Source organism: Myotis daubentonii, chromosome 3, assembly GCF_963259705.1.
Source record: "Myotis daubentonii chromosome 3, mMyoDau2.1, whole genome shotgun sequence".
Taxonomy (NCBI): domain Eukaryota; kingdom Metazoa; phylum Chordata; class Mammalia; order Chiroptera; family Vespertilionidae; genus Myotis; species Myotis daubentonii.
Window position 1 is genome coordinate 90,183,979 of NC_081842.1, and position 72,089 is coordinate 90,256,067.

The window sequence follows — 72,089 nt, forward strand, 5'->3', positions numbered from 1 at the left end:
ATCCGCCCTGCCCTGAGTGTGACAGGGGGCGGTGCCCCAACTCCTCTATTGGCCCTGTTCTGTGCATGACAGGGGGGAGCTCCCCAACCCCCTGATTGACTCTGCTCTGTGCATGACAGGGTATGGAGCCCCAACCCCCCTGATGGGCCCTGCTCTGTGCGTGACAGGGGGCAGCTCCCCAACCCCCTGATTGGCCCTGCTCTGTGCATGACAGGGTACGGAGCCCCAACCCCCCGATGGGCCCTGCTCTGTGCGTGACAGGGGGTGGCGCCTCAACCTCCCCATCGACCCTGCCTTGAGTGTGACAGGGGGCAGTGCCCCAACCCCCCAATCGGCCCTACCCTGAGCGTGACTGAGGGTGGCATCGCAACCTCCCGATCCGCCCTGCTCTGTGCATGACAGGGGAAGGCGTTCCAACTCCCCAATCAGCCCTGCTCTGAGCCCGACCAGGGGCAGCACCTAGGGATTGGGCCTGCCCTCTGCCAACCGGGAGCAGGCCTAAGCCAGCAGGGTGTTATCTCCCGAGGGGTCCCACACTGCGAGAGGGCACAGGCCAGGCTGAGGGACTCTCCCCCCTTCCCCTCCGAGTGCACAAATTTTTGTGCACTGGGCCTCTAGTAGTTCATATAATAAAATTACTTTAGTCTCAAAATAGCTGAAAATTATAATTTTAATGAGAATATTCTTATTTCAGTAATTTATCTCTTTTCCCAACAAATCAAATTATCTCCGGTTATACATCACAGTACATTGTTTTCACCATAGGATTTGGCAGGCCTTAGTTTCATTTTTTTAGATCAATTTTATATAACTATAAGTAAATATATAATAAAATAAATTATATATATAATAAAATTTCTTCCAGCGCACACCCTTGTTTTTATGTACTATGCAAGCAAAAGGAAAAATACTTTAAATTTCACTTCCCGAGAAGGTTAAGCATCTCTCCTTAACTGATGCTGAATTTTAGTCTGGGCATGTGGTCAGCTTGCCGGCAGGGGTTTGGCAAATGGGTGAATCAAAAAGCAGCAGTTTTCAGGTGTGTTTTTTTTCACTTTGGGATTGGGATAGTTTTAATGTACAGAATATCAGGCTCACTCAAACTTGTACAAAATGTAAATAGTATTTTCTGCTATATTTGTTTTGTTGGTTTATATTTTATATATTCATGTTTTATTTATTTAGTGTCCACATCATTCACTTTACTTATATTGGTTTCACATACCTTTATCTACTTCATTGTACCATAAAATTAACTGACCTCTAAAACACTTGAGAAAAGTAAATTCATAAGCAAAGTGGTATGCTTATAAGGTATCCATAATAAATTACGACAATGTAGTTATACTCTTGTGACAAAGAAAACAAAGCAACTTCGTTTAGCATGTAAATCAGAGAAAATGACTAACTAGGAACAGTATAAATGTTCAAAGGAGAGTCAGCCCAGATTAAGTATTATTTGTAGTGTTCTGTTAAAAAAAAAAAAAAAAAGTTGCTTTCAATGACTTTCAGTTAATCATCATGGCACTTACTGCTGAGTGACCTTTGGCAAGTATTTAGCCTCTTTGGGTCTCAGTATCCTTTCTCTGAAATTAAGAAGATAAGTTTGAAAAACTCCTTTTACTCTCTCCTAAGTGTCCGCATTTTATGGTCTAAAAATGTAATAAAACATTTATTTGGAAAACTCAGCAAATAGCAATAAATAAAATATATACTTGGTATTCCACAAGGACATGGGCATGACTATTTTAAGAATAATAAAAGAATTTCAGTATTGCTATTTTCTGAAGCTTTGTTAGAAAAGACATTCACAACATAAGAAAACTAAGACTAAAATCCAGAATTAAATAAAAAGATCAGTTATATTAAGAAAATATTAAACCTTGGCTAAAATATGTTGAGATATCTTCATGTTAGTCTAAAATATATTTTATTATTACTAAACTTCAATAAAAGTGAACTTTGCATTCTTCAAATATAGACATAAATTAGCTTTACCTGGATGACACATTACAGTGGTGATGCACAGCACATGCTCAACAATTTCCTTTTGAACCTGTTAGACACATTTGCTGGATCTTTTATTGTATACCTTTGCTGCTCATTAGGAAGCAATAGAGCATGGTGGTTAAGATTATGGATTTTAGAGCTGCATTAACTGGATCCAAACCCTGGCTCTGACACTTCCTAGTTGTATGACCTTAGGAAAAGTAACATGAGCTCTTGTAACTCAGGTTCTTCACACAACTTTTGCAGGAGCAAATGGTCTGCACATGCAAAACTCATAGAGCATGCCTGGCACAGTGTAAGTACTGTAAAAGTGCAAGTTGTTATGGTATCATAAGTGGTTATTATTATTATTATTAACTAGTAGCTCGGTGCACAAAATTTTGTGCACTCGGCGGTGAGGGTTAGGGGTGGGGCCAGACCCCTCAGCCCGACCTGCACCCACTGTCATGTTCCGGGACCCTGGCCACTCCTGGCCTAGGCACAGGCCTACAGGCTTGGGCAGCCTGGCTCCCGAGGCCCCATTTTATCAGGAGAACAAAGTTGGCGTTAGTTACAGCCCTCACAGAACCCAGTACACTGCATCTGTGTGTACAACTGCCTCGTTCATGTGCCTGCTTCGCCCTACTGAATTACTAACATCTTGAGGACATAGCTCTGTCTTATCCTGCTTCACCTTCAGTGCCTGGCCTGGTGCCAGGGACCTGAGAGGGTTTGCTGAGTGAGTGAATGAATGAGCGAGTGAATGAGTGAATGAATGAGCGAGTAGGTGAATGAGCAAGCAACTACTGGGCGGGAACTTCTGCTGCATTGCCATGGCAACATGGCAGAAGTTCCAGCCCCACTCCCAGCTGCCTGAAGCCCACCCCGGGAAAGTTCCCGCCCTGCTCCCAGCACCTGGCGCCCCTCTCCTAGCTGCATACTGAATTACTAACATCTTGAGGACTTAGCTCTGTCTTATCCTGCTTCACCTTCAGTGCCTGGCCTGGTGCCAGGGACCTGAGAGGGTTTGCTGAGTGAGTGAATAATGAGTGAGTGAATGAGTGAATGAATGAGGAGTAAGTGAATGCAAGCAGCTACAGTCGGGATAGTTCGCACTCCGCTCTGGGCGGCCTGACACCAACCCCAGGCAGTTCCCGCCCTGCTCCCAGCAGCCCCACTCCCCTCTCCGAGCTGCATAGTTTGCCCAGGGCAAAGGCGGCCCAGGTGTGTGTGTTGGCAGATTGGTGCATTAGTACCTGCCAGCCTCGGATCCCCGCGGGAGGGCCATTTGTGGGCGTGGCCGGTGGCGGATCGCTGTGGTCCCGCCCACCAGCCCTGGGTCGTGTCCCATACCGGCCACCTGCCGCCCAGGTTGCAGATAGCAGGCACAGATGGCAGCGGGGCAGACAGGATGGTGCTTTCCTGCCCTGCCTGCAGTATGCAAATTAGCCGCCATCTTGGTTGGCAGTTAATTTGCATATCATCCTGATTAGCCAATGGGAAGCATATTGGAGGTATGGTTAGTTACCCTATTTGTCTTTTATTAGATAGGATGATCATTATTATTTACTCTTTCTTATTATATGACCACAGAGGAAATTATAATTTTTCATACCTAGTAACCTTACATATTTAGGCTGTGGTTTTCACTTCTTACTTTGACATGTTTGGTTTTAATAAGGATAGTTTGGACACAAGGAAATTTCTATTTGACCAAGCATATATTATTAAAATATACCTATTCATTTCAGATAGAAAAAGAAAGAGCAGAGTACATCCCTAAGACTCAGTTTATAATAAATGAAAGCTTTAAATAAGAGGTAAGACCTCCATGTTCCGGATCTGGAATAAGGCTTTTCACCCACTCATTCGATAAGTCATCATTGGACACCTATGTGCCTGACATTGAACGACCTGTTCACAGCCATATCACCATAAATATGAAACTGTCCCTGCGCTCAGTGAGTTTACAGTCTATAGAAGACATGGAATTTATTGCTTGCACTTCTATTCCAGGGCAAAAAGTAAGAAATGCTATAATAAAGTACTTTGAACTTTGAGAAGAAAGAAACATATCACATTACATCGAAAGGTCATAAAATAGGGGTCAAGAAATATGCCATCAGAGAGGTGCTGTTGGAGGCAGGCATTGGAGTGGGGACATGAAAGAGGTAGGGCAGACAGAGGTAGACATTGCAGGCAGAAGGAAGAGTCTAAAGAAAATCAGACAAAAACAGGTGATGTGAAGACAAGAGCAATTAGATGGCATTCAATTCTCATGTATGACATTCAAGTAGATCCACAAATAAGTTTTCCTTGATAATAGAAACATTTGAACATTACTATAATTAATGTATTTTAATTTTTTCTCTGAGAACATTAACTTGCATTACATTTTAATAGAATTACTTCATTTAAGTGCTAATTAATGCAGAGAGACAAAATATAAAAAACCATGAAACAAAATCCTTTGGGTTAGACCTTTTCTAGTTTAAAAAGAATTTATATTCTGAGTTAATGGTCTCATAAAAAAATAATTTTCAGCAAGAGTAAAGAAAGACCTATTTATAGGTTGAAGTAAAGGAGATATTAAACACAAAGGGAAGATGTTAAATAATTTTGAAAGCATTTTGTAACTACATACTGCTGTACAATATTTTATAGTGGTATGGAATTATTTTTAGAAAAGTAACTTTAACAATTTTGTTTCATGCTTAAAACCTTTTGTTACAGTAAAATAATAAGAATCGATGTAAATGAGAGAGTATGTCTTCAATTCAAAAGAGTTTCTTTTTAGGATGTTCCCTTCTAAGTCATTTCATAAAACATGGATCTAGAAAAGATTAGGAAAATGTTTCAAAATATTTTTTTAAGAAAGGAAAGGACTAATAAAAGGAATCAGGAGAGGGAGTTGGAGAAAGAATGAGGAAGAGAGGGAAAACGGGAAAACTGAGGCTAAGGGAAGTGAGGAGAGCTGGAGTTAAGAAAAAGGGAAAAGAGAGATTTTATATTAACAACCTAGGGATTTTATATCAGGAACAAAAATATTCTCCTTGAAAGATTACGTACTCCAGTGGTCTTAATGGACATTAAAACAAAATCCTATATAATAAATAGGTGATATGCAAATTGACCATCACACCCTCACACAAGATGGCTGCCCCATGTGGTCACAGATAGCCTGCAGGGGAGAGCAATTGTGTGTGATGAGGCCAGAAGTGGAGGGCAGTTGGGGGCGACCTGTCCAGCAGGGAAGATAATTGAGGGTGACCAGGCCTGCAGGGAAGGGCTGTTGTGGGTGGGGGACCAGGCCTGCAGGGGAGGGAAGTTAGGGGTAACCAAGCCAGCAGGGGAAGGCAGTTGGGGGCGATCAGGCTGGCAGGGGAGAAGTTAGGGGGTGATCAGGCCACCAGGGGGGCAGGTCAGGGGTGATCATGCTGGCAGGCAGAAGTGGTTAGGGGCAATCAGGCAGGCAAGCAGGTAGGCAAGCGATTAGGAGCCAGCAGTCCCAGATTGTGAGAGGGATATCCGACTGCCAGTGTAGACCCATTCCCTATGCGACATCCTAAACCAGCAATGGAACATCCTCCAATGGGTCCCAGATTGGAGATGGTGCAGGCTGGGCTGAGGGACACACCCCAGCAGTGCACGAATTTCATGCACTGGGCCTCTAGTATAAAATAAAACAATAAAACAAAACAAAAAAATGGCTTGCATTTTTCTCTTAATAAAATCCATAGCCACTGAGAAAAAATATATTTTCCCATGGAAATGAGCAATTTTATGAACTTTCTAGAGAGCATATGGTCACCACTAATCCAGTGGCCTACTCCCCTCCTTTGGGTCTCTTATTCTATTTCAGGTTATCTATCCTTTGGCTCCAGGCAGGACTACAACTAAGCCATGGATTTCAATCCTAATCAAGATTTCGAGGGAAGTCATTTCCATAGCCTCTCAACATTGATCAAAATAACTAGCCCCAGAATTCAGAAGAATAGCAAATATCCCAAGTAGGCAAAAGCATTTGGTATTCTTTTCTTTTTTGATTCCATATCTGACAATGATTTATTTCCTTTTCTAATAACACATATGTATATTTGAAATACTTTAAAATACATAGCAACTGATTAGATTCTAAACAACCTTCTAAATCTCTGTATTGTGAAATATATTTTTTTGTTTCTTGCTGCAAATGTAAAATCTAGTTGATAGATAAATAAATACAGATGAAATATTTGGCATTCTCTAGAAGGCACTTTAACATATAGAACCTAAGCTTTCTTTTGTTGTTGAATGTCTTTTTTATTATAAGCTTTCAAAACCTTAACATCATCATGATTATTAGTCTCACAATCAAATCAATCCTCAACATTTTTGAAAATTTTATTTTCTAAACAATAATGTGAAATTTTACAAAAAAAAAAAAAAAACCTTCCTCAAAATAAAGTTGAAATAAAATATGGAAAAATACAAGCTGCTTACTTGATTTTTAAGATGTTCATCAATTTCCTCTATCATATTATTAGGTTTTATGACTAATCTGATATTTTTATCCTACATAATTCCATGAACATCAACAACTTCTCCCTGTGATCCAAACACACTTACTCAACCTCAGGCTTTGTAGGTGCATACCTTTCACATCACACATTATCCTCATTCTTTATCAACATGCCCAAATCAACACACTCATGAGTCTCACTGAAAATGACTCATGCAAGATGATTCCTCCTTCAATCCAGAGTGAAAACAATAATAGCAGGCTTTATCAAACTATACCTAACTTATTAAGTATTATTAGTTATCATAGTTAAAAAAAGAATGAAAATTATTATAATGCATTAACTCACGTGTTCCTAAGACATACAATGAGCTAAGTATTATTATCATTAATTTTGGGAGGGGGCGGGTGCGGAACTAAATCTAAAATGACTAGGAATTATGACATTGGTAATAATTATTTGGATGTTATTATGTTCTAGGCACTATTCTAAACACAATTTATTTTCCTCTTTATATTATAGTAAGCTGATATTCAATTAAATAATAGATTATTAATGGACACATATTTTTAAAGTAGTATTTAGTTTTTGTTACATTGTTAAAAGTTCCCTTTAATTTCAGGATACTTAACAGGTTATGGCAACAATGACATTTACTTCTCAGAGTGAACGATGCTCTATGAAAAATGAGCAATATGCAATATCAATTCATATTTAATACTATTTACTCAATTATTAATATAATTTTGACATTGTATTGAAGCAATATAACAATTTAAGAAGCATGCTAATCTTGGTGGTAAACAACATTATGATTCAAGATGACTTTTGAGGAAAAGCTATACTAATAAAAGGGTAATATGCTAATTAGACCATGTCAACTGGACATCTTCTGGAGGTCTGACTTCCTTCCGGACAAAGCCATGGTGGCAGGGGCTGAGGCAGAGGCAGTTAGGGGAAATCGGGCTTGCAGGGGAGCAGTTAGGGGGTAACCAGGTCTCCAGAGGGGCAGCTAGGGGTTAACCAGGCCAGCAGGGGGGGCAGTTAGGGGGCAACCAGGTCTGTAGGGGGATAGTTAGGGGGCAACCAGGCCAACAGGAGGGCAGTTAGGGGTGACCAGGCTGGCAGGGGGGAAGTGAAGGGGTGACCAGGCTGGCAGGGGGGCAGTTTGGGGGAAACCAGGCCAGCAAGCAGAGGCAGTTAAGGGTGATCAGGCAGGCAGGTAAAGTGGTTAGGGGTGATCAGGCAAGCAGGCAGTCAGGCAAGTGGTTAGGAGCCAGCGATCCCGGATTGCAAGATGGATATCCTGGATTAGAGAGCATGCAGAGGGCTGAGGGACCCCCCCGCCCCCGCATGAATTTCATGCACCGGGCCTCTAGTATTATAATAAATAAAGAGGACAGAAGGAAACTTTTGGATGCAATAGATATATTTATGGCAGCAATTGTGGTGTTGGTTTCATAAACATATATTTTTCTCTAAACTCATTTAGTTGTATTTACAATAAATATATACAGCTTTTTGTGTATCAATCATACCTCAATAAAGTGTTTAAAAAATATGTTGAAGAGTCTCATAAACTCTGCACTTAACTATATAACTACATTATTTCTGAATAATATATGTATATTATACACATACACACACACACTCACAATCACACACTCACAACTACCCATGTAGAGTTTTTATTTAAAATAGTTAATCTAGGTAAATGAACCAAACAATCCAGTTTTTGATCATGATAAACATGATTAAACTAATAGGTCTGGCAAAACACAGACTGTCTCCAATTCAATTCCAGAGTGATATTAATTACTTCATTATAGTTTAGTAAATTCTTACCAATTATATTAGTAACTAGAGGCCTGGTGCACAAAACTTGTGCATGGGGTGGGGGCATCCCTCAGCTGGACCTGCACCCTCTCCAATCCGGGAGCCCTCAGGGGATGTCCTACTGACGGCTTGGGCCGGATCCCCATGGTTCTCTGCTCTCTGCGGGGCCTGCCTGCTCCACACCATGGTGATGGGCAAGCAGGCCCTGCTGGGTGCTGCCTGTGGGCCGCGCTTGGCTGCTCGCAGGTCGCTGCCGCGACTTGGCCAATCAGGCCCTGCTGGGTGCTACCTGCGGTCCGTGCTTGCCTGCTGGGCTCACATTGCTGGGGTGACGCAGCCAGCATCCTGCCCCAGCTGCTATGGGTGCTGCCATCTTTGTCACGGAGTGATAGTTAATTTGCATATTACTCTTTTATTAGATAGGATGCTTTTCCTCTGGTAACCATAATCCTGTTGTCTGTATCTTTGAAGTTTTGTTTGTTTGCCTTGTTTGTTTGTTGCTTTCAGTTTTATATTCAATTGGGGAACTTTTTTTTAAATATATTTTATTGATTTTTTACAGAGAGGAAGGAATAGGGATAGAGAGAAACATCGATAGGAGAGAGACATCGATCAGCTGCCTCCTGCACACCTCCCACTGGGGATGTGCCCGCAACCAAGGTACATGCCCTTGACCAGAATTGAACCTGGGACCTTTCAGTCCACAGGCTGACGCTCTATCCACTGAGCCAAACTGGCTAGGGCCGATTGGGGAACATTTTTAAGTGATTTCATAGAGGCATTTTTCTTCCCCAAAATATCTTAGCAAAATGAAAAAGAAACTCTTCTTTTTATCTAAGCTTTGATTAAGCAATGCAAACTAACCATATATTAAAGAAAATTTTTTTCCTCTTTGTCTATCCTGTCAAGAATTCTGTATAAATATAAATGTCTTACTCTAGGGATGGATAGATTTACCATGAATATAATGCCTTGTCTTCCATAGAAATTGTTTTTGGGATTCTTTAAGATAAAGAGATTTATATACAAGTTATTTTTATTAGTTACCTGTCTGGGTTCCTTGATTCCTGTATTGACTATTTCCCAAAGGTAATTTTCATGAAAATTTATACTGTCACACTGCTGGACCCTTATCTCTTTGCGTTTGCTTCAGTCAGTACTCTCACACAGAAATATACAGGAAAAGTGTGATCTTTCTTTGATTGATTTAGGGAAGCAGGTGGAAAATTCTGTAACCTGACTTTTTCCTGCAAGTTTTTTTCTTTCAAGTTCCTTAATCTGATATAAAGAACATGGTAGTCTGTAATCACACTCTAATCTCTACTAGTCTAAATCCAAATAATTTCCTTTCGTGCCCTGCTTGGTTGAGACTTAAATCCCTTATTATTCAATGATCCTATTTTTAAACTCTGCTTGGGAAAGCAGTGGTGGTGTTTGATGCTAATCCTATTCAGTCCACTGACTCTATTCCCTTCAGGGAAATGGCCAAGGAATTTAAGGGGGTAAATATATAGCCAGCCACATAACAAGAAAAAAAGAGGAAAGCTAAGTAAAAATTTTCTAAACCACAGAAGATAATAAAAATAGAGTCTTTATATTAAAACCCGAGTATTTTTCTGATGAGCTATCTATTTATTTCATTGGAAAGAGGTAGTTAAATCCTTTCATCACAGTTTTTCATTGCCTTGGAGTTCATAGCTACAGGATGATAGACTAAGCATTTGATTTTATTAAAGGCAACAGCACTGGCCCTTCAAATGAAAACTGAACCTGACCATTTTTCATATTCCAATTCTAAATAAATACGTTAATTGATATGATAACAATTATGAGGTTATTCTTTATTGGCTTTCTCTTCACAAGTTAAAAGTAGCCAAAAAAGAATAAGTACATTTTTAAAAATCAGCAGAGAAAGCTCACAGCTGTGCATCAGGACCCCTGGCTTCTATATTTAGATTCTCATGATAGTCAAACGAGTATATAAAATTCAGATTCTAAAGCAATTTTTAATAAAAAGGACTTTAGATAAACAACTTTAAAGCCATTTTAGTATTTAGAAGGCTATAAATTACGGGGAAAGACAGTCTTCTATGCACATTCTTTTCACCTCCTCTTGGCTGCAAAAGAAAGGACTTGAGCCTGGAACACTTTCTTACAAGAGATAAAGAGCCCTGGCAGGCAGTGCTGGGCTTATCACCTTGTGTGGGAATGTCTTTGCCTGTTTCAGACTCAATGAGCACTCCTTTGTTCTGTTTAACTGTGTGCATCACATGGGACCTGGCCAACCCCACTGCTCTGCCTGTCCCCTGTGAGGAGGGACAGAATCCTCCTGCTGTAGCACAAGAAGAGTGTGTGCAGGCCAGTCGTCTGTGTTGGCTGCCAGGGGATGCTCTGGCCATGCAGGGCTGGCACCCACTACAGAAGCTGATCTTGCTGTGTTTGAGCAAAGCGTAGTTCTTTGCAGTGGTGATCGCATTGTGTTTCCCTGCACACTCTGATACCAAAAAGCAGTGGACAGAAGTGTTTGGCCTTTAATTCCTGGTGACAGGTAACATCTGTCATATGCTCAACAGAAATTTATCATAAAATAATTCCTTTATGAACTTAACACTGATAATAAAGTAACAGTAAATTTAGTTAATATAATCCTGGTCACATCCCTTTTTCTTTCCACGAGGGTGGAGATAATGTTGGACATTTATTTCCTCTTGTTATGCCTTTGCACATGCTGGTCCTTCTGCATGGTTGGACCATCCCTTCCTCATCACCTTGTTTCTCATTCTGTAAGGCCCATGTCCTTTGCCATTTTATGCACGTCTGAACCTTACACTTCACTTTGCCACAGCACTAGTTAGACTGCCTTGTAATTGTGTAATGACTTACAAATTCACCATTTCTATTTCAATATGAACTGCATAAGGAAAGGTTCCATTGCTTATGATACTTACAATATAAACATATGTATCTTTTAGGGACTCTTCAAAAAGTGTTTGCAAATGAATGACTGGCTATCCCGACATTTGTTTTCTTCTTGGCTTTTCTTTAAAGCTCATAAATTATTATATCATGCTATCATGACAGGAATCATTAAAAAGTAGGTTAAAGTTATAAGTCAGAGAATAGAGTCTTTTTTTACTATGCATTACATAGGGCTAATGAACCCAGGTCTGTGAACAGCAAGACCTGAGTTTGAATCGTGCTCTCTCTTTCTAGCTCTGTGGCATTCAGGAGGCTTCTGGCTTCTCTTCAACTCCTGGTTTTCATCTTACATTTGAATACCATTATTATCAATTCCTAATGTTCACATTTATCTCACATCTACCATTAATCAGTTAGTAAATACTAATACATAGCTAATAAACCACACATATAATACTTTATATTTTTACATTTAGATATACATTAATGGTTTCTATCATTAACAAGTAAAATTTACGTGATTTGGATTCCATTTAGGTTATCCAGTAAAGTAAATCTGCATTTTCTGACTTCTAGTTCTTGTTAAGATGGGCCAAACCCACTACATTCTCACTGCCAACTGATTTTAACTAGAAATCTGGATAGAATACAAACAACAACTACATGAGGACTCTTTCAAGTAAACAATAGCAGACAGATTGGGTGAAAAGTCAAAATTTGAAGAATGACTGGGAGGGTGATCAGTTTCCCATTGTTTTCCTTCCTCATTTCTTCCCTTCCACTCCCCTCCCCTTCCCCATCCCTTCCCTTCCCTTCCCTTCCCTTCCCTTCCCTTCCCTTCTTTCCCTTCCCTCTTCCCTCCCTCCCTTTCTCCCTCTCCTCCTCCCTCCCTCTTTTTCTTAACTGGCTTTGACCTGAGTATGGTCTGACTTGCAGAACTGCACAGTGGGTAATAAATAAAATCTCTTAGGGAACCCTTCTGCCTGTACAGAAGACCAGGACAGGGGACTTAAGAACCCAGGAGTGAGAGAAAAATCCTTTTTTCCCCCTTTGTATTTTTATTCTCTCAACCATGCCCTCAAGCCAGCCACAGTCACTGAGCACATCGCAATGGTGCTGACAATGGCATGGTTCCCTAAGCCCCTAAAGAGAGAAAACATATATCTTTAGCCAGAGACACCACTGTGTTCTAAAGTGTATGTGAAGAATTACCACTTTTCTATTCTTTCTTGTTATTTGACCTCAAAGATGAGCCCACTTGTATGGAACTGTGTGATAGCACAGTGGCTAAAATTCTGAGAGAAACTATTTTTTCCATCCAGAGGAACTGGGACATGAGGCCCCTGAGAACTAGAAATCGTGGAGGAAATATTGAAGAAATGAGAGGTAAGTAAGCAAATCTCTCTAACTTTTGTATGAAGGCCCAATACAGGGGCCTGGGTTCATCCCCAAGATTAACACCTACTAAGACAAAACAAAAGATCTGAGAATTAAATTATGATAAAAAAAACCAACCAAACAAATACAGTTGACTCTTAAAAAACATGGAGATTACTGTGCCCCCACACAGTAAAACAAAATCTCCATCTAACTTAAATTGGCCCTCGGCAAATGTGAATATCCAGCTTGCAAATAGTGCACTTTAGTCCCAGATGACTCATGGGGGCACAAACACATAGCAGAGTTTTGGGTGCATTAGCACTGAAATTACTTCCCCTGGAAGGTGAGAGGGAATTTGCCTTTTGAACTTAGCCATGCTAATTTCTGTCTAAAATAAAAATTTTACAGCACAACGACCATTCTCCATAGGATTTGATCGGGGCCCAAATATCCCAACATAATATGTAAAATGTCCACTGTACAGAATAACAATATACCAAAGGAAAACAAAAAAATAAAACTAAAAACAAAGAAACTTATCATCAAGTGAAAAGATAAAAAGATGTCAACCAATGATTACCATGAGAGTGAGATTATCACACAAAGACTTTACAGAAAATTTTAAGACATAATTCATGAAGTAAAGATCAATACTCTTGAATGGAAAGATGTTCATAGCAGTGAAATGAAAATCAGAAAAGATCTAAATGGAAATTTTAGAAATTAGATATATAACAGCTAATTTTTGTATTATTTTTATTTTTTAAAAAATAGATTTTTATTGATTTCAGAGAGGAGGGGAGAGGAAGAGAGAGATTGAAATATCAGTGATGAGAGAGTATCATTGATTGGCTGCCTCCTGCCTGCCCCCCACTGGGGACTGAACCCACAACCCGGGCATGTGCCCTTGACCGGAATCGAACCCGGGACCCTTCAGTCCACAGGTCAATGCTCTATTCACTGAGCCAAACAGGCCAGGGCACAGCTCATTTTTTTAAAATGCTAGATGGTCTCAATAGAAGAATAGGGGCAATTGAAGAAAGAATCAGTGAAACTGTAAAGCAGTAAAAATGTTCTGATATAAATAGTAGAAAGAGAAAGATTGAAATTTTAATTAATTAGCCGCATCCACTCCTATTCAATATTATTCTGGAAGTTCTTGATGTACAGCAAGAAAATAAAAAGAAATTAACAAAATACAGGTTGGAAATTGGAAATAAAACAATTTACAGACAATTTATAATTGCTCCTATAACTAATAGGTGAATTTAGCAAGAATGAAAAATACAAGGTCAATAATACAAAAATCAGCTGTTTTCCTAAATAATAGTGCCAATGACTTGAAAATTAAAATTTTTGAAAATTATTTACAAGAGCATACAAACAAAATAAAATACAAACAAAATAAAGTATATAAATATAACACAACCTGGTCTGAATCGGTCTGCCAAATCTTCAAAACATAAATGAAAGAAATCAATGAAACAAAAGATTGAGAAATATATTAAGTTCTTAATTGTATGCATGCATATAAGGATAACCAATGGACACAGACAGTAAGGTGTGAGGGCATGTGCTGGGGGGGTGGAGGCAGTTGGGGAGAGGTCAATGGGGGAAAAGGATACATATGTAATACTTTCAACAATAAAGGATTTAAATTAAAGAAATGTAAAAACAGAAGCTAAGAAGACCATTCATTAAATATAATTTAACAACAACAACAAAAAGAAAGATTTAATACTATTATATCAACACTCCTAAATGACATACAGAGCAACATACAGATCAAAATCCCAGTAGAATAATTTTGTAGGAATTAAAAATATTCTAAAATTTATATGGCAAGTAAGAAAAAAGTCGATGAATTCACACTATCAGTATCAATACTTTCTATAAAGCTACAGTAATCAAGATAGTGTGCAAATGGATACACATATAGATCAATAGAACAAAATGGTGAGTTCAGAAATAGACTTAACATATATGATTGATTGATTGATTGATTTTTAACAAGGGTGAAATAGTAATTTGAGGTGAAAGCAAAGACTTTCAACAAATGCTGCTGGAAAATTTAGACACCTATGTACAAACAATTTACTCATGCTAATATATAAAAACCCAGGGTCCGTAACGACGGACCAAAGGCTCCACTGAACACCGGAAGTCAGTCATGCAGTCAGTGCTGGGTTGCCATTGTAATCCAGCACTGACTGCCGCCGCTGCAGGCACGGCGACCCAGCACTGGCTGCCAAGAGGGCTGCGGATCAGGCCCAGAGGGAGGCCTGGAAAGAGAGACAGGGTCTGATCTGCAGCCTCCATGGCAGCTTTTGGTCAGCCATTGCCTTTCTCTTTCTTTCGGGGTTTCGCCAGTAGCCACACCTCTCATTCTCTCCAGGCCTCTGCAGGGGCTGCGGATCAGCCCCCACCCTCTCTGATCAGGCCTGGAGATAGCCCCAGAGATGCTGACTGGCATAGAAACCAACCAATCAGAACCTAATCTGGGTGAACTGTGAAGGCAGAACCTAAGGTGGGGGCTGAGGAGGGGTTTTAAGGGCAACAGCTGTTTGGTGTAAGGTATAAGAAAGCAGTTCAATTTTTTAATGACCGGTTGGCAGTATAGTGCATATGGCTGGCTATCAGTCCAGATATAGGTATTATTATTTTTGTCTGCCAAGAGCATCTCCTCCTGCTTAAAAAGGCTCCTCCTCCCCCATTTAAGCAATCCTATCTTTTATAATCTATCTTTACTAATAAAAGGATAATATACTAATTAGACCAGGTTGACCAGCTATCTTTCACATGTCTGACTTCCTTCCAGACAAAACCATGGTGGTGGGGTCCAAGGCAGAGGCAGTTAGGGGCAATAAGGCTGGCAGGGGAGGGCCATTGGGGGCGAGATCAGGCTAGCAGGGGAGGGCAGTTAGGGGTGATCAGGCAGGCAGAGGCAGTTGGGGGCGAGACCAGGACGCCAAGGGAGAGCAGTTGGGGGCAAGATCAGGCCAGCAGGGGAGGGCAGTTTGGGGTAATCAGGCAGGCAAACAGAGAGATTAGGGGTGATCAGGCAGGCAGGCAGAGGGGTCAGGGGCAATCTGGCAGGCAGGAGAGCAGTTAGGAGTCAGTGTTCCCAGATTGTGAGAGGGATATCCAACTGCAGGTTTAGGCCCGACCCCCCAGGGATCGGGGCTAAACCTGCAATCGGACATCCCCCAAGGGGTCCCTGATTAGAAAGAGTGCAGGCTTGGCTGAGGGAACCCCCCTCTGTGCACGAATTTTGTGCACCAGGCCACTAGTCCTATATAATAAAAGGCTAATATGCAAATAGACCATCAGTCGCTATGATGCACACTGACCACCAAGGGGCAGACGCTCAATGCAGAAGCTTCCCCCTGTTGGTCAGTGCACTCCCACAGGGAGAGTACCACTCAGCCAGAAGCCGGGCTCACAGTTGGCATGCACAGTGGTATTGGTGGGATCCTCTCCCTCCTCTGCGGTACTGCTAAGGATGTCTGACTGCCAGCTTAAGCCTGCTCCCTGTGGGGACTGCAAGAGGACACAGGCAGGGATGAGGGACCCCCCAAGTGCACATATTTCATACACTGGGCCTCTAGTATTATATACAGATATTAGCTCCAAATAGACCACAGATGAATGAGTCCTTTCTTATCTGCAGGGAAAATGTTCAGGATAGTACTAAACCCTATACATACTTATATACTGTGTTTTTCTCATACATACATAGCACGATAAAGTTTAATGTATAAATTAGGCATAGTAAGAGATTAACAACAACTAATAATGAGATAGAATTATAACAATATCTATAATAATAAAAGCATAATATGCTAATTAGATTAGATGTCCTTCCAGACACCCTTCCGGACAACCTTCTGAACGAAGCCAGGCTGCAAGGAAAGCCCGAGTCTCAGGTGCCAGAAGGAAGCTGGTGCCGGCAGCCAGGGGGAGGAAGGCCTACTCTTATATGGATTTCGTGCATCAGGTACTCTAGTACTATAATAAAATTTATGTGATCACAGTCCCCCTCTCTTTCAAAATATGTGCTGCACTCACCTTTACAATTAAATGAAGAATTTTAAAGCTTATCTTTGGCATATCTTGCACTTGGGGGTCATTATTAAGTAAAATAAGGGTGAATTGAATACAGTATGGCACAGCATGACAGCCAATCTGATAACAGAGAGGGCTGCAACTAAATGACCAGTGACTAACAAGGAGAGCAGGATTGGGGTTGGGGGAGGGGAGAGGAGTAGCTTATAAAATTAGATAAAGGGATGATTCATGTAACCTGTGGTACAAACTGGCAGGGTGAGAAATTTCATCATGCTACTCAGTAGTGTGTGCAATTTAAGACTTATGAATTGTTTATTTCTGGAATATTCTTTTTAATATTTTCAGATTGCAGTTGCCTGAAGGTATCTGCAACTGCAGAAAGTAAAACCACAGGTAAGGGGGACTACTGTCAATGTTAGGCCCAAAGTTTTAAGACTAAACATAAGAGCGTGATTGTGGCCTTGTTTTAGGCAAAATGTTCTTAAGTATGACACTGGAGTGTGATCCATCTAAAATACTGATAAATTGAGCTTCATCAAAACAAATGAGCAAATAAGTGATTTAAAAATAAGCAGTAACAACAGTAACATTAAACTAACAGTAAAAATCTAGGTGAAGTTGCAGAGCAAATAGAACTCTCATTCATTGCTGCTGGGAGCACAAAATAGCACACTCTCTTCAGAAAGGAGTTCAGTAATTTCTTATAAAGTTAAATATAAGCAAACTGTACGAACAGTAATCTTGAGCACAGATATCTACCAAAGAAAAATGATAACCTGCTTGTGAATATTTATAGCAGTTTTATTTTTAATTGCAAAAAATTAAATTCAATCCAGTTTTTCTTCAAATGATAAAAAAAATAAACTGTGGCATATCTATATGTTGAAGCACTGCTTACCGATAAAAATGAATGAAGTACTGAAACATACAACAACATGGTTAAACCACAAAGTACAAGTGAAACATGCTAGACTAAAAAGATTACAAATCATGTGATTCCATGTTTATGGCATTTTGGATAAGATATTATTATAAAAATGGAGAACAGTTCTTTGGTGGTTAGGGATTAAGAATATGGGGAGTGATTGATTACAAAGGAACAATACAAGAAAATATTTCAGGTCAATAGAACAGTTTTGTATCTTTATTATGGTGGTGGTTAAATTACTGCATTTATCAAAACTCTTACAACTCAATGTAAAAATGAGTGAATTTTATAGTAGGTAAATATTTAAAATTGTATTTTTTAACTGTAGTGTCTGCTTTTTCTAGTTTTCTAGCTGTATCCTTTTTCATCTATTCGTTGAAAAAGCAAGGATTAATGGCTACAATTTGCCAAATACTAGAACAGAGATGAACATTAACAACAAAAACAAAGATATTTTGCCTTCATGTGGCTTACTTCATAATGGAAGAAACAGACAAATAATATGGTTATAAGTAAATTATCAAATATCTTACTTAATGATAGGATTTAGGTGAAAAATAAAGCAACTGATAGGTTAACACCGGAGTTTGCTGCTTTGAACAACTACTTCAAAAGTGAAACCAAAAAACGGAAGGGACATCACCCAGAACCACAGGAACGCTGGCTGAGTGGAAGTCCTACAACTAGGAGGAAAGAGAAACGCATACCGACACTCAGAGGAGGCGCAGTGCTGAAGTCAAATTCTGAGGTGCGGAGTGCGCGGAGCGGGCTGGCGGCGGAGGGCGCTGTTGTTGTTTTCAATCGGGAGGGAGTCGCAGACTCTGAGCACCAGATCCGGGTGAGTCTTTAGGGACCCAGACTCAAACGGGAGAAGCGGGACTGTCTGGCTTCGGTCAGAGCGAGTGCAGCTTTCTCTCCGAGCTTTGCAGCGGGTGCTGGGACTCAGAGAGGCAGAGCTCCTTGGGACAGGACTGAGAGCCGCCATAACTGCTCTCTCTGGCCCACCCTGTTAATCCTGTGCGACCCGCCCCGCCCAAGCCCTGCACAGAGGCATTTGCCGGATAGCCTCAGGCAAAGGCTAGATTAGCACCTCCCTAGAGGACAGAAGTTCTCTCACTGCTGACACAGCTGATTCTCATAGCCACTTGGCCTGGAGGTCAAACCCTCCCTGGAATTAGCTACAACAATCAAGATTTATCTATAAGACTGCGAACAAAGACCACTAGGGGGTGCACCAAGGAAGCATAACAAAATGCGGAGACAAAGAAACAGGACAAAATTGTCAATGGAAGAAATAGAGTTCAGAACCACACTTTTAAGGTCTCTCAAGAACTGTTTAGAAGCTGCCGATAAACTTAATGAGCTCTACACGAAAACTAATAAGACTCTCGATCTTATATTGGGGAACCAACTAGAAATTAAGCACACACAGACTGAAATAACGAATAGTATACAGACGCCTGACAGCAGACCAGAGGAGCGCAAGAATCAAGTCAATGATTTGAAATGCGAGGAAGCAAAAAACATCCAACCGGAAAAGCAAAATGAAAAAAGAATCCAAAAATGCGAGGATAGTGTAAGGAGCCTCTGGGACAACTTCAAGCGTACCAACATCAGAATTATAGGGGTGCCAGAAGATGAGAGAGAGCAAGATATTGAAAACCTATTTGAAGAAATAATGACAGAAAACTTCCCCCACCTGGTGAAAGAAATGGACTTACAGGTCCAAGAAGCTCGGAGAACCCCAAACAAAAGGAATCCAAAGAGGACCACACCAAGACACATCATAATTAAAATGCCAAGAGCAAAAGATAAAGAGAGAGTCTTAAAAACAGCAAGAGAAAGAAACTCAGTTACCTACAAGGGAATACCCATACGACTGTCAGCTGATTTCTCAACAGAAACTTTGCAGGCCAGAAGGGAGTGGCAAGAAATATTCAAAGTGATGAATACCAAGAACCTACAACCAAGATTACTTTATCCAGCAAAGCTATCATTCAGAATTCAAGGTCAGATAAAGAGCTTCACAGATAAGGAAAAGCTAAAGGAGTTCATCACCACCAAACCAGGATTATATGAAATGCTGAAAGGTATCCTTTAAGAAGAGGAAGAGGAAGAGGAAGAAAAAGGTAAAGATACAAATTATGAACAACAAATATGCATCTATCAACAAGTGAATCTAAGAATCAAGTGAATAAATAATCTGATGAACATAATGAACTGTTGATTATAATAGAATCAGGGACATAGAAAGGGAATGGACTGACTATTCTTGGGGGGGAAAGGGGTGTGGGAGATGTGGGAAGAGACTGGACAAAAATCGTGCACCTATGGATGAGGACAGTGGGTGGGGAGTGAGGGCGGAGGGTGGGCTGGGAACTCGGAGGAGGGGAGTTATGGGGGGAAAAAAAAAGGAACAAATGTAATAATCTGAACAATAAAGATTTAATTAAAAAAAAAAGAAAAATAAAGCAACTAAAACAACTAAGAAATGGTGAGGAAAAAATTGAGTTTGTATGTTTCATCTATGGTAGCAATGTAGAAAAAATTGAGCAAGGGTGATGAATATCCCACCTAACTTTTATCCACTGACTTCTCATTATCTTTGTAAGAATCGGCCTAAAAATACATTTGCTATTCACAGCCACACTTTGTGCTAAATTGCTCTGAAATCCTCAGATGGTCACCTCTCTTGTTATTAGGAAGCAGTGGTGTAGAAAGAAACAAGGAGTTTCAATAAAATATATGGACAGCTTGATTGCTGATATGACATTTACAAGTATGGGAAATACTGTAATGTTTTTATATTATTGCATGATAATTCTGGCAGTTAGCACTAGTGATATTAGACAGTCATACTAAATATATGTGGCTAAGAAAAAGCATAAATCCAAAATGGCAGAATCAGGTCTTATTTTGAAGCAGCAGCAGTTTTATTTAAAATGTTACTGAAAAAGTTGAAGGTATTATCAAAGCACAAAGACATTGCATATATGAATCCCACTGAAACTCAATATAAGAACACATATGAAGTAATCACTATTTTTTAAATAAATACAATTTGATGCTGATAATTTCAAGAAGTTATTTATTTAAGCTGTAGAGAATATTTTAATACTCTATCATAATGATTTCCATTATGCATAAAGTGTATCATTAAATGTTCATGCATCTTATTAAAATGCTAAGAATAGTCTTTATATTTGAGTTTCAAAACATAAAAGTTCTTTGGCTTGTGTATTACAGCATTACAGGAAATTTGGACAGGATAGATATCTTTATAAAGTATGTGTATTTTTTATTTTCAATTTTATAAAAATCCTTCCATTAAGAATATATCCTATAAATTGATGCCCTTAATATTAAAGTATGAAAATATAATTCATCACCCCTTAAAGAAATAGAGGCTTCTCTTCACAGAGAATTAATATTGTACTGAGTCTTGTGTCATAATAGGAACTTCACAATTTAACTGCCTTAAGAATGCTTCTGGCTTTTCCATTTGTATTCTGCTCTAATTTGCCTTGTTTTAATATCTCATCTTTCTTTACAGAGATAATATAATCTTTTTAAATTTGTGCCTGTATGTACTTAAATGGAGGACCATATACTCTGCTTTTTTATATACTGCTATTTCCTTTCAAAATTCTTACTGAGAATTCTAAGATTTTTTTCCCTTTTTCCCTATCCCTTTACTAAAATCACATTACAATGAAAGGGTCTGAGGACTAGCATTGATGTTGTAACTTTTGTATTTGAATACTGAATCTTTGTCCACCACACCCCACAATAATACATAGGCTTCCTCTAGTATCCACAAATATGCCATCACAGGACCCAGTTGCACTGCTCCTCAAAGGGCTCACTGCTTCTCAGTATCACAGAGGTGGAGGCAGCTCAAGGGGGCCTTAAGGTTGACAGTACCCAGCTTACATGTTACAGATTTGTAAATTCCATTACAAATTCTAAATCGATGCTCATAAAAACCCAAAAGTAGGTGTTGTGGACAGTGTCATTTTCCTTCTATTGCAATTCAGGAATTAGAATTCTAATTCTAAGCTTTAGCATTCGAGGACTTAAACAGTGGGCCAGAAATCACCTGGCAAGAAAGTAAGAGTCCTAGAACTAACTGAAACCTGGGCCTTCAGTCATCCATGCCCAAACCTTATGCTTTGCTTTTGTACAACACTACACTGCACCCTTTCCTCATTTAAGATAAAATACACTGAAAGAGATTCTACCAGACTCCACCACCAAATAATTCTTGCTCTGGCATTCATGGTGAGAGCTTTACAGTTGACTATTTTCTTTTATTACATACTAAAGGCCGGTGCACAAATTTGTGCATGAGTGGGGTCCCTTGGGGTGGCCTGCAGGGATCAGGCTCCAGCTCAGCCTCCAGCCTTGCAACCCCACAGTCCTGCCTCGCGCTCCAACTTGCTCTGGTGTTGTCCCTTCACCTGCTCCACCATCCTGTCTGCAGGGTGATCGAACCGGGCTGGGACAACCATCTGGCTCCCTCAGTGCCTTGGAGCCAAGTGGCACCCTGCACCCCACTGCCACCTCTGGTCACTGTTTGTAGGGTGATCCACAGTGCAATTGGGCTCCCGCTTGCATCCACCTTAGCCTGGCACTGCCTGCTCACCTGCTTTACCATCCTGCCCCGGTCCCACTCTCACTGGGGCCCATCAGGGCTGGCAGCACCTCCACTGCCACCTGCTGCTAGCGCCGCATCACCAATGCCCACCATGTTCCATGCCATGCCCTGGTGGTCAGCGCACGTCATAACATGTGGTTGAATTCTGGTGGAACTCCCCATTGAGGGCACAATTTGCCTATTAGGCTTTTATTATATAGGATAAATTTATCATGTATATCAGATAAATAAGAGAGGTGAAATAATTGGGCTACCAGTAGTTTTGTTTGTTTGTTTTTTGTTTGTATTTTTGTCAAAATATCAAGCAAATCAGATCAACCTATATTAGTTGTTAGTTTATTGTTCTATTATAATGGGGTAAAATGTGGCCACAATATTGGTTCAGTTTGAATATATATATATAAAATCTCCATATCCTTTACTTAGGGAAACAAATCTGGTGTTTTAAATTAACTGGGTCACACATCAACTTGGATATAAAATTATCTAAAGGGTACAGAAAAATCATCCAGGTCTCAATTTTACTTCATTATTTTTTGACTGCACCACCCCCATATATCTCAGCATCTAGAGCTTCATTTACTTTCCTACACATCTGACTCATATCATATACCTGTTTTTAATTGATCTGTATGTCAATATATTTATGTTGTCAAATATTAAATTATTTAAGAACAGAGCACTATTTTACAATTCCTTAAATATGCTTCACATACATGCTAGTTGATTTAAAATAGACATAGCACATACACATGTATATGATTTCAAATAGACACAGAATTAATTTGCCTTAATTCAATAATTACTGAACACAACTTCTCTTATTTATGTGTATATATCTAAATGTTTCCTACATTCATTTTTTGGAGTATTTCTATAATTTTAACCAATTAATAGAATAAAACAAAATTAGGGCAACAAATCTATCTATATTTAAATCAGGGTACACTCATATTTGAGTATGCATGATAAAATAATTAGTTAAATTTTTAGGTCACATTACTGTAAACTCTAATTTTAAAAAGTTAGTTCTCTATGTAAACAAACATACACCAATTAAATTTACCCTACATGTTTCACATCTTTCTAATGCTATTTGCTTTATTACTGTCTGAACTCACTTTTCATTATGGCCATTACTCTGTTGCTACTCAATTAAGGTGTTGTTTTTATTAATTGTATGATGTTCTTCATTGAGAGAATTTACACACACACACATATAAACTTAAACATTCTGCACCAATAATGGCACTTAACAACAACAACAAAAACTTAAATGTCTTTAATAAAAAAAATATTTGGTATCTCAAGAGTGTTATGGATTATAAAACACGTTTTATTATGCTAACAGATTCACAGGAGAAGTAAATAGAGGACTGAATTTTGTATGATATTTCAATTTAAGCCTCACTTTAATTATTATTTACCTATAATATTAAGTTATACTCTAACTGAGCTCTTTTATTTTTAAAATGAATATTTTGAGTGGTAAAAATACATATTACTTAAAATTAATTTGAGATTAACTGTCTATATTTTTGTGAAAAAATAAACCTGGATACCAAACTTAATACTTAAGCTAAAATAAATTCCATATTTTTAAAGTTATAAATATACATAAAACAAATAAAAAAACTAATGTTAAAACTAACTTTATTTTGGTTGTTTATTTTACTTTTGGGAAAATCCTTTATAATCATAAAATAACTCCAAAGCTACATAGAGAAAATGTAGTTGCTAAACTTTAGACATAAGTGTTAAAAATATAAAAAATTAAAACATAAATAATAAATTGCATAAAATATATAGAAAACAATATGAGATAACTGACTAATGTCCTTAATACAAATATTAAGCTCTTATAATCAATAAAAGTTTTAAAATTCAATAAACAGAGCCCAAGATGAATAGAAGTTTAGAGAGAAAGTGAAAGAAAGGGATTTTTAAAATATATGTTAAAAGATGCTTTTCTGACTCCATAATCTGAGTTATTTGGCAAAAATCTTGCCTACTGAAAGCATCTTGGAAATTAAAGATAAAATTATTATATAATTACAACTTTGTTCATAAGATGAACAGAAGAGAGAAAGGAGGCAAAAGAAAAGAGGACTGAAACAGTGTAGAATGATAAGAATGTTAGCAGAGGCTGTCATAACCAGGAAATCATATGTTGATCAAAGTAAACTGCAGTGCTAGTTTTTAAGCTCACAAGGATAGATAACAGGCAATAAATCTGTGAAAGGTCAAGAATTAGAAATGTGGCCACCCCTTAAGGAACTTCCAAGTCAGTGAGTGACTGGATTAGAAAGAAAATACACCCACAGTGGAAGGGAATACCAAGGAACTTTGTATCTTTTATTGTTGTTGACACTATTGCAGTGCCCCCTTTCCCCCCTTTGCCCACCTTCATCCTCCTTCTCTCTGGCTATCACCAGACTGTTGTCTGTGTCGATGAGGTTATGCATATATGTTCTTGGGCAAATCCCTTCACCTTCTTTAATCCAGTCATCCCCTCCTCCCCTCTAACAGCTGTCAGTCTGTTCCATGCATCCATACCTCTGTTTCTATTTTGTTTGTCAGTTTATTTGTTCATTAAATTCCACATATAAGTGAGATCATATGGTTTTGTCTTTCTCTGACTGGCTTAGTTCACTTAGCACAATAAGGAACCTTGTATCTTTTTGTTGGGAATTTGAAGATCTATGACTGTCAATGCTACTCACAGATGGGGTAAATCCTTATAATAATTTACACTGTCTGGAAATTCTCTAGCTAAGAAATCAATGTAAATAGATGATTTGCTGGAAAAAATGTAATTTTCCACTACTTACTAAAAAAGTAATTTAAAAATCTCAGTAGTCACATACCATTAAAAAAATTGAATGAGTAAAAATTGTTCACCTTTCCTTACCCACCTTTCACATCATACATTTCAAAAATATTTATCTCCAGCCATTTTATAAGAAAATATCTTAAAGCCTATTAGAAATAGCTATTAGTCTTATTCAAATTCACATTAGAAGAAAAATGAAAACATATCCCCAAAATTATAACTTTGATATCAAAACTAGATAAAGACAAAAAATTACAGGTGAATTTCACTAAATATAAATGCTCAAACAATAACATTTAAAATGAAATATTATCAAGTCATCACTAAGTCAAAATCATTTGAAAAATATAAGATTTTAGGGAGAGAAAACAATAGCGACTGAATAGGTAGCAGTGTTGTCCACCTCCTCCTACGGCCAAGCCAGAAAAGCAACTAAATCAGATAACATCCACCCTGAATTAATAAATTATACACAGCTGAGGAGACAATTTTCAATAAGGAAGGGCAGAGGATGCCTAGAGAATGCCGCTTGCCAGCCATTTCCTGCGTAGAACCACCACTATGCCCCAGCAGTGAGTGGCACAATACTTCCCAGTAGGTTCCCAGATGTCTGCAGGGAGCACATGCCATCAGTGCATGCCTCCAGGCCTCCTCACCAGGCCACTGGGACCCAGCGTCATAGGATCTGGCTCTAAGACACCACAGTGAGTGCAAGCTAGGGGGACCCCTGTGATCCACCTCCACGCTGGACCCAAGAACCATGCTGCTAGGTTGACCCAAAGCTACCCAGCATCTGCTCCCCCCCTGTACCAGGACCTGCAGCTGGGGCAACCTGGAACAACCCAGAGCATACCACAGGGGAGCTCTGACTGTGCAACCCAGAGCAATCAGCGCCTGCTCCACCTTAGCCCCTGGGACAGTGCTGCCGGAGCCATCTAGACAACCAATGCACACCTCACTCTGGTGCCGGGAGCCGGTCCATCCTTGCTGTTTCAAAGGACCTGGCATATATGGCATACTGTTCTTAATATGTTTGCTCACCTTCTTGGCACTATGTGTTTTAACCAAGGTCTCTGAGAAAGGTTGTTTCCCCAGGTAGAGATTTTCCCCTGAAGTTAGGGAGGGAATACAAGGTCTTAACTAAGTGCCAGGCAGGTAATTAATCACTTTAACTACGAACAATCATGCTTAAGCTACATAATCTTTATTCCCTGGAATGGAGATAAGAAATGCCCTAACCTTTGGAATAGAGATTTATAGGATTGGAATCAACTGGTATAAATACAGATGCAACAAGACAGCAAGACACAGAACTCAGGAGACAGAACTTAGAAGTAAGAACCAAGAGAGGCAGAACCTAGGCACAGAACCTACACAGAATGTTCTCTAGAGACAGAAAAACTTCGCTGGAGAGAACATGGCAAAAGATCCTGGACAGAAACTGGCCTCAGAACCTAGAGATAGAACCTAGCGAGAGAACATGGCAAAAGATCCTGGACTGAACCTGACTACAGAAATTGGCAAGAGAACCTGACTAGAACCTGGTGACTGAACCTGGCTGGAGAACCTGGACAGAACCTGGCTGGAGAACCTAGCGAGGGAACATGGCTACTGAACCTGGCTGGAGAACCTGGACAGAGCCTCTCTGGAGATCCAGACCAGAACTTGGCTGGAGATCCTGGCTGGAGATCCTGGCTAGGCTGCTGATCAACTGAACGCTGTCTCCGTGTCATTCCTTCTTTTCCAACTCCGTCCACACCTTTGGGGACCCCTGGACCTGCTGGGGTTGGACCCCGGCACTCTGGGCCACAGGGGAGCTCAGACTGAGTGACCCAGGGCAACCCGCCCCTGCTCCAAACAGAGAAGGGGTGAACTGGAGCAACCCAGCACGCCTCTTACTCTGGTCTACAAGAAAGCGGGTGTGCGCGACCCAGAGCAACATGCACCCACTTTTCTCAGGCCCCTGGGACAGAACTGCAAGGGATACCTGGAGCAACCCAGCACAGGCCTCACCCCTATTCATATGAAAGTGTTGCCAGGGCAACCCAGAGCAAGCAGGTGGGCACAGCCAGGGGCCACAGGACTGCACCACAATTGCACTGCCAGAGAACCTAGGATAACACCTTGCCACAGTGCTGGGCTACACAGCAAACTGCATGCCAGTGGGCTTTTGGTACTCACAGGGAGTAGCACATCAGAGGAACTGTGCATGCACTCCCACCACCACAAGCATCTGAAGCAGACAATTGAGGGACCAGATCAATGAGAGAAGGGGATACAACTCAGAACAGAGACAATAAAGGTGTGAGACTCAAGGCAGTCCCAGCCTCTGGGCTAATGATTTCTGGACCATTGCCCTGATAGGGTGTTTAATCTCTCAAACCCCAAGCAGGGTGCCCAGGGCAATAAAGAGACAGCAAAAATGGGGAAACAAAGAAACAACCCCCAAGGAAAGAAAAGGACTCACTAGAAAAGAAACTAAATGAAAAGGAGGCATGCAATATGTCAGAAAAAGAATTCAGAGTAAGGACATACAGTTCATAAACCAGATGAACGAGAAAATCAACTTTTGTAAGAATCAAGCAGAACTAAAAGATGATAAGCTACAATAAAAAACACAATGGAGGGTTTTAACAGTAGACTAGAACTGGAGGAACAAATTAGTGACTTAGAAGATAGGGAAGAGAAACACACCCAATATGAACAGCTATTGGAGAAAAATAATTAGAAAGCAGGAGACCAGCCTAAGGGAGCTTTGGGACAACATGAAACAAAGTAATATGCATATAATAGGGGTGCCATAAGGACAAGAAGAGGAGCAAGGATTAGAAAACCTATTGGAAGAAATAATGACAGAAAACTTCCCTGATTTGCAAAAGAAAAAAGTCACATAAGCACAGAGAGTCCTAAACGAAATGAACCCAAAAATATATACAAAAAGACACAATATAATTACAATGGAAAATGTTAATGACAGAGAACCTTACCGGCTGCAAGAGAGATACAGAGATTTGCTTACAAAGGAGCTCCCTTCAGATTTCTCAACATAAACACATCAGGCCAGAAGGAAATGGAATGAAGTATACAAAGTGATGCAAAGCAAGGGACTGAATCCAAGAATACTTTATACACCAAGGCTCTCATTCAAAATTGAAGGGGAAATCAGGAGTTTCGCAGACACACACACACACACACACACACACACACACACACACACACACAAAAAGTGGCTAAAGGAGTTTATCACTAACAAGCCAGCAATGCAAAAAAAAAAAAAAAATGCTAAAGGGACTGTTGTAAAAAGAAGAAATAGAAAGGGAAAAAGGAATACAGGCATAAAGAATAGAAATGGCAAAAACAAGTACCTATCTATAATAACCTTAAATGTAAATGGAATAAATGCTCCAATTAAAAGCCATGGAGTGGCTGAATGTATAAGAAAATATGATCCATATATATGCTGTCTACAAGAGACCCACCTCAGAATAAGAGACACATACAGACTAAAAGTGAAGGAATGGAAAAATGTTTTTCAGGCAAATGGAAATGAAAAAATAAAGCTAGGGTATCAATACTTATCTCTGACAAAATAGACCTCAAAGTGAAGGCCATAACAAGAGATAAGGAAGGAAACTTCATAATATTGAAGTGATCAATACAAAAGAAGATATAATTCTGGTAAACATATATGTACCAAATGCAGGAGCACCCAAATACACACACACACACACACACACACACACACACACACACACACACACAACTTCTGGAAGATATCAAGGGAGAGATCAATAGCAATACAATCATAGTAGGGAACTTTAATACCCCATTGACATTTCAGGATAAATCCTCTGGACAAAAAATCAGCAAAGAAACAGCAATCATAATCGGCTCACTAGATCAGATGTATTTAATTGACATCTTCAGAACATGTCACCCCAAAGCTACAGAATACAGATTCTTCTCAAGTGTATTCAGGACATTTTCAAAGATAGACCACATATTGGAACACAGAAAAAGTCTCTTCAAATTCAAGAATATTGAAATCAAACCAAGCATCTTCTCAGATCACAGTGGCACAATATTAGTTATAAATTACAATAAAAACAATGAAAAATCTTCAAATACTTGGAGGATAAAAAGCATGTTATTAAACAATGATTGGATTACAAAAGAAGAAATAAAAAACATCCTGGAAACAAATGACAATGAAAATGCAACAATCCAAAATGTATGGGGTACAGTGAAAGCAGTCCTGAGAGGGAAGTTCATAGCATTACAGGCCTACCTCAAAACAAACAAACAAACAAATAAAAACAAAAACAAACAAACAAACAAAAAACAACAATACAAAAGATCAATGAAACCAAGAGCTGATTCTTTGAAAGGATAAACAAGACAAGATAGATGAACCTCTAGCCAGGCTCACCAAGCAGTAAAGACAGAAGACCCAAATAAATAAAATTAGAAATGAAAGAGGCAAAATAACAACAAACCCCACAGAAATACAAAGCATTGTTAAAAAAATAAAAATACTGTGAACAACTCCATTCCAACAAACTGGATGGACAACCTAGACAAAATGGATATATTCCTTTATAAATACGACCTTCCAAAACTCTATTAGGAAGAATAAAAAAAAATCCAAATAGGCCAATAACTATGGAGGAAACTGAAGCAGTAATTAAAAAACCTCCAGAAAAAAAAAATGAAAATAAAAGCCCTGGGCCAGGTGGCTTCACAGAAAAATTTTACCAAACATTCAAAGAAGAACTAAAACCTATCCTCCTCAGACTATTCAAAAATTTCAAGAAGAAGGCACTTCCAAGCTCTTTCTATGAAGCCTGCAACTATCTTAATCCCAAAACCAGATAAATGCACTACAAAGAAAGAATTAAAGGCCAATATCTCTGATGAACATAGATGCTAAAATCCTCAACATAAACCTAGAAAAATGGATCCAGCATTACATTAGAAAGATCACACACCATGACCAAGTGAGATTTATTCTGGGATGCAAGGATGGGACAATATCTGCACATCAATAAAGGTGATACATTACATAAACAAACTGAGAGACAAAAATCACATAATATTATCAATTGATGCAGAAAAGGCATTTGACAAAATCCAATAACCTTTCTTGGTAAAAACTCTCAGCAAAATGGGAATAGAGGGGTCATACCTCAACATAATAAAGCTTTATATGACAAACCTATAGTCAACATCATACTCAATGGGCAAAAGCTAAAACCATTTCTCCTAAGAACAGGAACAAGATCAGGATGCCCACTTTCACCACTCCTGTTCTAAATAGTATTGTGTTGGGGTCCAGCCCCAGTGATCCAGGGGTTCCCAAAGGTGTGGACGGAGTCGGTGAAGAAGGAAGTGCTATCCATAGGGATCAGACAAGAAGAAGAAAAAAAGGCATCTGAATTGGAAAAGAAGAAGTAAAACTGTCATTATTATCATATGACATAATATTATACATAGAAAACCTTAAAGATGTCATAAAAAAACTAATAGATTTAATAAATGAATTCAGCAATGTAGCAGAATACAAAATTAACAACCAGAAATCTATGGCTTTTGTATACACCAACTGGAAGCCCAGTGCCCGAAATCCGTGTACTCGTTGGGGAGGGGGGTATCTCTCAGCATGACCTGCACCCTCTTGCAATCCGAGAACCCTTGCAGGGGGATGTCCGACTGATGGCTTAGGCCCTTAGACTGATGCTTTACTTCTTGGAGAGCCCGACTAAGTCATCAGTCGGACATCCTTAGTGCTGCAGCGGAGTACCGCCTCTGTGCTTGCCAACCATGAGTCCAGCTTCTGGCTGAGTGGTGGTCCCCCTGTGGGATCACACTGACCACCAGGGGGCAGCTCCTGCATTGAGTGTCTGCCCCTTGGTGGTCAGTGCGCATCATAGCGACCAGTCGTCCCACTGTTCTATCAATTTGCATATTGGCCTTTTATTATATAGGATAACGAACTCACAGAAAGAGAAACAAACAAACAAACAAAAAACAAAAATCCCATTTACCATTGCAACAAAAAAATTAATATACCTAAGAATAAACTTGACTAAGGTGGTAAAAGAATTGTACTCAGAAAACTATAGGACATTGAAAAAGAGATAGAGCAAGAATGGAAGAATATACTTTGTTCATGGATTGTTAGAATCAATATCATTACAATGTCCATACTACATAAAGAAAACTATAGATTTAATGCAGTCCCTATTAAAATACCAACAGCATATTTCACAGACATAGAAAAAACTCTCCAAAAATTCATACTGAACATAAAAAGACCCTGAATAATCACAGTAATTTTGAGAAAGAAGAACAAAGTTGGAGGGATCACAATAACAGATGTAAAGCTATGTTACATAACCACTGTTCTCAAAACTTCCTGGCACTGGCACAAGAATAGACATATAGACAAATGGAACAGAACAGAGAACCCAGATATCGACCCAAGTCACTATGTTCAATTAATATTTGTCAAAAGAGGCAAGAGCATACAATGGAGTCAATTCAGTCTCTTCAATAAATGGTGTTGGGAAAATTGGACAGATACATACAAAAAAATGAAATTAGACCATCAACTTACACCATTCACGAAAATAAACTCAAAATAGATAAAGGACTTAAACATAAGATGGGAAACTATAAAAATCTTAGAAGAACATATAGGCAGCAAAATATCAGACATATGTCATAGCAGTTTCTTCACTGCTATCACTTCTAGGGCAATGGAAACTAAGGAGAAAATAAACAAATGAGACTACATCAAAAATAAAAAGCTTCTGCACAGCAAAAGAAACCATCAACAAAACAACAAGAAAGCCCACTTCATGGGAGAATATATTTGCCAATGTTATATCTGATAAGGGCCTAGTCTCTAAAATTTATATGGAACTCATACATCTTAACAAAAGGAAGATAACACAATCAAAAAATGGGCAACAGACTTAAATAGACCCTTTTTGAAAATGGACATACAGAAGGCCAAGAGACATACGAAAACATGCTCAAAGTCACTAATCTTCCGAGAGATGAAAAATAAAAACAACGAGGTACCACTTCACACCTGTCAGAATGGTTATCATCAACAAGTCAACAAATGACAAGTGCTGGAGAGGATGTGGAGAAAAAGGAACCCTCCTTCACTGCTGGTGGAAATGCAGACTGGTGCAGACACTGTGGAAAACAGTATGGCATTTCCTCAAAAAATTAAAAATGAAACTCCCATTTGACCTAGTAATCCAACTTCTAGGAATTTATCTTAAGTAACTAGAAACATTGATCAGAAAGGTCATATCCACCCCTATGTTCATAGCAGCACCATTTACCATAGCTAAGATTTGGAAACAGCCTAAATGCCCATCAGCAGATGAGTGGATTAAAAAACTGTGGTACATGTATACATGGAATGCCACCCTGCTATAAAAAAGAAAGTACTCTTATCTTTTGCATCAGCATGGATGGACCTAGTGAGTATTATGGTAAGTGAAATAAGCCAGTCAGAGAAAGACAAATAAACTAAGTGAAGACAGACTCATAGATATAGAGAACAAACTGACAGCTGTCAGAGGGGAGGGAGTGGGGGGTGCTGGGTGAGAAAGGTTAAGGGATAAAGTAAAAAAAATAAAGAAGAAAGAAAGACTCATGGACAGAAACAACAGTATGGTGATTACCAGAGGGAAGGGGGTGGAGGAAGGTGGAAGAGAGTAAAGGCAGGATGATTGGAGGTGTAAGGAGACTTGACTTGGGGTGGTAAACACACAACACAGTATATGGATGATGTATTGCAGAGTTATATACCTGAAACATATATAATTTTATTTTCCAATGTCACCAATAAATTAAATTCAAAATAAATAAAAAATAATATAAATAGGTCCTGAGACCAAAATTCATATTAGTAAACACTGAATGATTTTTTTTTCTAACTCACACATTATTTCTATTTCAAGCACCACTAAACTCCCAGAGAATGATTTTTTAAAGGGGTATAAAAATGTTTTGGGGGTTGAGAAAAGTTTAATTAGTATTGTCCTATACAGTTTGGTTAATTCTTCCCTGGAATTGTAATTCACCTACATAGTTCTATACAAAACATTTCACAATATTGTAACTATATAAAGTGTTTAAAATAACATTTAAAAAGTGGGTAATAACCTAACTTCCCTGAATAATAGAATAAATAAATAATTTTAATGATAATGGATAATATAATTAACAAATTTATATGAATGAATTAGATTAAAATGTATTTACATGACTATATCTCTAAAGCAAAATGTTGCGTCAAAAAATCAGTTTGTGAAGAATACAGAGTATGATTCCATTTATACGTGATAACATTTTATGTATATTTATGGTAAAAGGACAATGATGTGAGTGATAATACATACCCTATTCATTCACTCATTATTTATTTGAAAATTATTTTTGAGATGCTACAATGTGCCACCCTCATTCTACAGTGGGGACTCAAAGTGAACCAAACAAGCACAAATCCTTCCCCTCATGATTACTTAAAATTAGCAAAGATAAAAAATGAAAAGATACATGTAAAATATTTAATATGTTAAAGAGAAAAATATTCTTCAGGACAATGTTTACCTTTGGTGGAGGAAAAGGAGAATATATATGGTAATAAATATTCATGTAGAAAATCTATTTCTCAAGTGAACTAAAATAAAATAGAGACCTGAAACTGACCAAATATTAAAATTCTTTTAATCTCATGGTTGTGAAATATAAAATAAAAAGTGATATTCAAACTCTTCATAAGTGAAAAAGTATTTTTCATATCAAGTGTTGATGAGACCATAGAAGAGAAATAAATTGCTATGTTCTTTGTGGGTATAATTTAGTAGAAATTGTGAAACACCACATACTTTCTGACTAAGCAATCCTTCCTCTAGTAATCTACATTAGAGGAACAATTCAAGAACTAATAAACTTTTGTAGATTAAGATGTTCATGTTGCATTATCCATAATAGCAAAAGCTGGAAATAACCTAAAGAAAAATGTGATTATTTAAATAAATCATGGCGCAGCAACATAATAACATATTATGTGGTTGTGGGATGAGATAGAGCTCTAGGAACCAGGGTGGAAGTGTGCCTGTGATATATTGTTGAATGAGAAAAGTTAACTACCAGGACTATATTAATGGGGTGAAGCAATATTTGGTTTAAAAAAAACTATCTATTCGTGTATTCATAGAAAATGTCTGGAAGGATAGACACAAAACTATTTATAGTAGCCACCTCTGGGACATGGGATCGAAGTGGGTTTTAATGTGAGTTTGTTTATTCTACCTTATATGCCTTTACAAGCTTGCATTTTAATCACTAATATTATTTAAAGAATAATACTATTAGAATAAATAATCACTAAATGAATTACTTTTCTACATGGGAAATGATCATCATCCTTTAACTCCCTGCTTTTCTCATTCCATATCATATCCACTTATCAAAACCTCATCTCTATTTAAATACAACTCCATGCTTATTCCACACCTGCCCCATAGCTGAACATGGCTACAGAGAAATAGCCAACCATGGTGACTGGTCTCACTTTAAGTTCATAATCATTAACCTCAAGTGTGCTCATTAGTGGTGCCAAGAAATCAAAATTCATTTCCCTAAATCCAGTCAACACGTGCACAGAAAACTTTGTCCTTTTCTCGTCAGACCTTGAACTCTATCTCCCATCTTCATTCCCAGCTGATAACCTTGTTTGCTATTTGATGGAGGAAAAAAGGAGCATCGGTAAGGGATTTCCACTCCACCTGTCCTGTGTTTTTTACCTTCTGTTGCTATGGCTGGCTTATGATCTAAGGCAGTGGTCAGCAAACTGCGGCTCGGCAAACGGTGGCTCACGAGCCACATGCGGCTCTTTGGCCCCTTAAGTGTGACTCTTCCACAAAATACCGGCTCTTCCACAAAATACTGACTTCTGTGCATGGGCCACGAAGTTTCAATCACACTGTACATGCACGCCCGCATGTGGTATTTTATGGAAGAGCCACACTCAAGAGGCCAAAGAGCCGCATGTGGCTCACAAGCCGCGTTTTGCCAACCATGGATCTAAGGTCAATCTTCTTCATATGCATCACATTCTACTCTTTCTCATCTTTAAAAAACAAAATAAAAATACAAACTTCATGGCTCCATATCTCCTTAACAAGACTTCATTTCCCGGCTCTACTTGTACAACAAACAGTTTAATGTTTAATTCTCTGACTACTGCTGTTTCCCTTGTCTCATTTTCTCTTGAACTTGCTGCATTCAGCCTGTCATCCCTGCACTACACTCAAGATTGCCTTTATCACAGTCAATGATAAACTGAATTCTCAGTTCTCATCTGACATGGCCTATCTTTTTTATTCTGTCAGCATCAAAAGTCTTTCTTAATAACAAGGCATGATCTGGGGTTAGAATTTTTATTTTATTTTAGACTTAGAAATACACCTTTTTGTTATAACTCATTTTATTTTATATAGGAATAGCACTTTTTATCACATTTTTTTATAGTTTACATTCAATATTATTTTGTACTAGAGGCCCGGTGCATGAAATTTGTGCGTGGCGAGGGTTCCCTCAGCCCAGCCTGCACCCTCTCACAATCTTGGACCACTGGCTCCTAATTGCTCACCTTCCTGTCTGCCTGGTCACCCCTAACTGCTCCCCCTGTTGGCCTGAACACCACTCACAGCCTCTGTGTGCCAATCTGATCGCCCCTAACTACACCCCCTGCCGGCCTGGTCACACCTAACTGCCCCCTCTGCTGGTCTGGTTGCCCCCAACTGCCCCCTCCCTGCTGGCCTGGTCACCCCCAACTGTCCCTCCTGCCGGCATGGTCACCCCTTACTGCCCCCTCTGCTGGCCTGGTTGCCCCAAACTGTCCCCCTCTGGTGGCCTGGTCACCCTTAACTGCCTCCCCTGCCAGCCTGGTCACCCCCAAAGCACCCCCCACTGGCTTGGTCACCCCACGTAGCCTGCTTATTCAGTCATTTGGTCATCCCTCACTAGCACCCCTGCCAGCCTGGTCGCCCCACACAGCCTGCTTGTTCAGTCGTTTGGTCATCCCTTACTAACCCCCCTGCCAGCCTGGTCGTCCCACACAGCCTGCTTGTTCAGTCGTTTGGTCGTCCCTCACTAACCCCCCTGCTGGCCTGGTTATAGGCAACCATACTATGAAAGAATGAGGGTTAATTTGCATATTACCTCTTTATTGTAAAGGATTAGTTTCAGGTGTACAGAATAGTGGTTAGACAATCATATACCTTACAAAGTGTTTCCCCAACTCGCACCATATAGTTATTACAATATTATTAACTATATTTCTTATATCAGTGTTTGCAGCTGTGATGGCCCATTAGCCTCTGGTATACTGGAACTCCCCACCCTTAGAGCACACATAGGAATTGATGTGGCTGCCAGGGGTTCCCTGGGCCTTGCCAAATTTCTGCCCCTCTCTTGGTCCTTGCAGAATCAGAGAGCAGGACAAAGCCACAGCCCTTAGGGGTATAAGGCCAGCTGGTTGAAGGTAAGGTACTTACCCTCGGCCTTGGGGATGTGGCTCTAGGTGGGCTGCTCATAAAATATACACACCTCCAGTTTAGGCACTTCCTGCATATGCACATTACCAGTCATAGGCCCTACAACCACGGACATTTTGTCCTCCTAGCCAGGAAGCTTCAGCTTCCTGATCATCTTGGAAAGGGACAGAGGCACCGGTTGGTGTGCTCATGAACAACCTCTTTGGCATCACTTGTTTGAAGGAGGAGTTGGTTCATCCAGCCAGAAACCTGTCCAGCTCGATCAACAGCTGGGGTAGATGTCCTGGCTATCGTGCTCCTCATGCTGAGCCTTTCTGCCTTTGTTGTGGCAGATGTCCACTCTCATGATGGTGCCTCCCATTTCACCAAGTCCGTAAAGAACAACTTGGCCTATCTTGATATGCTCTTGACTTTGCTTCCAGATCATTCTCCCAATTTCCTCTTACCTTACTGGCTACTTCTTCCCAGTATCCTTCTTGCTATCCTTCATTCTCTCTTCTTGCCAGTTTGAAGGGGTTTTAGTCATTAGTCCTTGTTCCTCTTTTTTTCTCTGTCTTTACTCACTTCCTTGGTAATCTCATTCAGTCCCAGTAACTTACAAATAAAACCCATTTCCCTGCTGACAATTTTCAGAAATACAGCCCTAATTCAGAATTCTCTTCTGAACTCCATACAAAACACTGCGACTACCAATTCATTTTTCCATTTAGAAGTCTCATAGTCTTCTCACACTTGCCCTCCCACCATATCCTCCCATCTTTATTATGATAATACTAGTAAATGGTAAGTAGATCTTTCTAAATGATTAAGCAAAAACCATGCTGTCTCATCCCACAGCCAGTTGCTCAGAAACTGCTATTGTCTCTACTTTCAAATATGCTTAGAAATGGAACATTCTACACTTTCACTACCATGAACATCTTAGTTCTCACCTCTTTTATTATCTATAGATTATTGGAATACCTTCGAATTTATCTGTCTGTTCCTTTTTTCTCCCCTTCTGCCTATTCTCAACACAGTTCTAAGTGTTCTTTAAAAATATGTTAGGTCATGTTATTTCTCTGCCTCAAACCTCCAGTGCTTTCCCATCTCACTTACAGTAAAAGAAAAGATTCTTACAATGACCCAGAGAACCCTACATGATGTTTTTTCTTTTTATTACTTTTCTGACATCATCATCTACTATTCTCCTTCTCATTCAGTTCACACCCTGTTACTTATTGAACACACTAGACAAATTCCCTCCTGAATGCCTTTATACTTTGTATTCCTTCTTCTTGGAATATCCCCTCACTACATAGACATATAAATGCTTGTTTCCTTATCTAGTCTAAACACTTTGTTCAAATTCAACCTTCTGATTGACAACTTCCATGGCAACCCTATTTAACATTGGAAACTTGCCCTCACCCTAGCACTTCCTACCCTTCTTCTCTGCTTTTTCTCCAAAGCAGTCACCACCATCATAAATATTAGATTTATTTATTTGCAATTAATTTAATGACTATAATATGAATAAATAACCTTTTATACTGTCAGGATTCTGTTTTATTCTATACCCAGTATCTAGAAGATATACTTGGAAATAGGTTTTCAGTAAATGTTATTTGAATAAATGGATAAATGATCTAGTTCTACGAGACCCAAAAAATGTTTTTTGAAATAATTAAAGGACAAAGTAGATGACTTAGAAAATTGACCTAAAGAAAAAAAAAATAAACCCATTTGCTTAAAAATTAGAATAAAATAACTTTAGTTACTATAAAAAATTAGTTACCTATTAAAATCAATGATCTGAAACCGAAAGCAATAATTTCTTAATAAATGACTAATAGACTAATTTTGTCAGTAAGACAAGATATTTTTATGAAGACTTCATACTTATTTTGGATTATTATGTGATGATAGTTATGATATGAATTTGTACAATAAATTATAAAACCAAATATAAATAGTTTAATATAAACAATTAAAATAAAATTTATGTTTGCCATTGGCATAAAAACAAAAATTTGTAGAACTATTGATGAAAACCTGTTACCTATGCAATAAATATTACTATCAACATCTGACTTTAATACTATAACAACAAAATTAGACTTTTTCTTATTGATCTTAGATGTATGATCTTGTAGAAAAGTAAAGGGTTACCTTGGTCAAAAACTTTTGTATAACTCTGCAGGAAAGAGCCTGCTATCAGAAACTCATGCAGCACATAATTATGTGACATACATGGAGAAATTCAGTGTTAATCTGTTTAACTAGATTTGACCTATGATTTCATAAACTTATTTGAGCATCAAACTCTTTTTTTTCATAAAACACTACCTATACTAAAAAATTAAAAGTCCATAAAGTACACATGTATAAATGTGTTCTTTTGTTTAGTACATTGAGCTTTTTGTAATCTATCTTATTTTCCTCAATTGGGTGTGGCTTTTGAGAAATACCTGATTGAGTAAATTGTTTCAGTTGTAAATATATAACCAGAGAATGAGGATCATTTTAATTATCAGCTTTTTATGATTAAGATTGTGAATTTTTCAATGTCATATTATTTGATAACATATATAAGTTTCTATATAACATCTAAAAACCAAAGAAGCTTATATCATTTCTAAATGGATGCACATCAAATCAAATTCATTCTCAAATACACATACACAAAAAGAATGTGCTGGTTTACCTGGTATCTTAACTAATTAGAAAAAGAAGTCAATGGAAGAACTGCTCATAACTAGTTTTCTAGACATCTGTTTTTATAAACAAACTATGGGCCTAGTGCATGTATTCATGCACAGGTAGGGTCCAGCCGGCCAGTCCTGATTGGAGGTGGGGCCTCCGATAGGGGGCCAGGCTTGACAGGGGGAGGGGCTGCGAGAGGTTGGCCAGCCAGCCTTGGCCCCATTGGGCCGGTTGGCTAGCCTCAGTGCATTTCATAATGACTGGTCATTCTGGTCACTTAATATATATATATATATATATATATATATATATATATATATATATCCTATCTAATAAAAGAGAAACATGGTAATTGGCATACCACCGCTACCGTTCCCATTGGCTAATCAGCGAGATATGCAAATTAACTGCCAGCCAAGATGGTGGCCGGCAGCCAGGCAGCTTGAAACTAACATGAGGCTTGCTTGCTTCAGTGACGGAGGACTCCAATGTTCCCCGCCTGCCGCTGCAGGCCTCTGAGCTGCAACTCTAAGCAACTATGTTACAAATATAGAAGCTAAACAAAGCCCCAGAAACCTGCTTTAGTCTGCTGCCAGGCTTCAGACAGCAGGATCGCAACATTGTAAGCAAAGGCCAGAAACCTACTTTCAGCAGCAGAGGCCTAAGAGCTGGAGCCAAGGCTCGAAGCTAAAGCTTGCCCAGAATAAAAAAAAAGAAGAAGAAAAAAAGGAGCAGTTGGGAGCTTCAGTCACCCCCAGCCTGAAAACAGCCCTCAGCCTCTCACCCAGACTGGCCAGGAACCCCAGTGGGGACCCCCACCCTGAAGGATGTGTGACCAGCTGCAAACAGCCATCATCCCCTCACCCAGGCTGGCCAGGCACCCCAGTGGGGACCCCTACCCTGATTCAGGACACCCTTCAGGGCAAACCAGCAGGCACCCACCCGTGCACCAGGCCTCCATCCTATATAGTAAAAGGGTAATATGCCTCCCAGCACCGGGGTCAGAGGAGCTGCGAGGCCTCCCGGCACTGGGATCAGTGTGACAGGGGGCAGCGCCCAAACCCCCTGATCGCCCTGTGGCTCTGTGTGTGACAGGGGGCGGGGCCACAACCTCCCTATCCACCCTGCTCTGTTCGTGACAGGGGAAGGCGCCCCAACCCTCTGATCCGCCCTGCTCTGTGTGTGACAGGGGGCGGGGCCACAACCTCCCTATCCACCCTGCTCTGTTCGTGACAGGAGAAGGCGCCCCAACCCTCTGATCCGCCCTGCTCTGTGTGTGACAGGGGGCAGTTCCCCAACTCCCCTATCGGCCCTACTCTGTGAGTGACAGGGGGGATCTCCCCAACCCCCTGATTTGCCCTGCTCTGTGCGTGACAGGGGGTGGCGCCGCAACCTGCCCATCGACCCTGCCTTGAGTGTGACAGGGGGCGGTGCCCCAACCCCCCAATCGGCCCTACCCTGAGCATGACTGAGGGTGGCATTGCAACCTCCCGATCCGCCCTGCTCTGTGCATGACAGGGGCAGTGCCCCAACTCCCCAATCGGCCCTGCTCTGAGCCCGACCAGGGGCTGCACCTAGGGATTGGGCCTGCCCTCTGCCACCCGGGAGCAGTCCTAAGCCAGCAGGTCGTTATCTCCGGAGGGGTCCCAGACTGTGAGAGGGCACAGGCCGGGCTGAGGAACCCCCCCCCCCTGAGTGCACAAATTTTGTGCACTGGGCCTCTAGTATATTTATCTCCTATATAATAAAGAGGTAACATGCAAATTGATCATCATGCCCTCACATAAGATGGCCGCAACATGTGGACACAAGATGGCCACCACAGGATGGCTGGCAAGGGAGGGCAGTTGTGGGCAATCAGGTCAGCAGGGGAGGGCAATTAGGGGTGACTGGTCCAGCAGGAGAGGACAGTTGGGGGTGATCGGGTTGGCAGGGGAGGGCAGTTGTGGGTGATCGGGCTGGCAGGGGAGCAGTTAGGCATTGATCTGGCTGGCAGGGAGTGGTTAGGGAGTGACCAGGCTGGCAAGCAGAAGCAGTTGGGGTAATCCGGCAGGAAGCCAGGCAAGAGATTGGGAGTCAGCAGTCCCAGATTATGAGAGGGATGTTTGATTTCCAGTTTAGGCCTGACTTCTGATTTGGAAGTTGGACATTCCTGGAGGGGCCCCAGATTGGAGAGGGTGCAGGCTGGGCTGAGGGACACGCCCCCAGTGCACTAATTTCATGCACTATGGCTCTAGTATATATATATATATACACTGTGTGGCCAGATTATTATGACCACCTGATATTTGAAGGCAAATTTGCGCTGAAATTTCTAGAGGGCCAGACGATTATAAATAGGGAAGAAAATTGTTTACCATGACAGTAGAAGTGAATTTTTTCTGAAGATATGGGTAAACAATGCGATTTAACAGCCTTTGAACATGAGATATATTTAAACATGAGTGGCCAGATTATTATGACCACCCCATCAGTACTTTGTTGGGCCACCTTTTGCCTTCAATACTGCAGCAATTCTTCTTGGAATTGACACCACGAGATGTTGAAAGGTGATGTGAGGAATCTGAAACCATGTCTGATGAATAGCACTGTCCAGTTCTGTGAGATTTGATGGTTGTGGAACCAGCTGCCTGATGGCTCTTTTAACTTTGTCCCACAGATGCTCAATTGGATTGAGATTTGGTGATTGTAGGGGCCACCTAAGCAAGGTAAAGTCTTCCTCATGTTCTTGAAACAACTCCTGCACAATACAAGCACTGTGGCATGGAGCGTTGTCTTGTTGGAAGAAGCCATCTCCATTGGGATACGCCATCAACATGATAGGATGAACTTGATCATCAACGATACTTAGGTATGTTGTTCTATTCAGACGTTGTTGCACACAAATTAAAGGGCCCAAATCATGCCAGGAAAACATGCCCCAAACCATAACACTGCCCCCACCAGCTTGAAGGGTTGTACTGATGCTTGTGGAATGCATGCTTTCATACTGTTTCCGCCAAAGTCTCACTCTGCCATCTGCATGATGCAACTGGAAACGTGATTCATCAGACCACATTACTTTTTTCCAATGCTCGGTTGTCCAATCCTTGTGTTCCTGTGCAAATTGGAGACGTTTTATCTTGGTAACTGCAGGCAGCAAAGGTGTTCAAACAGGCCTTCAGCTTCCATATCTCATACGATGCAGTGTATGGCTAATTTGCCTACAAACGTCAGGTGGTCATAATAATCTGGCCACTCAGTGTATATTATAGATGGTAGAGTTGATAACAGATTTTTAAAATACTAGGTGAAATTCAGATATTTGAAAAAAGAGCTGCTACTAAGTTGTTACATATAAAAGCAGAATACAGAAAAACAGTTGCTTCTGATTATGTACATTTAAGCGCATATTGGTTACTTAGAGTATAGTTGACCTTGCCACAAAGCTGTGGTTAGAGGTGTCAACCCTGGCACAATTTAAAATCCATGCATAACTTTTGAATCCCCAAAAACTTAATTATAGTTGGCTCTTAGTATCTGTAGGTTTTTAATCTGTGGGTTCAACCAACTGCAGATAGAAAACAGTACAATTGTCCTTGAAAAAGGAGTCAGTGGTGCTTATCCCCACTGAGTTGAAAAATCTATATATAAGGTTTTTCTGCACATAACACTTGACTCCCCCAAATCTTAACTACAGTCAGCCCTTCACATCCATGAATTTAACCAACCACAGATCAAAAGCAGTATTGTCAATCAATGGGAACCCATAGTTGGGAAACCAAAGTTGGGAATACAAAAATAATGTTTTTGATCCACAGTTGGTTGAATCTACAGATTAAATAAAAGACTAATAGTGACTCAATATAGAAAAGATCCATTTATCCAAAGAAAACAAAAACACTAATTCAGAAAGATATATGACCTCCATGTTCAATGAAACAAATAGGATAGCAAAGATATAGAAACAATCTGTCATCAATAGGTAATTAAAGAAAATGTGACATTATATGTACACAATGGAATTTTTTATTAAGCTATAAAAATGAAAATCTTGCTATTTGCAACAGTGTGGATGAATTTTGAGAACATTATGCTAAGTGAATTAAGTTAGACAGAGAAAGTACTATCATATGACGTCATTTATATGTGAAATCTAAAATGAAAATAAAGAAAAGGTCCATTCTTGCCTTTAAAGAACAAATAACATCACTATGTAGTATACAGGCAAAAGTTTTGTATAGTTTAAATTAGTATGTGACATGTTGAACTCAAAACAACATGCTCAAACAAGCCAGGCTTTAATTCATGTTTCAAACATTATCTTTTACAAATATTATTCATCACATGAAATTTGATTATTAGTAGTTAAATGGTTTTATGAGTATACACCTGTATGGATCTGAAAAATGTATAAAAGCTATAAACTTGAGAATTTTATCATTAGACTCATTTCACTTCTATGCCTCTGGAGCTGGTTCAGGAACTAGAAATGGAAACCAAAATATAGTCCTATTGTTCTTAGGAAATTTTGAAAAAGTTACATTTATGAGTCACTTACAAAATTACAAGGGTTTTTAGGAACTGGCCAGGAGCCTGGAGAAAGACCACACTATATATATTCCTTACTAGTGGCCCAGTGCACGAAATTTGTTCACTTTAAAAGGGAATTAATTAGAGGAAATATTTTAATATTGCTATTTGCCCTTTCTCTATAAAAGAAATGTCAGAGATGAAAGAACATTAGTAAAATGTATATGAAAATCTTCCTCCTGTCAGAGACTGGGGCATGCTGCGGGACCTAGAGTCAAGTCTTCGCCCACCACCCGCATGCGCTTTGAAAGCACAGGAGACCCAGACCCAGCCGTCCCCACCCCTACTGGGTGAGATCCAGACCCGGCCAGCCCCGCCCCTGTCAAGCCCCTACGGGCTGGGGGCAGAGCCTCAGGTCCCCCAGCCTAGTGCCAGGCGGAGTATGCGGCCCGAGGTCTCCTGTCAAGCCCAGCGGGTGGGGGGCATTGCCTGCAGTCTCCCATAAAGCCCTTCTGGATGGGGAGCACACCCTGAGGTCCACCACCAAGCCGCGTGGGGTGGGGGTATTGCCGGAGGCCCCTTGCCCTAGCCAGGCACCGTTCAGCCTCAGGTCCCTGCTGTTCAGTTGTGACATTATGGCATCCTGGCTAATTTGCATATTCCTCTATTGTTATATAGGATTATATCATAGTATCACAGTAGAGTAAGTTCCAAGCAATCCAGTGATAAGTTTGAAGAAAGGCTGATGAATTAAAAGTTTATTTCCTTCGAAACGATTGAAGACCACAGGAATATTTGATCTCAATTCCCTAGGCTAAGGGTTCTTATAAAACAAAGAAACAACATTTACCTCTGAGATGATGCTTGTTATGTAGTATTTGCAAAGCCTATTATTTTCTCAACATTCTAATTCGTTTGTCACTAAGTTTGAGATTTATTATTCACACAAGATAAAACAAGGGTAGAAGTTTGGTGAGAATGTCCAAAGCACCTCCACACAGTGAACACTCTGCATCTGGGTGGCCACGAAGAACATCCAGAGGGAGGCCTGCCCTACTTTTCGGGGACCTGGAGTGTGAGGAGCAGGGAGGCCTTTCGCAGAGCAGGCTTATTTCCCAGCCTTACACAGATATGGCCAAAAAATAAAAAATAAAATAAAGGAAACTAGACAAAAACCTCTACCCTTATTCCCTCTTCCAATTTCTTCCTCATTGCTTTTTCTTCTCCCTTATTTTTGCTTCTTACTCATCACTCATCACTCTCTACTCTCCACGTTCAACTGCTGATTGGCCTTAAATCATGTCACTCTATTCTGAGATATTAGTTAGTAGGTGGAAAAAACGAACCTGTTATGACCTAGTTTATGGTTTATTACTGAACACCAGCCTAAGAGAAGGGCAATGCCAGTGCCGGGGTGAAAACATCAATAGAAATGCCTGCACCTTCCTGAGAATGTAGGGTATTTGGGAGATAGGATTCCTCTGCAGTGCCTATCTGCAACTTTAACACTGATTCCACTTGGATATCTCACTTTCTGACAATAATGTGCACCTTTCAATCACATTATTTTTCATTAAGATTCTTACCTCTACTGTAACCCATATTTACTTAGTCTGTTCAGAACATGAGTCACCATAAAGGAGCTATAATAATCATAGAAACATAGAATACTTCAAATTGTACACTGACATAAAACAGTCCTCTAAAATCTTGTGAAAAATTAAAAATTCATTTTTATATTATATTAGTAAAACCAAAAATCTAATGTTTACTTGAGAAAACAACTCAAAAGAAAATTCACTTAAAATAAAGACAATTTATTTTTACTCAGTTTTGGGTTTTACATTTGGCTAATTAAACTTTGTCATGTGTTTTGTTATATACTTGCATGTATGTTTGGTAATTTGTATATTTACAACTTCCTTAGTAAAGCTAATGGAGAGATAGAATGTCCCCAGTCTCTCATTATAAAAACAGGGCAATAAAACTACAGGAAGGCCAAAAAAGTTTGGCAAAGTATTTTACTTATTTCAGGGTCATTTCAGTTCAGGCTACTGGCCAAGATTCAGGCCAGTTCTTATTTTATCCAAACTAGTGCATCTAATCATAATGCTAGCAACCAGCTGTGTTGATTCACTTGCTTCTAGTACTTGCTTTTATTGTGCGGATGACAAAAAAACAAAACAAAAAAACTTCATCTTATTTTGTGCTCAGACAAAGGTATGTTCCATCAGAAGCAACATAAAATTATCTGATTTTTGCCAAGTTCCAAAGATACTTATGAATGATTAAACACAAAATAGTTGTCTTTTATGTTAGCCCATGACTAATTTAAAATAAACATTTTCCCTTTCTTGGATATGAAAATAGAAGTATTTAATCCAAGATTTATTATATCATTTATAATATACTAGTGGCCTGGTGCACAAAATTCATGCACATTAAAAGGGAATTAATTAGAGGAAATATTTTAATATTGCTATTTGCCTTTTCTTTATAATAGAAGTGTGAAAGATGAAAGGAAATTAGTAAAATGTATATAAAATATTTTATAAATTTATTAATAAACAGTAACAAAAGAATATAACAACAGAGGCATGATATAAAAACTACAAAAACATGATATAAAAACAACAGTGATGCAAACAATGACTAATAAAGTGATTAAACTTATTCTAATATCTTCCTGTACAACACATTAAGAGTGAAAACACTTTCAGAGTACTTGACTAATTTCCCTTGTGATGAAGTATTTAGAACTTTAACTTTAACATCACATACTCTTCAAACTCAAGAGAAAGCAACATATAACTGACCATGTGTGAAAATGGGTTCAGGTAGGAATATGCCTACTCTGTCTATAGTTTGTCCTTGTGATTTGTTAATAGTCATCACAAATGCTGTCATTACAGGAATCTGTCATCAAATTAATTCAAATGGGAGGCCAGTGTCAGATGGGGACAAATCAATTCTTGGAATCAGAACAACCTCTCCCTCTGCAGATCCTATTAATACTTCAGCTTCAATTATGTTAGGTTGTAATCTTTTGATAATAAATCTGGTACAATTACAAAAACCCCATTTACTATTAAGATTTCTCAATAGCATGATGATTGCACCTACTTCCAATTTTAATTTATGACATGGCATTCCCAAAGGAGTAATACTATTAAGAAATTCGATGGGAAAATTTTCCTTTTCGGCATCATCTGTTGAATCAATAGAATCATCACTAGAATATGTGGAAAATCTCCATTGAATATATCCAAAATTTCTTCATTTAATTTTTGAACATGCTCATTTTTTGGACAAAGAATTACACATTTAGATATATTTTTAATATTATCTATAGATATAGTATTTCCAAAGGTAGCTTCAATAATAGATCCATTACAATTCATTTCACAGGGGATTTCAATAATATCCATTTCTAAATGAAAACTGATATCAAGTTTGCCATCTCCACATTTTACTAACCATTCACTATAAGCAGGATCCTCTGATCTCATATTTGTTGTAAGAGACAACTTTCTGAAGCATCCCCAAACATTACAGTACTTTAAACTTGTTTGTACTATGGCTGATCCCATAGCATGTGGTAAAATACTGAGACATTGTCGAAAATCCTCTCCAAGAAGGATAACTTTCCCAACAAATACAGCATTCAAATTCATAATTTCTCTTAATAATCTGTCTATGGTGTTTACAGAATGATTGGATGCCATGAGGCATTCATCAATAATGAGAAGTTGGGCCTTTTTAATAGTTTTAGCAACTTCACTCTTTATATTCAGTCTAGAAATTGAAGTTTCATTCAATGGAATTGGTAGTTTATATTGGGAATGAAAGGTCCTTCCACCAAGAAGTAAATTTGCAGCAATGCCTGCTTTGCAGAAATTCATCTGCTTTAGATCTTTTGAAAATAAGACAAAGTATAGTGAGCCTAGTAACTGAAAATATCCCCTAATATTTTAAATCACTATGTGAACAATTTTAAAAATACATATGACAATAGACACATTACTTGCTCAATTTGGTGCTCCATATAAATATCATATGTAAACCCCACAGTGTAAAATAGTACCACCATGACCTCTAATATAATGAATTAAAACTTTATAAAGATATGCCTCCACGCTCCGAGTGACATTTTCTGCCTCAAACCTCACCCCTGCGGGAAACAGCTCTCTGGAAGGGCGCATCCATTGCCAAGACTGCCAAGACGACCCAGGACTCAGTGCCTCCACGCTCCAAGGGAGGGTTCCTGCCTCAAATGTCGCCCTCCCGAGAAACAGCTTGGGGAGGGCACAGCAATTTCCAAGACGACCCAGGACTCAGTGCCTCCACGCTCCGAAGGCAGGTTCCTCCCTCAAACCTTGCCCTCACAGGAAATAGCTCAGGGAAGGCACAGCTATTGCCAAGACAAGCCCTGCAAGACTGACTTCCTTCCGGTTATTTGAGCCTCAGATGTGATGGGTGTTACACCCAGGGTTTTTATATAAATAGAGAGGTAACAGCCTTTACATTGTCAATGGTTGGTGGGATTTACTGAAAAATGCCCCAAACCACATTAGATGTACATATAAAGTTGTCTGTCCTATTATTTTATTTATGTACATTCAAGAAAAGTTAAAGTGGGAGAAACCATGATGGCAGCATAGGTAAACACCAGAAATTGCTGCCTCCCACAACAACTTCAAAAATACAACAAAAAGACAAAACGGACATCATCCAGAACTACAGGAAGGCTGGCTGAGTGGAAACTCTACAACTAGAAGGAAAGAGAAAAGCACACTGAGACCCAGAGGAGCTGCGGAAGTAAAGTGCAGAGGTACAGAGGCTCAAGCGTGCGGAAAGGGGCTGGCACCTGAGGACGCGGCTGTCCTTTTAAATCGGAAGGGAGTCACAAGCTCCCGACTTCTCTGAACTCCAGTTCCAGGAAGTCTCTGGGGACCCAGGACTCATACGGGGAGAAACTGGAAGGTCTGGCAGCGGGCAAAACTCGGAACTCGAGGGCGGCTTTCTCTCAGAGGTGCTTGCAGCAATTACAGGGACACTGAGATCCGTGGCCCCTTAGGGCAGGGCTGAGGATCAGCCATAGCTGTTTGCTCCACCCTTTGATTCCCTGAGACCCTGCCCCACACAGGCTGCTGCGGCAGAGGCTTTTGCATATGAATGCCCTGGCCCTTTGCAACCTGAAAATTACCTAACAAATTGCAGCTGGGCCAGACAGACCCAGAACTTCCAAGAGAAGGCCAAGGCCGCACAGCAGCTTGCATTGCTTCACGGCTGGGCCTCATATGGGCACCTCCAAACTCCAAAAATGGAAGGGAAATATGCAGTTCTCCTCGTAGCTCCTGCTGGGTAGCCTCAGGAAGAGGCTAAATTAGCACCTCCTTAGATCCAAGAGCCAGTGTACCCAGTGGTCAGAGTGGGACCATCCAGATTGTAACTCCTCAGATCCATAAGGGACACACTCAGGGGGCAGACTCAGTGAGCACCAAAGCCCCACTGAAGCAAGTCTTGCCCCAGAAGGGTGTCTTCAGCACAGAAGTTCTCCCACTGCAGACACAGCTGATTCTCACTGCCGATTGGCCTGGAGGTCAATTCCTCCCAGTGATCCTACAACAATCAAGGCGTAACTACAACAAGACTGTGCACAAAGCCCACAAGGGGGTGCACCAAGAGTGTCTACCTCAGGTTACTGGGGAGGCTGAGCCACTGGGGCCTACAGGACACCGAGCACACAAAACCACTTTACCAACACAGGGTAGCATAGAAAATGTGGAGACACAGAAATAGGTCACAAATGACAGAAATGGAGGAAAGCAAATGACTGGATATAGAGTTCAAAACCACGTTTATAAGGTTTTTCAAGAATTTTATGGAAACCGCTGATAAATTTAGTAAGACCCTGGAGGATATGAAAAAAGACCAACTAGAAATTAAGCATACACTGACTGAAATAAAGAATAATATACAGAGATCCAACAGCAGACAAGAGGATCCCAAGAATCAAGTCAAAGATTTTAAATATGAAGAAACAAAAAATACCCAACCGAAGAAGCAAAAAGAAAAAAGAATCCAAAAATATGAAGATAGTGTAAGGAGCCTCTGGGACAACTTCAAGCATACCAACATCAGAATTATAGGGGTACCAGAAGAAGAGAGAGGGCAAGATATTGAAAACCTATTTGAAGAAATAATGACAGAAAACTTCCCCTACCTGGTGAAAGAAATAGACTTACAAGTCCAGGAAGCGCAGAGAACCCCAAACAACAGGAATCCAAATTGGACCACACCAAGACACATCATAATTAAAATGCCAAGAGCAAAAGACAAAGAGAGAATCTTAAAAGCAGAAAGAGAAAAACAGTTAGTTACCTACAAGGGAGTACCCATACTACTGTCAGCTGATTTCTCAACAGATACCATGCAGGTCAGAAGGGAGTGGCAAGAAATATTCAAAGTGATGAATGCCAAGAACCTACAACCAAGATTACTTTATCCAGCAAAGCTATCATTCAGAATTGAAGGTCAGAGAAAGAGCTTCACAGATAAGGAAAAGCTAAAGGAGTTCATCACCACCAAACCAACATTATATGAAATGCTGAAAGGTATTCTTTAAGAAGAGGAAGAAGAAATAGGAACTCTTACCATTTGCCACAGCATGGATGGAACTGGAGAGAATTATGCTAAGTGAAATAAGCCAGTCAGAGAAGGATAAATACCACATGATCTCACTCATTTGTGGAATATAATGAACAACATAAACTGATGATCAAGGACTGATCCAGAGACGGAGAGGCATTGATTGGACTGTCGAGCCTTGGAGGGAAGGTAGGGGAGCGTGGGGGTAAGGGCGAAAGATAAACCAAAGGACTTCTATGCAAGCATATAGGCCTAACCAATGGACACGGACAATGGGGGGTGAGGGCATGAGTGGGGGTGGGGGTAGAGGGTAACGTGGGGATAAGGACACATATGTAATATCTTAATCAATAAAAAATATATTAAAAAAAGAAAAGTTAACGTAAATGTGGATACTGACAAAGTCCCTACATATCATATTTTTCACTTTTATAAACACACACACACAATTCAGCATTAGTTTAGCATCAATTTGTTTCTACATTATTATGAAGGGAAGACACTTTCAAATTCACTTCATAAGATAAATTCATCTGCTTTAGATCTTTTGAAAATAAGACAAAGTATAGTGAGGCAGTAACTGAAAATGTCCCCTAATATTTTAAGTTACTATGTGAACAATTTTAAAAATACATATGACAATGGACACATCACCTGCTCAATTCGGTGCTCCATATAAATATCATATGAAATCCTAGCTCTAACCAAACTCTAATTACATACAATAAACATATTTTTTTTCAGGTACTCTGAGCTTTAGAATACGTTAAAAGTGTTTCTAAAAATAAGTGTTAACATCCTCACACATAGAAGATTTCAATGTTCTGATCTAAATGATCTAAAATATCTATTAAGTTAGAATATATAATTTGCAGTAACTTGAAGTCTTCTATCCTTTATAACAAAAGCCTAATATTCTGAGTGTCTGCTTGTCTGGTCAGTCATTCAACCAATCCAAGTGTAATATGATAATGATATGCTAAGGCTGCTCAACAGCTTACTATGACATGCACTGACCACCAGGGGGCAGAGGCTTCAACCAGTAGGTTAGCTTGCTGCTGGGGTCTGGTCAATCAGGACTAAGCGATATGGGCAAGACACACCCTGCAGTCCTCCCACGGTCCCTCTCCAGCTGGCTAATCTCTTGTGTCCCTTCATGGCCCCAACTGTGCACTGGTGGGGGTCTCTCGGCCTGGCCTGTGCCCTCTCGCAATCTGGGACGCCATGGGGGATGTTGGAGAGACGGTTTGGGCATGACAGCAGAATGACCAGTCACTATGACCGGCACTGAAAACCAGGGGGCAGAGGCTCAATGCAGGAGCTGTCCCCTGGTTGTCAGTGCACTCCCACAGGGGGAGCACTGTTCAGCCAGAAGCTGGGCTCACAGCTGGCAAGCGCAGTGGCAGTAGTGGGAGCCTCTCCTGTCTCCGCCGCACTGCTAAGGATGTCAGACTAACATTTTTGGCCCGCGACCCATGGGCTGAGGGCTCCCAGACTGAGAGAGGGTGTAGGCCGGGCTGAGGGACTCTCCCCCACCCCTGCAGTGCACAAATTTTGTGCACCAGGTCTCTAGTATACTATATGTAGCAAAAGATATTTTATTTACCATGATATGTAGGACTGAACTGAACAAAATACTTCTAATTAAGAACAATGTTCTTCTAAAATTGTTTTGTTTGAATACATTTCAGAAACATCAGTGAACCTACATTTAATTTCCATTTTTTCTTTATAAGCAAATGATACCTATTGTAATAATATATAATGCAGCATTTTAGCATGAAAACAACACTGATTTGACAAAAAATGGTTAGAACTCAGAGGGGAGATAATATGAAAATAATAAAGAGTAAAGCAACATATCATATTTTGAACAGTCTTAACTTATGCGCCAATAAAATTATCTATTTCAAATTATAAATTTATTAAATAAATCAATATTCAGAAAGCAGTTTTGTCAGTACATATACATAATTCCAATTCCCTTTTCCTCCTCATTTTTGATTCTCTGTCCTAGAATCTGTGGTCAGTAAAGGGCAATTCCAGTAGGTGGAGTAATAGTAAAGCAAATGCTCTATGTGACTCTATAATTTTGTGCTTCTATTGCATTTTGCCCAGAAATTAGCATAAATCAGATGAGGTTAATAAGGATAGAAGTAAAGAGCATACACGTAGATAAATGCATTGCTTTACAGAGTAAATGTATTGCTGTAGAACAAAAACATACTCCCTTTGGTCTTCAATTTTCTCCATATTTTTCCTTTTCAATTTAAAAGGTTTCTTGATAACTTGCATTTAATACAAAAGTTGGAGAGACCAAATTTGACAGAGCACTCCTGAGTATTGTTGTGGCAGAAATCAGAAGCACAGACAGGCAAATCCAACATTGGTATTCAGGTCTTGTGAGATTTCAGACAGAGTTTTCTAACAAGGTCATGGCCTTGCCAGCTCACTCTTATTTAGCCTGGTCAGAACTTCCACTGTCCTGAGCAGAAGCATGATGGAGATAACTTTTCCAAGGAGAGAAAGAAAGAGAGAGAGGTAAAGGAGAGAGAGAGAGAGAGAGAGAGAGAGAGAGAGAGAGAGAGAGAATAGTAATCAATGTTCTTAACACATCTAACACTATTTCCCCTAGGGATCATATTGAGCTTTCATCAGCAAGAGTTTAGCTACCAAGTGTATATGTTTATCTACCAAATATGTATATGTAAAAAAAGGTAAGTAATATTAATTTATTCTATCAATATCCATATCCAGTAGCCCCCTTATCTGGAGGGATTTTCCCCCCCAAGATTATGAATGCCTGAAGTTACAGATAGTACCCCACTATTTGTATATATATTGTTGTTGTTTTTTAATACACAAATACCTATGAAAAACCTTAAATTATAAATTAGGCACTGTAAGAGATTAACAACTAATAACATAAAACAAATATCCTATATAATAAAAGTCCAGTGACCAAAACAGTGGAATGACCAGAACGACCAGAGACCAGAACACCTTGGGTCCTCACCCCGGCTGGCCCAGCCCCTGAGGGAGCGGTTAGGAGCAATCAGGCAGGCAGGTGTGCAGTTAGGAGCAATGAGGCAAGCAGGCAGAGACAGTCAAGTGGTTAGGGGTTATCAGGCAGGCAGTCTAGCAGTTAGGAGCCAGCAGTCCCAGATTGTGAGAGGGATGTCTGACTGCCGGTTTAGCCCCATCCTGATCCCTGTGGATCAGGCCTAAACTAGCAGTCAGACATCCCCCGAAATGTCCTGGATTGCGAGAGGGTGCAGGCTGGGCTGAGGAAGCCCTCCCACCCCCATGCACAAATTTTGTGCACTGGGCCTCTAGTAATAATATATTGTGATAAAAGTTATGCAAATAGCCATGATTAAATAAAATAAGTTTTACTTAAACATAGCACTGCAATACCATGAAGGTTAATCTGATAACCCAGAGGACTACTACGTGACTCATGGGTGGGTAGTATGTACAGTTTAGAAACACTGAACAAAGGGATGATTCATGTCTCAGGTGGGACAGAATGACATAGCATGAGATTTCATCATACTACTCAGAATGGCATACATTTTAATTTTAAATTCATGTATTATTTATTTGGGGGATATTTTATTTAATATTTTGTACTGCTGTTGATCACAAATAACTGAACTCGTGGAAAGTAAAAGCATGAATAAGGGAGGACTACAGACTCTGTCATGTATCAATCATCTCTCTCTCTCTCTCTCTCTCTCTCTCTCTCTCTGTATATATATATATATATATATATATATATATATATATATATATATATACACATATATATATACTTAAAATTTATATATAACATATGTAAGCTAAAGAAAAAAAATAACGTTTAACCTCCAAAATTTATAGGAAACTCATACAACTTAACAAAAAGAAAATAAAAGTTTATTGGATGTAACATTGGCAAATATGTTGTCCTGTGTAGTGGGATCTCTTGTTTTGTTGATGGTTTCTTCTGTGGTACAGAAGCTTTTCATTTTGATGTAGTCCCATTTGTTTATTTTCTCCGTAGTTTCCATTGTCCTGGGAGATGTATCAATAAAGATATTGCTACAAGATGTATCTGATATTTTGCTGCCTATGGATTCTTCTAAATTTTCTGTTAAACTATCTTAAAGAGAATAGTTAATAGGCAGTAACAATGTAGTAGAATTTAGGATTCATGGTTTACATTATTTCTCATTCATGCATATTGATTAAAAACAGTATCTATATCATGTTGATAAAGAAGGTGAGATATGACACAAATAAACAAGTTTTAGTCAAAGGAAATGTGTTATTTCAATTGTTTTTAATTGATTATATGTAGTATTTTGAAATAAGAAAGTGATTAAAGGAGATATTTGTTTCTGTATATCACTGCAGACATATATGTTGTCTAGATTTCAAGCTATCAGCTATGTGACAGAGCAAAGAGAAAACAAAAAATTAGCTACACTTATATAACCACTAGAGGCCTGATGCTGGCAGTCAGACATCACTCTCACAATCCGGGACTGCTGGCTCCCAACCACTCGCCTGCATGCCAGACTGATCACCCCCTAACCACTCCCCTGCCAGCCTGATTGATGCCTAACTACTCCCCTGCAGGCCCAGTCCCCCCAACTTCCCTCCCCTGCAGGCATGGTCCCTCCCAACTGCCCTCCCCTGCCAGCCATCTTGTGCCCACATGGGAGCAGCCATCTTGTGTGAGGGCATGATGTCAATTTGCATATTACCTCTTTATTATATAGGATGAGTCTAAACTATAATATCTTAGCATCCTGAGGTAATTTCTAAAGTTATCCACAAGTGGTAAAAAACACTAATAAGGAACATCTATGAATTGCTATCCATTCCTGGAGGATTGTACTTTTCTAGAAATTTGTCAATTTCATTCACATTTTTGGCATATACTTGCTCATATTTTCTTACAATCCTTTGTTTTTCTGTGGTGTCAGTTGTTACTTCTCTGCTTTTGTTTCTGTTTTCATTCTGGTACTCTCTCTTTGTTTCTTTCTTTTTAAGAATATTTATTTTTGAAAGTATTAATTATGTCCCCTTTTTTCCTGCCATCTACCCCATCCAGCCCACTCCCTCTTCCCACCCCAGGACCTCACCAACCTATTGTCTGTGTCCATGGATTATGCATATATGCATACAGGTCTTTGGTTGATTACATCCCATCCATCCACCTCCCCTGATTTTCCTCTGAGATTCCATACTCTGTTCCATGCTTCCAGCATCATAAACATTTTTAAAATGACTGTGACTACTAAATAAAATACAAATACTTAATTTCATCCCCTAAATTCCAAAAACCAAGAAGCACCTAATAATGATAATTTTCATTAGCATAATTAAATATCACAGAGTTAATAATAAAAAAATCATTTTAAGATCTAAACAAAAGTGAATCTTTAGTCAAGACTAATCTTGATTCTTTTCATAAATCTTAAATGAGAAGAAAAATTAGTGTTTTGCTGTAAATGTTTTCCATCTCATAATCAACTCTGTATTTTGGTAATATTTCTATTTCTTATAATTCTGTATACTTACAAGTAGATAAACCTTTCTTCCTCCCTTCCTCCCTTCCTTCCTTCCTTCCTTCCTTCCTTCCTTCCTTCCTTCCTTCCTTCCTTCCTTCCTTCCTTCCCTCCTTCCCTCCTTCCTTCCTTCCTTCCTTCCTTCCTTCCTTCCTTCCTTCCTTCCTTCCTTCCTTCCTTCCTTCCTTCCTTCCCTCTTTCCCTCCTTTCTCTCTCTCTCTCTCTCTCTCTCTCTCTCTCTCTCTCTCTCTTCTTTTTTAACAGCAGACCTACAGAATCCCTAAGGATGCATGGATACTTTCTCCTCATCATTTTGAAGGGATGGAAAACTAATAAGTCACCACCAGGAGGATAAATGTATCTTATCAGGGAATAGCCAGTCAATTAAGTGAAATGCATTTTATTAGAATATCTTATGTTGACGAGAATACCCCCTTTCTCAGACATCACATTTTCAGATGAAGATATACTTGTTTTAGAATACAACCCCTTACTACATTCCTTATCTTTTATTTCTCTCTTGTTGGTGAGTAAGAAGAAACTGTCTAGTTCATATTCCTGACTTTGTAGAATTAAAACCCTGAAAGTTTAATTTCTCGTTATTCACTCTACATGTACCCATCTCAATCCTGAAGAGCCAGGAGTGGTCTTGAAAAGTCAAATTGCTTTGCAGACATAGCCTTTCCCTGGGGTGGGGGGTTCTGAGGAATTTACAAGTATAGGAAAATAAGGTGATGTGATGGAAAGAATAATAGTTAATCCCTTAAGACACAAACCTAAAGAGACTTTCTATATGCTATTGTTAGCAACAATTTCCATATCCACCTGGTTGTCTCTTGCACCTTATTTTTCATATTATTTCTAAATCATGAGGGAAAGAAAGGAATATTATATACTGACACCCTTAATCCTCAAAATATGTCTAAGACATTCTGAGAACTCTGGTCAATATAATTACGCTAAATGTTACCAACTTTGAAATACCTTGCAGCTCACCTAAAATGATGACAATTGTATGTATTATCACGGTATTTTATATAATGAATACTGTCTTCTAACATTATCTATAGCCAGGAGTTAGTTGTAAAATAGCAATGAAAAATTCTGAGGATGTGACAATTTATCCTTTGATGAAGCAGCTTTTTCAGAGGTAGGGTCTTCATGTTAAGTCTCTGTAGCATTAACATAACATGTTGGATCTTAAGAAGTTTTAGTTATTGGATCATGAAATGAACCTTATTATAAACCATCTCAGTAGAATGTATGAAATAGAAAGAGTTCATTTTGCCAATATGTATTGTTGGAGCTTCTTATCCATAAAGCTTTAATTTGCTAAAATGCCCCAATGAAAGTATAGATAACATAAATATTATATAAAATTATATCAACTGGACATAAGTTGGGATGATACATTAAAATGAGACTGAATACAATTGAAAGAGTACCTTTTAATATGTAGCTCAAACTTCTGTAAAGTTTTTCACTTCAAACTGATATGACATATAGATTATTGTATAACCTCCTTTAGAGACATAGATGCACTTTCCATTCATTTTATAAGCTTAATTTAAAGACAACATCAGTAGTCTTAAATTTGAGGTAAAAGTTAAAACTAGAAAAATAATTTGGTCATGTTCCAATGATATGTGAAGGCACAAAACCCAGGAGAATCATTCAACAATAAGGCAAATGAAATAAAGAAATGAAGTAAAAAAACACATCTGCAAGTCTATAGGTTTTTGTACAAGGACAGACTTCTTCCATAAAAATGTAAAATATTAATGGAATTGTGGATAGGAATGCATTTTTAGACACACCTCCTAATCTCTCTGACATACAGACACACACTTGTACAATTTTAAAGGCATACATGATTTAAAATAGAATGTTGTATATGGCACATTGTGACTTGAAAATTATGTGTCTGGTATGAATGTAATATTAGCAGAAAGAAAGTACAATTCGGAGAGAAAAAAATCATTATGCAGTAAGTTCCATCTTATCTAGATGGCAAAAGAGGTCATGCCAGTCATGAAGGACAATTCCAAACTATCTCAGAGAACACAATTCCATTATAAATCATCTCAATATAACATCTCAATATGCATAGATTCAATTTTACATAGTCATCAAATCATGACCTCATTTTTATAGTGATATATAACATTATAGTAGATTTGGTATCACTACTAACTAGTTGTGCAATCTTTGATTGACACTTCCCCTTTTTGAGTGTTATTCTCTCTATATACAGTATAAAATGTGAGGACTAGAATAGATGATCTCTAAAGTTTAATGCAGAATGTTTACTGCAGAAACAAACATTTTGTGTTTGTTTCCGTAAATACACAAAGAGAATGTAACATGAATGCTACTCTTGCTTTTCAGTGTCAGTACTCTTAAATGAGATTATGTTGCATTTCAAATGCTGAATAAAAAATTTCATTTAAGCTACATGAATCATTTCTCTAGAAATATGAATGAATTGCTCAGCTTCTCTTGGAAGAGAAAAGTTACTCATAATTGATTTACTTACTATAAAGGTAATGTTTTTTGATATTTGGGAACCTTCAAATTCAAATTCAGCCCTTTATGAATGACTAGTTGTCATGACACCTCCATTACATGCTAAAAATATGGGTATATAACAATGCGTGGTTAACATTTCAGATATATTCTGGAATTACAATTCAACAATCTATAGTCTGAAGTCAGTAAATGTTTTAGCATATACAATTAAGTTGTAGTGTAATGAAGTAATCTATTGCAGCATTTCCCAATCATAGCGCAGCTCACATTATAGGCTGAATACTTCTTTGGTGTGGGGGCTATACTCTGCACTGAGGAATATTTAGAAACACCCTTGGTTGCTAGATGCTAGTATAAACCTCTACTAAAAGCTGCAACAACCAAAAGTGTCTCCTAAGAGGCAAATGTGTTCCGGGGGCAAAATGGCCCCTGATTGAAAAACACTGGTTCATTGCAATGCTATCTATGTTGCATGCGGTCAGGAAAGTTCTAATTATTTCCCAAAAAAGGTAAAATCTTAATGCTTCAAAAGGAAGTGCTTCAGTTAATTCTAAACATTTTTAATCACATTTAGTGTGGACTGCTAGCAGTAACACACACACACACACACACACACACACACACACACACACACACCCTACAAACCTATTTTAGCTAGTGTTGTTTTACTAAAACTTAAAATAAAATTGTAATGAAGCTACATGGAAACATAAAGTTTACAACTGCCAATGTATGAAAAAAAATCTGAATTTCCTCCAACACATGAATGAATAAGTAAAATATGGCATACATATGCCATGGAATATTACTTAGCCATAAAAGAAGGAAATATTGCCATTTGTGACAGCACAGATGAAATTGGAGGGCATTGTGCTACATGAAATAAGCCAGAGACAGAAAGAAAAATGCAATAAGGTATCCAATACACTATCACTTATATGTGTATCTAAAAACAAATCCAAACAAATAATGCTTGCCAGGGAATGGGGCAGGATGGGGGTATAAGTGAAAGGGTACAATTTTTTAATATAAGAAGAATATGTTCTGAGGATCTAATATACATCATAGTGACTATACTATATAATAAAAAGGTAATATGCAAATTGACCATCATGCCCTTGCACAAGATGGCCACCCCCATGTGGTCACAAGATGGCCACTACAAGATGGCCATCAGGGGAGGGCAGTTATGGAGGGGGCCAGGACTGCAGGGGAGGGTAGTTGGTGGTGACTGGGCCAGCAGGGGAGGACAGTTAAGGATGACCAGGCTGGCTGGGGAGTGGTTAGGGGCAATCAGACAGGCAGGCAGGCGAGCAGTTGGGAGCCAGCAGTCCCAGATTGCGAGAGGGATGTCTGACTGTCCGATATCTCAAGAGAGGTCCTAGATTGGAGAGGGTGCAGGCTGGGCTGAGGGACACCTCCCCACCAGTGCACCAGGCCTCTAGTAGTTAATAATACGGTATTGTATCCTTGAAAGTTGCTGAGAGTAGACCTTAAGCTTTCTCATGACACACACAAAAGAGTTAACTCTGTAAGCGAATATATGTGGTAATTATCTTGATCTTGCTAATCATTGCACCAATTTATATGTGTATGTCAAATCATCACATTGTGCACTTGAAATATATACAATTGTATTTGTCAATTGTTCTTCAGAAAATTGGGGGAAGCCCTGACTGTTTTGGCTCAGTAGTTAGAGTATTGGGCTGTGTGTCAAAGAGTCATGGGTTTGATTCCTTTTAAGGGAATGGGCAGGTACCTCGGTTACAGTTGGATCCTGGCCTTGGTCAGAGGTGTTCAGGAGGCAACCATTTGATGTCTCCCTAGCACTAATGTCTCTCTCTCTCTTTCTCTCTCTCTCCTCACCTTCCTCACTCTCTCCCACTCTCTAAGAATCAATGGAAAAAATATCCTCCAGTGAGCATTAAAAAAATTAGGGGACAAACCCCACAAATAAAGATATTGCTGGGGAAACTGAGTTTGGCAAATGTGCTTTCATTAGCATGGAACCTCCTCCTTATCTGGCAAAATACCTTTAAGTTCCTGTGTGTTATATTACTGAGGAGAAGCAGACTCAATTCTGTGTCCTTTTCTATGACCTCTGTGCTCAAAACATTTTATTATGCTAGCAAAAAAACAAAAAAACACCAAACCAAAATCACTCTTTTTATTACTGTTTTTGAGCCAGCACATTTGTTGGTTCCTAATGAAAACACTTCATCTACCAAGAGTTTTGTTTCAGTTTTCCCTTTCTTGTGGAACTGTGATACTCCCATTATTATTCATTTGCATATATTGAGGATTATTTCACATATTTATTACTTTAAAAGTAGGTGTGATTAAAGCCACCATGTATCTGTGCCCTGGGGCATTATGCTGAGGCAAAATTGTAACTGACTTTAAACCCAGAGAGAATGTTATTCACTTAGAGCATGGCCACCTAGTGACTTCAATCAGGTTTAGTTTTCAAGTGCTAAATGGATTGAGTGACTCCAAAGGTTTTGGAACCTCTCCAAAGCTAAAGTAGTGCAGTTTTTGTTGTAAGTTTAGGTTCTGTGGTTTAAATGGGAGAATCCTTAATATGAAGCAAATAAGTATAATATTTTTTTAATTAGGAAAATTAGGATGTCATTTATTGAGCTATTATTGAAACATGTTTAATCTAAAAAGGACATGAACATTTTTCTTCTAAGCATAAAAAGTACAAGCAATGTTATTCAAATTGTAGTCAGTTATAAGTGTGAAAGAGGGGACTCAATAAAATAGTTCTATTTTCTTTAACAGTAATGCCTTTTTCCATCATTATTTATTTACTATTAACCTACTAAAAAGTCTTTCAAATAATGTATTTTGCAATAAAATGCATAAAAATAGTACTGAATAAATTTAATTGTCATATACATTCTTATAAGAAAAATCATTAAAAATATAAAAAAGAAAGAATTTAATTACCATAATCTAAATATAAAAAGTGTACTGAAATAATACTCTACAGACTTAATTTTTAATATATATATTATTGATTTTTAGAGAAAGAGGAAAGGAGAGAGCTAGAGAGATAGAAACACTGATGACAGAGGAAATCATTGATCCACTGCTTCCTTCACGGCCCCCACTGGGGATCGAGCCCACAACCTAGTCATGTGCCCTGACAAATGGATCCTGCAGCCTCTTGATTCCTGGATCACCCACTCAGCCACTAAGCCACAACAGCCTGGCTACAGACTTAACTTTTATTCTTTCCACTGTTCAATCACATAGTAAGTTGAAGTCAGAATTGCCAATTTATCTCAGCTACCATTTACATTAAAATTCCAAATGTATTTTTATTTCCCATTCAAATACACATATTTTAATCATCCTAAAAATAAGACAAAATAAATAGGTTTTTAATTTTAGCTAAGAAAAAAATTCTACTTTGAAATTTACTTCTATATTCACGTAATTTAAGATATACAAAACAGAAGCTTGATCAAATATTCAGTATAATTAGGTAATAGAGATAAATAATATAGTGAATTCATGTTTAAATGTTGAAGTTTTATAGCATATGGAGAATATCTCACTTGTTCTCTATCAATATATTTAGTAAAAGGTAACAGTATTACAGGCTTCTAGCACTAAAGTTGGCAGACCATGTTTATCTTCTCACATCTGTTTTCTAGCCCTTGATAATTTATTTAAGTTCTCTGTGCCTCAGTTTCACTACCTTTTCCATTTCTAACTCTACACATGGATTGAATTCTGTGCCATCTAAATTAAATTAGACAGTAAAGACAATAGCACTTTGATAGGTGAGCATCACAGTAAGGTTTCAGTAAGCATTAGCCTTCATTACTGTGTAGTTCCCACTTGATGGAAATTCTAAAACTATCAATTCACCTTCATAGAGGGGTAGTGAAATGATGAAATATTTTATGTAAGGAAGGATCATGCACTATTGTGAATTTTATTCAGAATATAAATCCCTTTATGTATTTCAACATAATTCATATTAATATTTCTCCTCTATGAAGAGTAAAAATATCCTACCTAATAAAAGAGTAATAAGCAAATTGACCACCATTCCAACATACAAGATGGCTGCCTCCGTGTGGACACAAGATGGCCGGCAGGGGAGGGAAGCTGGGGGTGACCAGGCCTGTAGGGGAGGGCAGTTGGGGGGGCACTCAGGTCAGCAGAGGAGGGCAGTTATGGGTGATCAGGCTAGCAGGGGAGGTCAGTTGGGGCAATCAGGCTGGCAATGGAGCAGTTAGGCATTGATCAGGCTGGCAGGGGAGTGGTTAGGGGCAATCAGGCAGGCAGGCGAGCGGTTGGGAGCCAGCAGTCCTGTATTGTGGAGGGATGTCCAAATGCAGTCAGACATCCTTCAAGGGGTCCCAGATTGGAGAGGGTGCAGGCTGAGCTGCGGGCCATGCTCCCCCCCGTGCACGAATTTTGTGCACCGGGCCTCTAGTTATAAAAATAAAAATCAATAATTCCATATTTTTTGTAATTCTTTAAAAAACATGAAAATAAATCTTTTAAGACCACTTCCATATATAGGTATGATCTCTCCACCCATTTCTAACTAATATACATAAGTAATTGTTGGCAGCTATTGCATTGCTTCTGCTTTCCTGGAACATTGTATGTATTTTTAAATTTAATCCTCATAATGACCTTGTGATTTAGGTATTACTACCATAATTTATCATATGAAATGCAGAATGCATGGGTTTAGAAGGTCTGTGATTTCAAATTAAGTCTGTGACTCCTATAGCCTGAGTGAAATGGTAGCCTTGAGCTTCCAGAAACCTCTCACTTGAACACAAGTATTTGCTTGAAGACTTGATTTTTGGAAAGAAGCCAGAGTAAGATAAATTGCACTTTAAAAGATAATTATCCCCAATTCTTTTGCCATATAGAAGAAAAGTAAAATTATCCCACGGCGACTCCTGATTTTTTTTTTTCCTCACATATTTTTAGCTCACTACTCCAATTTCTCAATACTCTTGTCTCAAATGAAGATATGAGAGGAATTAAATCTTTGGAAGTAGCTAAGACATGTGCCAGAGGCTGTGTTAGGGATAATATCAAAACTACATGTTACAAAAAGAAAACCTTGGGCACAGGGGAAGAGGTGGAAAGAGGCGGGATTTAAAAAATGAGGATATGTGCCCAAAGGCATTTCAAGTTGAGTTGTTATTTGAATGTGATTTGAAATCTAAAGCCTATACAACTTGGAGATAAGAATTTGTCCTTTTCATTGAAATAATTCAAGGATCTTATTTTTAAACCACTGAGTATTTTTTGTTTAATTCAATTTTGCTTAATATAGTTTTATGTGTCTTTTATGGTAACTTTAAGAGGGCATGTATTTTTTAAGTAATTTAATTTTCTGACCCTGTTAATATAGATCCTTATTTTAAATAAAAAATCACCAATAAAAATAATTGTAATTATTTTCTTTTATTCACAGCCACATCCCTGCATTAAACATTAGTGTAACAGATATATTAATTTCTGAGTGAGACTCTGATATCCTTAATGAAAACTGAAATAGGTTAAATACTTTTTAAACTATGTTCCTACTTACTGTCATAAGAAAACTTAAAAATGAATTCATGGGAGTATTAAATATCTTAGATATTGATAATTTAAAAATTTAATGAAAAATCATTGCTTTGTTTAATACAAAACATGAAATAACTTACTTTTAATATATATATTTAATTGATTTCAGAGAGGAAGGGAGAGAGAGATAGAAACATCAATGATGAGAGGGAATCATTGATTGGCTGCCTCCTGCACACCCCGTACTGGGGATCAAGCCTGCAATCCAGGCATGTGCTCTTCTCCAGAATCAAACCTGGGACCCTTCAGTCCACAGGCCAACACTGTATCCACTGAGCTACATGTATTAGTTTTGAAGAAGATAGGTTAAAACATTATCAGTGAAATAAATTATTAGTAAGAACAGCTTGCAGTGGAAGACTAAGGATAAAAATTGCTCTCATGAAGGATTTGAAGTAAGAAGTTGGGTTATTTCTTAGCTCAGTACAATAAAGTTGCAGTAAGACGTGAACTTGTATGAATAGCCTGAATGACTGTGGATAAGAGTTAGCTTTGCACTAATTTACAATTACCAAATCAGTATTTTAAGGATAGCATTGAGTTCTACTTAATCTACTTCTCGTTTCTAAAAGAGATATAAATATATGAGAGTTTAAAATATAGGATGTCCTTATACATGAGTGTACAACAATTTCCCCCATTATACTTTCTAAAATAATAATTATATTATAGCATATACTAAAACTATAATTTCCCCCTTTCTTTTTAATTAAAGGTGATTCTCCATTATATTTTATGGTTCATCTCTTTATCAAGTGTCAAAAAATTTAAGAGAGGAACCATAATTAAATAATCTATATTATTACTTTAATACATATTTGTAGAATAAATGAGTGAAAAAACTGGTCTCAGACTCTTTAAGGCAATGGTTTTAGATGTAGGTGTTATTTTCAAGGGGAAACTTAAGCTAAAAATCTGCAAGTAATTTAATTATATTAGTTAAAATATTGATTCCTACACTGTCAATATTACTTGCTTTCCCATATGCTTTTCTTTTGGCGGGTGGGGGGAGAATAACAAAATTAAAGTTAATAAGTCAGAAATAATGTAGCACCCTGCATATGCTCATGAGAACAGAGGCCATGTATCTTTTTATTTTGTGACATTTCCCCCTCTACCTAGCTAAGTAAGGCAGCTTATCGTTTACTTAAAGCTGAAAGAAAGTTCAGCAAATTTTAGTTAAGGAAAACAGAGGGATGATATATTCTTATGCAAAACCATTTTTGTTCTCCCCAAAATGATTTTTATCATTTTATATGAATTCATTTTTAAAGACCACAGAAATTTCCTTTTACCCACCATCATACTTTGTGACTAGAAATCCTCTCTATTTAGACAATGTATGGTGATATTAAGATTTCAATAATATTAACTAAAATTTACGGCCTTCAAAAATTCATTAAATGGATTCCCAGAACTTATCAGAGATAAACTCATAGTTATAAGCTTCACAATATGTATGAAATTATATAAATAAATTATAAGAAAATTGGAAGAGACCATTGATAAAAAGAACATAAAATGAAGACCATAAAAATAGCAACAATTATGACATGACAAGCTAATAGATGAAAGGCAGACTTAACAACAATGGAAACAAGAGACTGCGGATGACAAGACAAAATACACATTGACCTAAATTTGTTCACTCACCAGAACTACATATATATATATATATATATATATATATATATATATATATATATATATATGCCTAAGTGACCATCACAACCAAATGGACGACCAAACAGGCTGCGTGAAGTGACCAGGCTGGCAGGGGGGTTAGTGAGGGGCAACCAAACAACTGAGCAGCAGGCTGCGTGGGGCAACCAGGCCCGCAGGGGAGGCGGGTAGGGGCAACCAGGCAAGGAGGGGCAGTTGGGTGCGGCTAGGCCAGCAGGGAGGGCAGTTGGGGGTGACCAGGCCAGCAGTGGGGGCAGTTAGGGGCAATCAGGCAAGCAGGCAGATGAACAGTTAGGAGCCAGTGGTCCTGGATAGTGAGAGGGATATCCGACTGCCGGGTTGGGTCCGATCTCCAGGATAGGGCCTAAACCATCAGTCAGACATCCCCCGAGGGGGTCCTAGATTGGAGAGGGTGCAGGCTGGGCTGAGGGGAACTCCCCCCCCCCCCCATGCACAAATTTTTTGCACTGGGCCTCTAGTCTATTAATAATTAAGGTAAAATAATGATATTTTCCAATGAACTACAGTGAATTTTACCACAAATAATTCTTTCCCAGAGAAACTTTTAAATGATATGTTTGGGGGGAAATCACAAAAGGATGGTCTGAGATGCAAGAAAGAATGGGGGGGATGGCATGGGGGAGATGATGTGAACATATAGGAAGAATGCCAGGAGAACATAAAGGCACCATCTATAAATCTCTTGGGAGTTCTAGGACAGATTCTTAGAAGGCCCTCAGAAGGAACCAACCCTAGGGACACCTTGATTTGGAATTCTAGCCTTCAAGTCTGTGAGACACATGTCACAAAAAAGGCATAAACGTATTAAAATCTAAATAAAAGTTATCTGTATATAACAACAACAACAATAATATCAATTGTACTTGACTAAGAAGAAAAATATTAAAAGCACAAACAGAATGATCTGTGAAATATATTAAAGTTGACTAAGTGAAAGATTCCTAAGGTATTTGAATCATTCATAGGACAGTGGTCAATAGTGAAGGATGCTTGAAAAATGAAGGTCTAAACTCAAAACTCCCTAATTTCACAAGATAAAAATCAATGCAAAGTAGGAAAAAAAATATTTTCAACTGACATGTAAAATAAAAGGAGGAAAATGTCATAAAAACGATGGAGAATCATGGAACACTAAGATGAAGAATGAAGTCCAAATATACAAACATCAAAGGTACTAAATTTATAAATTAAACAAAAACGAAGAAAGTGTAACTAGATAACCAAACAACATTCCACAATGTGCTGTTTACATGAAACATACAACAAAGCATGAAGTCTCAAAAATAAAGGTTAGAGCAGAAAACTGGAGGGGATATATTAATACAGAAAAGTAGGCTTTAGGGCAAATATATATATATATTTATATATAGTATATATATTTATATACATTATATATATTTATATATATTATATATATTTTTATATATTATATATATTTATATATTATATATTATATATATATTTATATACATTATATATTTATATATATTATATATTTATATACATTATATATATATATATATATATATATATATATATATATATATATATATATAATATTATATATATATAATCCCAAGTTCAAAGGCTGTTTACCCATATCTTCAGAAAAAAAATCACTTCTACTGTCGTGGTAAACAACCTGCATCCCTGTTTATAATGGTCTGGTCCTCTAGCAACTTCAGCATGAAATTATAGCTAATTTGCATATATATATATATATATATATATATATATATATATATATATATATATGTAAATATAAATATACTAGAAGCCCAGTTCAGGAATTCATGCACCAGTGAGGTCCCTTGGCCTGGCCAGCATGACCGGTGGAAACTGGCTCTCTGACATTCCCTGAGGGGTCCCAGATTGCCAGAAGGCACAGGCCCACCCAGGGACTCCACCAGTGAACGGGTGCACGATAGGGGCCAGGGAAAGAGGCGGGAGGTTGGCCAGCTGGGGAGGGACCGTGGGAGGGCTCCAGGGTGAATCTATCCATCTCGCTCAGTCCCTATTGGCTGGACCCCAGCAGCAAGGTAACCTACTGGTCAGAGCATCTGCCCCCTTGTGGTCAGTGCACATCATAGTGAGCAGTTGAGCTGCCTTAGTATATCATTAGTATATTAGGCTTTTATTATGTAGGATATTAGGGAACGTGAGGGTCCCTACATAATGGATGATAAATGTTTGATTATCCAGGGTGATATAGCAATTGTACATTTATTTATGCTTAATAAACTGTAGTTTTAGGGCTAAATAGAGCAACATATGTTACAAAATTTAAAACAGCAATGGCTGAAGTAGTTTCTTTTCCTCTCATACATTTTAGTGTCAGCAGAAACTATTCAGTGCTGGTATGAGAATTTTGCTCTTCAACTTCTTCAAGGACTGGGCTTCTTCTACTTCATTTCTCAATCACAATTAGGTAGAGGCCTCATCCTAATGGTCCAAGAAAGTGGCATTTGTATCTCATGCTATGGCTAGACAAGGGTCAAACAAGAGAGCCGAAGATCTCTGCCAACTATCATCCAAAGACTTTTTAAAATGCTGCATTACACTGCCTATTTCCCGTTAGCCATGATTCATAGCTAATGATAACATCATGGTTACATGCAAAGAAGACTGACAAAGTCAGTCTGTCCAGCTGCTGTTACTATTAAAGACAGAGAAGAGATTTTAGAGGACATCCAGTAGCCTCTGCTTTACCACTACCAAAACAGATAGAGTTCAGCTTCAAATTATATTCCCTAAATTAATATTCCATGCCACTTGGTCAAAGTGACTGGGTGTGGCTATTGAGTTTGAAGTAAGCAGAGTGCTCCTTATCAAACAAAATATTCTCAAGTGTCAGCAAAAGGTCCAAATCATCTATTTACTTTGATGTGACTTTTAAAAACTTTCCTTTTCAAACCAAGGGGACTTATTTGTTCCAGATTGAAGGATCAAATGAAATATATCATAATAGATTTATATCACAAATATTTGGTGTCTCAGTAGACCTGAAGAAAGAGCTATCTGTCCTGATCAGTATATCTAGAGGTGATTAAGTTCCCATTTAAAATGTCATCTTTGTAGAGCCCATCTCAGTCTCTAGGTTATCAATTCAGAACATTAGAATATCTCTTTAGTTTGCTCATTAATATGTATATTTTTATATATCTTGATAAATATTAATATTTTTTTAAATGTGGGGAAATGCCATAAGGCAGTGCTTAAACTAGAGAATACAGTATTGCAGTGCCAAACATTTGGAGCTTCCCAATTACTACTGGACTCTATTTCCAGCTGGTAACTGTTGGCTATATCACAATACAGATGCCATTTTGAGGCTCAGGTAAGCAGCGTCAATCTATCTGCTGGTTGCAAGATGATTTTGTAGTCCTAGAGGATTGCAAGATATGGATGATGGCTCTTCAGAGGAATAACTGTTGACAGGGCTGGTAAAACAACTCATGAATGATGAACTGAGAAAGCATTCAACTGTTCATGCAGACCTATAAGTGTACCACACCACAACCTTAGGAAGAATTACAGCAATTTCCCCATGTCCTCTTATTTGCCTCTGACCAAGAATGACAGAGATGCCCAGCATCACTAGGTAGTCTGGATGGACATTTTATATATCATGACCCTTTAATTTCATTGAGTTAAGGAATATCATCATACAAAGTTATCAATATCTGAGGCTTTCTATTACATCTTCAACAGATATCAATTTTCTTTGCTGCAAAATCAATGACTAAAAACAATTTTAATGATGTTTAAAATGAAGGAAGAACTTATCAAAAGTTCAGCAATGCTTAGCCTTCTATTCCCAAGGTTAATAGCAGGTACAATGACTTTGCTTAGGACTCACAACATATAAAACTATTTTTAAAATCAATCTGAGCTTCAATGTAAATTTGTATAAATATATACATGTTTTGAGTGACTTTCATTGTGGAAAAACTTTTATATAACAATCTAAAATTTAAAGAAAGAGCATAATTTATTCCTGTGATGATAATTCTCTCTCTAGTAACAATGGCTATACATTTACAAAAGAGAATCTATGATGCAATCAAGATAGGGAATTATATACACACAAGAAATGGGATCATTCCCTTTTTAACAGAACAATTCCATTCTCTTATGTGTTTGATACATCTTCCACTATAAACTGCTTATCATATTTGCTCACATAACACAACATTATATTTTACTTTAAATTTTAGAAATTAAATAATATAATCAGTATATGAGAAAACTTTTATTTTCCTCTGCACTTACATAATGTGTCACACATCTTATTTTTCATTTGTTGATGATCTCTTTGCTAGCCATTAATGAGCTACTCCATTCATCTGTATCACTCATTGTCTTCTAATTCTATTATTATCTACACTAATAAAAGACAAAGATGCTAATTGACTATACCTTTGCTATGCCCAAGCCACGCCCACCAGCCAATCAGAGTGACTATATCCAAATTAAACCAACCAAGATGGTGGCCAGCAGCCACAGAGCTGGAGCAAGCATGAGGCTTGGTTGCCTCGGTGATGGAGGAAGCCAAGCTTCCCTCCTGCTCTGGCTGGCTGTGGCTTCCGCAAAAGGCAACAAAGTTTCAATTATAGAAGCTAAATAAATCCCAAATACCTGCTTCCAGCCAGTCTCCACTGGGAGCTTGGGTGGCTGGGGGCTGTGGCCAGCCTGCAAACAGCCATCAGCCCCTCACCAGGACTGGCCAGGGACCCCAGCAGGACCCCCCATCCTGAAGAGGGTGTGGCCAGTTTTAAAATGGCCCTCAGCCCCTCACCCAGGCTGGCCAGGCACCCCAGTGGGACCCCCACCCTGATCCAGGACACCCTTCAGGGAAAACCAGCCGGCCCCCACCCATTCACCAGACCTGTATTCTATATAATAAAAGGGTAATATGCAAATTGACCCTAACAGCAGAAGGACTGGGAATCACTGGACACTATAACACACACTGACCACCAGGGGGCAGACGCTTAATGCAGGAGCTGCCGCCTGGTGGTCAGTGTGCTCCCACAGGGGGAGCTCTGCTCAGCCACAAGCCAGGCTGATGACTGCCAGTACAGCAGTGGTGGTGGGAGCCTCTCCTGCTTCCTCAGCAACGCTAAGGATATCTAACTGCACCTAGGCCTGCTCCCCGTTGGCAAGTGGACATCCCCTGAGGGCTCCTGGGCTGCCAGAGGGATGTCTGACTGCCAGCTTAGACCCAATCTCCTGGGGAGTGGGCCTAAGCCAGCAGGTGGTCATTCCCCGAGGGGTCCTAGACTGCAAGAGGGCACAGGCTGGGCTTAGGGACGCTCCTGAGTGCACACATTTTTGTGCACTGGGCCTCTAGTCTAATATGCAAAGTGTCCCCTTGGGTGTTCGACCAGGAGTTTTATTGCTTGCTATGATGTGTGCTGACCACATCACAGCGCAGAACAAAGGAAGGCCCTGGCTGGCAGCCAGAAGGCTCCGATTGCACCTGATTACTGGTCAGGCCTAGGGTCCCTAGTGTGCACGAATTTAGTGCACTGGGCCTCTAGTTATTATTATAAGAACATGTTTACCCTTGGCAAATTGTTAACTGCACAATATAGTATGTTAACTGTAGACACAATGTTGTGTAGCAGAGCTCTATAACTTCCTCATCTTGCATAATTGCAACTACTTCCTGTTGAACAGCAACTCCCCATATCCCTTCTACTTCCCACGTTGTCTCCATTATTTCCCAGATCACTGTGCTGTATTTGCATTTTACCACCTGCCTTGTGCTTTTTGCATTTTAATACCTGACTTCTTACCAAATTCTTTCAACTTTTCCTCACTTTTATTCCCAATTTCCAAATAAAGATTTGATTCTTTATGTGAACTAGGGGCTCATTGCACAACTTTGTACACCTTGAAAGGAACTGTAGGCCGTGAGGTTGCGGAGGACACAGGGTCAGGTCTTGGCCCATCCTCCCTGCCCTCGCCTGGCCCCTTCCACCTTGCCCTCCCACAGCGGCCCCTGGTCCCCTCTCTGCCAGCAGCCCTGCTCCCGCTGCCACAGCTCCCATGCGCTGACAGTGTGGAGTGATTGGGGTCATCGCCAACAGTGGGTGTGAGCAAGGCTGGCACTGTCAGTGGGTGTGAGC

At 39.0% G+C, this 72,089-nt stretch overlaps 1 pseudogene; it reads right to left on the reverse strand.

The window, feature by feature from the left end:
* Positions 1-26,852: 26,852 nt before the first annotated feature.
* On the reverse strand, positions 26,853-37,046 carry LOC132229319 (large ribosomal subunit protein eL18-like; annotated as a pseudogene).
* Between the last annotated feature and the right edge of the window lie 35,043 nt (positions 37,047-72,089).